The 72,089-nt window shown below is 32.5% G+C and overlaps 3 protein-coding genes and 1 pseudogene across 7 annotated transcripts; 1 reads left to right on the forward strand and 3 right to left on the reverse strand.

Annotated features, from left to right (window-relative positions):
- Positions 1-6,485: 6,485 nt before the first annotated feature.
- On the reverse strand, positions 6,486-10,032 carry LOC150038914 (uncharacterized; annotated as a pseudogene). Its single transcript, XR_016526795.1, has 3 exons — positions 9,876-10,032; positions 8,940-9,794; positions 6,486-8,833 (listed from the first exon to the last, which is right to left on the reverse strand). The product of XR_016526795.1 is annotated as an uncharacterized LOC150038914 (transcript).
- On the reverse strand, positions 6,486-26,363 carry PTAC4 (plastid transcriptionally active 4). Of its 2 annotated transcripts, none has more exons than XM_039026292.2 (12): positions 26,121-26,363; positions 23,548-23,669; positions 23,346-23,456; positions 22,780-22,844; positions 22,509-22,590; positions 20,716-20,790; positions 20,242-20,312; positions 20,071-20,153; positions 19,606-19,670; positions 12,105-12,179; positions 6,794-6,906; positions 6,486-6,723 (listed from the first exon to the last, which is right to left on the reverse strand). In XM_039026292.2, the coding sequence occupies exons 1-11, from the start codon at positions 26,257-26,259 to the stop codon at positions 6,796-6,798; spliced, it is 999 nt and encodes a 332-aa protein (XP_038882220.1). In that variant the 5' UTR covers positions 26,260-26,363; the 3' UTR covers positions 6,486-6,723; positions 6,794-6,795. The 2 variants fall into 2 exon arrangements, with proteins under 2 accessions (XP_038882220.1, XP_038882224.1); XM_039026296.2 differs by having other exon boundaries at positions 6,486-6,708; positions 26,121-26,350.
- Positions 26,364-31,039: 4,676 nt separating this feature from the next.
- On the reverse strand, positions 31,040-35,199 carry LOC120071312 (DNA-directed RNA polymerases II and V subunit 8A-like). Of its 2 annotated transcripts, none has more exons than XM_039023511.2 (5): positions 34,840-35,199; positions 32,831-32,939; positions 32,343-32,500; positions 31,639-31,730; positions 31,040-31,365 (listed from the first exon to the last, which is right to left on the reverse strand). In XM_039023511.2, exons 1-5 carry the CDS (start codon positions 35,050-35,052, stop codon positions 31,254-31,256), a joined length of 684 nt encoding a protein of 227 aa, XP_038879439.2. In that variant the 5' UTR covers positions 35,053-35,199; the 3' UTR covers positions 31,040-31,253. The 2 variants fall into 2 exon arrangements, with proteins under 2 accessions (XP_038879439.2, XP_038879448.1); XM_039023520.2 differs by lacking the exon at positions 34,840-35,199 and adding an exon at positions 34,445-34,692.
- An 11,051-nt stretch (positions 35,200-46,250) lies between these two features.
- On the forward strand, positions 46,251-58,224 carry LOC120090913 (elongation factor). Of its 2 annotated transcripts, none has more exons than XR_005485607.2 (6): positions 46,251-46,664; positions 47,261-47,664; positions 55,734-56,041; positions 56,122-56,178; positions 56,514-57,098; positions 57,626-58,224. XR_005485607.2 is itself a non-coding variant. In XM_039048607.2 (6 exons), exons 2-6 carry the CDS (start codon positions 47,414-47,416, stop codon positions 57,941-57,943), a joined length of 1,407 nt encoding a protein of 468 aa, XP_038904535.1. In that variant the 5' UTR covers positions 46,307-46,664; positions 47,261-47,413; the 3' UTR covers positions 57,944-58,224. The 2 variants fall into 2 exon arrangements, 1 of the variants encoding a protein (XP_038904535.1); XM_039048607.2 differs by having other exon boundaries at positions 46,307-46,664; positions 56,514-56,986.
- The last annotated feature ends 13,865 nt before the right edge of the window (positions 58,225-72,089 follow it).

Consider the following 72,089-nt stretch of genomic DNA (forward strand, 5'->3'; position numbering starts at 1 on the left):
GGATATGAATATTTCATCAGTTTTATTGAGGATTATTTAATGTATGGCTATGTTTACCTAATGCATTAAAAGTTTGAAGCCCTTGAAAAGTTCAAGGAGTATAAGGCATAGGTTAAAAACCTATTAGGTAAAACAATTAAAACACTTCGATCAAATCGAGGTGGAAAGTACTTGGACTTTAGATTTGAGAACTATTTGATAAAGTATGAAATCTAGTCTCAGCTCTCAACACCCAGTACGCCTTAGCAAAATGGTGTATCAGAAAGGAGAAATAAAACCCTGTTAGACTTGGTCCATTGTATGATGAGATATGCTTAATTGCTTGATTCGTTTTGGGGATATGTACTAGAGACTGTCGAATACATTTTAAAAATGGTTTCTTCTAAATGTGTTTCTAAAATACCATATGATTTATGGAGAGTGCATGAATATAGTTTACGTCACTTTAGAATTTGGGAATGTCCTGCATGCGTGTTGGTGCAAAACCCAAAGAAATTGGAACACCATTCAAAATTATGCCTATTCGTAAGATACCCCAAATAAATGAAAGGTAGTCTGTGTTATGATCCTCAAAGATAACAAATTGTTTCTATCGACAAACGCTATATTTTTAGATGAAGACATGAGAGATCATCAACTTCGCAGTAAACTAGTATTGAGAGAAATTTCCAAAGAAGCTACAGATAAATCAACAAAAGTTGTTGATCAAACTCGTCCTTCAACAAGAGTTGTTGATGAAGCTGATAATTCTGGTTAGTTACATTCTTCTCAAGAATTGAGGTGCCTCGACGTAGTGGAAGGGTTGTCTATCAGCCCAACTGTTACATGGGTTTAATAGAAACTTGGGTCGTCATACTCAATGATGTTATTGAGGATCCATTGACCTATAACAGGTAATAATGATGTAGACCGAGACCAGTGGATCAAAACCATGGACCTTGAAATGGAGTCTATATACTTCAATTCGGTCTGGAAACTTGTAGATTGGCCCAATGGGGTAAAGCCTTTTGGTTGTAAATGGATCTACAAGCAGAAACGAGACCAAGACGGTAAGGTACAAACCTTTAAGGTTCGATTGACGGCAAAGAGTTATACCCAGAGAGATGGAGTAGACTATGGAGAAACCTTTTCCCTTGTTGCTATACTAAAATCGATTAGAATACTCTTGTCTATTGCCATTTTGTATGATTATGAAATTTGAAAAATGGATGTCAAGACAGTATTTTTAAATGGTAATCTTGAAGAGTATCTAGCTCAACCAGAGGGGTTCCTTGAATAGAGTTAAAAGCAAAAGGTTTGAAAACTTAAACGATCCATTTATAGGTTAAAACAAGCATCTAGATCCTGGAATATAAGGTTTGACACTATGATCAAATCTTATGACTTTGGGCAGAATATTGACGAACCTTGTGTTTACAACAAAATTGTCAAAACCAGTGTAGCCTTCCTAGTGTTGTATGTTGATGACGTCCTACTCAATGGGAATGATGTAATTCCTGACTGACGGTAAGCAATGACTAGCAACACAATTGCAAATGAAAGATTTGAGAGATCCTCGGTATGTTCTTGGAATCCAAATTGTTCGAAATCACAAGAACAGAACATTAGCCCTATCTCAAGCATCATATATAGGCAAGATGTTGTCTAAATATAAGATGCAGAATTTCAAGAGGGGTATGTTATCTTTCAGGCATAGAATTCATCTGTCAAAGGAACAATGTCCTAAGATACCTCAAGAAGTTGAGGATATGAGGCATACTCCCTATGCATCAGCAGTTGATAATCTGATGTATGTTATGTTATGTACACGACCTAACATATGCTACGCAGTGGAAATAGTTAGCAGGTTTCAGTCCACTCCAGGATATGATCATTGGACTATCCTTAACAATATCCTCAAGTATCTTAGGAAAATGAGGGACTATATGATCGTGTATGGTGCTAAGTATTTGATTCTTACAGGATACACTGAATCTGATTATCAGACCGATAGAGATTCAAAAAAATCTACATTGGGATCAATGTTCACTCTAAACAGAGGAGCAGTAGTATGGAGGAGTATAAAGGAAGGTTGTATTGCTGACTCCACCATAGAAGTCGGGTATGTAGCTACATGTGAAGCGACAAAGTAAGTTGTATGGCTTAAGAAGTTCTTAATAGATTTAAAAGTGGTTCCAAATATGCATCCGCATATCACCATTTATTGTGATAACAGTGGCGTAGTTGCAAATTCTAAAGAACCCAAAAGCTATAAGTGTGGGAAGCACATTGAGCATAAATATCATCTCATCAGGGAGATTGTGCAACGAGGAGACGTGATCGTCACATAGATAGCCAGAACACTACATTGTTATTCTGTTTACAAAGGCCCTCATGGTAAAGTGTTTGAGCATCACCTAATGAGTCTAGAACTACGAGTTATGTAAATCTAGGGAAGGTAGGAGAAGTCATGGGTATGTGATGCCTTACTTTATTGTATTTATGTTTTTTTCTCATGCTCAACATATATGTAAATGACCCCACTAGAATTTTAGTCCAAATGGGAGTTTGTTGGGTTTTATGTCTTAAAACTCGTGGTTTGTAAATATCGAACATATTCTTTTTTGCAATAAAGTTGTTATTGAGGTTTATTCAGTAAAGATGTCATTGAATATGTGATGCATTTAAAAATCCTAAATCCAATAAACTAAGAACCTCTTACTATAGTATAAATACTTGAACTATATATGAAGATGTAAAAGTGGATCGAGTTCGAGTAAATAGCCAAAACGATCTACAGTATAAGGATAAGGCTAGGTACTTTATCCTGGGGACACTATGGATGCAATTGTATTTAATACGAACGATGTGATCTTGAATCGTTCATGTGGAGACATGCGAGTTGGGGCGTCCTATGCAATGAGTTTGCATAAGACTGAACTGTGAAATAGTCACTTTTACTTTATAACATCATTTACTATTGAGACTAATCATTTCAATACAATGACCTAGGTAACTCGATCTTAATCCTGAGCTACTATAAACTCTTGTTTATTCGGGATTATCCTTAAATTTGTATGGGTGAGAATGCACGAGTTCGCCGACTCAATAAGTCCCCCATTTTCGGGATAAGACCGCATAGATAGTTGAGGACATAATCCTACAAGATGGAATTCACTCCTACCCGATTCTAAGGTTAGTAAATAGGTTTTTCTCTTAAATGCTGACTCCGGGTCTTGAACAAGGGGCCCCGCCCTCTCATTGACTCGAAAGGGACTTGGTTCAGTAGTTGGATCACAAACCAATTGTTCATTAGAGGATCAACGGGACTTAAGGAACAAGATGTAGTTACATAGGTAAAACAGTAATTTTGACTCAACTAATTACGAACAACCTGTAAAGGATCAACTTACTAATCATGGTTATATTGATATGATAGAAATATATCTACAGTGAAGAGAGTGTAGCTACTGGGCTATAGTGGAGTGTCCCGGTAGTTAACAAATTTTTTGTTAACTAGGTTAAAGAGTTTAGCTAGTTAATCTCAGATTGTTGGATCTCATGATCTGTAAAACCATTAGGTCCTCTTACTAGCACATATTAGACTAAACGTTAGAGTAGTGTGATGAGAGAACTTGAATTGTTCAAATTCAACTTAGAGAGTAGCGTTAATTGTATTCGATATACTTAACATATTGTTGTTTAATTATGAATTAAATAATTTGGAGAGATAAAAATATTTAAATATTTTTCACACGAATAGGGATTCATGATCTGGATGGGTGTTAATTATTAATTTAATATTTGATATTAGATTAATATTATTAATTAAATTATTTAATTAATTATTTAAAATTAATTTTAGATAATTTAATCTTAGATTTAAAATTAATTATTAGAATTAATATTATCTAAAATTGATTTTAAATTAATTAAAATTAATTATTTGAATTAATTTTATAAATTCACAAATTGAATTTAGAAATTCAATATTAATTGGATTTTAGTTGTTGGTGGGTTTGTCCCACATTTTGGATTGCTTAACACATCGAAATTTCACTTAATTGGTGTTCAATTTGCAGTCAATTTGTGATGACATAAATGTTGCATGAAGTCTTCTTTAAATAGAAGAAGAAATTACTGAGAAAGGGTTGATCATTTTGGCTAATGAAGCTGAAATTTTCTCTCACAAATTAAGAACTCCAAACTCTCTTTTCCCTTCAAACTCTTCATCAATTTGGATCTCACGATCCGTTTTAAGGCCGGAGAATAACAGAGAAGACTCTAGCGGTGGTCTCCAAAGTGTTTGTGATAAAAAACAACTAAAGGACATATTCAATTTTGAGCTACATCAAAGATTGCACATCAAACTCTGTTTTTACAGCTTCGAACTTACATGCTTAATCCTTAAATTAATGAAATTAGGATCCTTAAGATCCTAATTGTTTCCTCTTACATGTTTCTAGTTCCAACATTATTTTAGTCCTTGAGCTTTAAATCTTGTTTTATTTTGATCCCTAAACTTTAAAAGACATTCGTTTTAGTCCATAAACTTTTAAAATGTTTTTATTTTGATCCTTACTATTCAAATTATGTTGACTATTCAACATAAATGTGAGGAAGTATGTATTTTTTGGATGACTAGACTCTAGATGTATTGAGCAAAATAAAGATGAAGTAAAATGCCAACAACCAACACGCCAAAATACTGAACGACCAAAATTTTGAACTAAAAATATCTTTTAAACTTCCCCGCTTTGTCATCATATTCAAAATTGAAATTCTGATTTTTTTTTTTCTTTTTTTTTTTAACGTATCTCACTTATTTGGTAGCTTAGCTATCCAAAAATACAAGTCTCCTCGCCATTTTGTTAAAAAATTAACAAAATCTTAATATATCCAGGATCAAAATATGCACTTTTTAAAAGTTTATGGACTAAAACAAACATTTTTAAAAATTTAGACGCCAAATAAAATAATATTCAAAGTTTAGAGACTAAAACGAGCATTTTTAAAAGTTTAGAGACTAAAATAGAACATTATTCAAAATTCAGGAACCAAAATAAGATTTAAATTTTTTTTTTTTTTTTTTTTTTTTTGGTTTAGATAATAAATTTCTTGAAATAAGTTTTTGATACGAAATAGATTATGGTAAGAGATATTTTAGTTTGTATTCTCATCTTTTTTAAAAAATAAAAATGAATAAATAAATAAATAAGGAAATTGGAAAAGAGTTCTTCCTTGATCAGATTTTCTTTTCTTGAGTAATTTTTTCGGATTGTTTTTTTTTTTTTTTTAACGAATAGCTTGATAAAAGCTTTAGTAAATATATAATTCTAAAATTTTAATTGATTATTAGGTTTAAGTTTGTTAATAATATAATACTGTTTGATTATATATATAGCAACGTCATAGAATCGAAATGACATAACGCACTCAGTTATATGATTAAACTATTATTTAAAAATTTTAACAATGTACTTTGGATTTCATTTCATTTAGTCTTTGTACTTTCTTTGTTTATTTATTATTAATCTCTTTAACAAAAGAAAAGTTTGTATTGGCATTTCCTTTATTTTTAGAATATATTATTATTATTTCTGGCATGAAAACTATTATTATTTATATAGCTAATTTTGAAAAAAAAGAAAAAACTTTGAAGTACTAAAATTAAGATTTATTTAAATTACATGGACTAAAATTAAGTTTTATTGAAAATACAAAAACTAAATTAGGTCAATTAAAAGTAGGTTAAAAAATACTTTTAGTTCTAAATTTTCATGAAAGAAACAATTTAGTCTCTAAACTTTGGTTTGTACCAACTTAGTCTATATACTTTTAATTTTATAACTTTAGTTCCTAAACTTTAGCATTAGATCCCTATACTTTCAAATTTATAACAATTTAGTCTCTAACGTAAAATTTTTTATCAAAATTAGATGTCAATTTTTATTATTTTATGATGTAGACTTTGTATTGTATAAAATTATTGAGTATCTAATTAGTCTATCTATTTATTTACGCAAAAAAAAAAAAAAAAAAACTCATTAAATTTTAACACTAATTTTTACTATAGGAACTAAATTATTACAATATTTGAAGCACGAAGACTAAATTGTTACGTAGTAAGATCCGGGAGCTAAATTATCACAAAATTGATAGTACGTGGACTAAATTGTTACAAACCAAAATTTAAGAATTAAATTATTATTTCCATGAAAGTTTAGAAACTAAAAGTCATTTTTGACCTTAAAAGTATAAAGACAAATGAAATGAAACCCAAAGTACAAAGGTCGAAATGATATTTTAACCTAGTTTTAATCATGTGAATATAACAAAAAGAAAGTTTAACTTGAAGAAGACACTAAAATTGAAAATAAAATTTTGAACATTAAGATTAAACGGTTGAAAAAGAGGAAAGGAGTCCTTAAAACACAATTTCAAATTCCATGATGCAAAAGATCCCAGCCAGTTTCTTGAAAAGTACCCGGGGCATATACAGAAAGTTGGTGAAAAAACATCAAATAGATAACCAAAAAAAACTTGATCATCTATGTTCAGAAAGTTGTGTATTTAACTTACAAACAACATTTGATCCCACAGATTCATCAATATATGTGACCTAAACAGATTTTGCGATACAAGGTATTGTACCCTCACTCCAAAAATTACTCTTTCAAGTTGGTGTTTAGCTATACAATTGTTGATCTGTTTGGATCCTTTTTCTTCCTGTACAATGTAATTCTAATATGGAATGATGTCAGTTACTAAAAATAAAAATTTGGACATTAAACATTCTAATGATTTGGCATACCCCTACAATTCTCTTGCTTTTTGCCTCAGTTCATTGAGTTCCGACTCGATCTCAGCATCACGAACTGGAAATGCGCTGCCAGAAACAGTTCTTCCTGGAGGAAGTTCTCCTTTCTGTAGAGAGAGAGAGAGAGAGGATTCTATTTTTAGTTCACACACTAAAGGAATGTTTATATGAGGATGCCAATGAAGAGGAATGTTCTAGATGTTTGGAAAATTGAAAAATAACAGGTAATGTTAAAATATTTGACTCAAAAGATCCATCACTCAAGAAGGTTAAAAGAGCCAAAAAAACAAGTACGAACGTGCAGATTGAGAAGCTATAAAATTCACACACACTGATTATAAGAGTATAAATCGATCGATGGAAGATTTGAGAGCTAGACAATAGAAAACTGGGTGGCTATTGTAGTGGCTAGTTCTCATGTGGCAACGGTAGCAACAGCTCACCTTGTTCAATGGGGAAGAGAATTTTGCTCCATTTCACAAGGTGGATGCTCGATCCGTTAGGCCCTCCTCACCAAATAAAATTCCTGTAAAGCCTTTCCACTTCTTGTTTGAGCTACTTTACTGGGCAAATTGAATAGGGAAACTGGCATTCTTTCCTCTCTGGTTGTTTTCTCCTCAATTACATAATATAGTTTCCATTTTTTTACCCACCATCCCGAGGACAAACTTATTCTAAAATCTAAACGATTCACTATTGACGATAGAAATAACATACGCACCCTAAAGAGCTACAACCACTCACCCTATTTCCATACTTTCTCTAATGGTTCAATCAATCTATGTCAATCCAAGGATATCGAAATATCCTAGAGAGCTACCGCCACTCAGACCTAAGAAGCACGGATTGGAACACGGGATACGGACACGGATACAACATGACATGGCAATATGTCAATTCCTAAAATACTAGGATACGGACACATTGGAAATATACTATTTTTTTTAATTATTTTTTTATAATATATGTAAATTTAACATAAAATATTAAATATCTTTCACTAAAAAAAGCATGAAATGTCAACTTTTAAGTTAATTAACCAAAGCCACTATAGTTTGTAGATGTACAAATCAACAAAATACGTTGTCCAACATTCAACATAACAAAGCTCTCAATAGTCAATAGAAAATGAAAGGAAATGGAAAGTAGTTTTCCATACAAAAGGTAACATCTAAAGGCTAATGAAACTATCATCTCAAACCTCCCTCATCACTATCATCCTTGTTAGTAATTTTAGCATCTAACTATGGGCCATCCAAAGATAAATTAGCTACTCCAAACATGCCGACATCTTCAAAAGAATCAAAAGCATCTCTAGCAATATCCCATGACTTGGTCTCTCTTCTTAAATATTTGGAGTTCTTCTGAACAAAAGAGGAAGGTTACTGTAGATAAATACCAAATCTTCCACATGTTGAGGCGTCATTTTGTTCCTCTTGATTGAATTAATAAAAGAATAGATGTTCCAATTTCTTTCACAACATGGAGAGGATGATGGTTGCTCAAAAACTTCAAAAGCAGTCTTTTGAAGCTTTGGGGCATAGACACCATGAGTTGCCCACCAACTTGTAGGATCTATAGTATACCTCTCAAATATGGAATCATAATCAGAAAAATCTCCAATTTTTGTACAAAATTTAGCAAATTCTACATTTACTTTTGCACGATCCACAGGGCTACTAAAATATCTCTTCAGACGCTTCATTCTCTCTAGTTAGTTCTACATCTTGATGTGGAGCCACTCGATTAGGGTATTCTGTAAGTCATTCTTCACTATAATATCTATATATAAGTTAAAAAATAATGTTAAACTAAAAAAATTATGAACTATAAGCTTAGACTAAGGATAAAAATTAAAAAGATATTAATTTAATACCTTAGATTCAAAGAATATGCTAAACAATGAAGTGGAGTACTATTCTTATTCCAACAAAACGATCAATGAAAATGTTATACACCACATCATAGAAAGAAGAGAATTCACTTGGTCGCAGTCCTTCGTGTCACCGACTTCACCTTTTCAATCATTGTATCCTACATGTCATACACCAAATGTAAACAAGGAATGTCTGTATCACAAGCTCTAACCATGTCATATATAGGTGAAGTGAATGACAAAATATAATTAATTTTGTCCCACCATATGTCGTCGAGCACCAACTCCTTTACATGTCTCGCCTTCACCACGTCATCTTCTCTATAACTTGCCCATTCATCACTGATGACCATAGCTTGTAAGCCGCCTTTAAGAAGCTTAAACCTCTTAAGCATAATGATAACGATGCAAAATGTGTTTCAGCAATTGAAAACAATTTAAGAGGCACAAGTTCATTAAAAATAGCGAGCCTCATGGAATGATTCATTATAAAAATTTTCACTACCATGACGTCCCTAGCAATATCAGAAATCCAACTGCACTCTCCATAAACAAGTTGATTATTTTCAATATTCTTGGTAGGACATATGTTTTTCAAGGCAGATTTTGTGTATGAACTACGCATGGTGTCCATATAATCGTCGGAAATTGTGATTCAATAATTTGTCCTGCACTTTTACAATTGGGAGCATTATCTGTTATCACTTGAACAACATTCTCATGACCAACTTCATTAATCACTTCCTTCATTAAATTTGCAATGAAGTACTTATCCTTGATTTCATCCGAGCAATCTCCCGACCTTAGAACATTGGTTTGCCATCAGAAATGGCCATGAAGTTAATCAACGGCCTCCTTTGTAAGTCACTCCATCTGTCACTCACAATACTCACTCCTTTTTTCCGCCATTCACCTTTAACAAGTACAAATAATCTTTCAATATTAGCCTTTTCTCTTTGAAGTAGACTGGTCCTCAACATATTATATCCGGGAGGCACATATTCTGACAACAATTGTTTGCAGTGTAAGTAAAGACCCCTATAAAATGTGGATTCCTTACTAAATGAAACGGCAAGCCCACAGAATAAAATATCAGAGCAATAAGTGCATCCAATTGATCTCACAATGTCTTGTTGAATGATTTTTCTAGTGCACAACCCTTTCTTTTCTCATTATCTAAGTCAAAGTTGGAAGAATTACTCACATTCACTCCACCAATTAATATGACTGAAGGTGAACTTGATCTAGGTGGCAAAGGAACATCCTTTTTTTTGGAGCCTTTCTCTTCAGTCAGATTTTTGCCCCATCTTCTAATTTTTGCATATCCATTATATCTTTGGGTCTCACCTTTAGACATGACCCAATTCCTTGACCATTAATCTTCAATAAATGAGTACTAACTCTTGTATATGAGCTATTCTTTGTGACATGAAAAAAGTTGCATTGTCATGAAGAATTTTCACCTCCATCACTCAACTTTTGAATCTTAGTTACGTATTGCAATAGTGGCTTTGAATCATCTTCAACGGAGTTAAATTCCATGGAATTATTTGATGATTGGTATGACTTTGACTACATAGGCATGTAAAGGAGTTGATGCTCAACAACATATGGTAGGACAAAATTAATTATATTTTCTTATTCACTTCACTTATATATGACATGATTAAAGCTTGTGATACAGACACTCCTTGTTTTCATTTGGTGTATGATATGTGGGATACAATGATTGAAAAGGTGAAGATAGTGATATATAAACACGAAGGACTGCGACCAAGTGAATTCTCTTCTTTCTATGATGTGGTGTATAATATTCTCATTGATCATTGGATCAAGAATAGTACTCCACCTCATTGTTTAGCACATTCATTGAATCCAAGGTATTGAATTAATATCTTTTAATTTTTATCCTTAGTCTAAGCTTATAGTTCATATTTTTTTTAGTTTAACATTATTTTTTAACTTATATATGGGTACTACAGTGAAAAATGGCTTACAAAAGACCCTAATCGAATGGCTCCGCATCAAGATGCGGAACTAACTAGAGAGAGAATGAAGTGTCTAAAGAGATATTTTAGTAGCCCTGAGGATTGTGCAAAAGTAAACGTAGAATTTGCTAAATTTTATACAAAAACTGGAGATTTTTCTGATTATGATTCCATATTTGAGAGGTACACTATAGATCCTACAAGTTGGTGGGCAATTCATGGTGTCTGTGTCCAAATGCTTCAAAAGATTGTCTTAAAGTTTTTAAGCAACCATCATCCTCTCCATGTTGTGAAAGAAATTAGAGCATATATTCTTTTATTAACTCAATCAAGGGAAACAAAATGACGCCTCAATGTGCAGAAGATTTGGTATTTATCCACAATAACCTTCATCTTTTGTCTAGAAGAACTCCAGAATATTCAAGAGGAGAGACCAAGTCATGGGATATTGCTGGAGATGCTTTTGATTCTTTTGAAGATGTCGGCATGCTTGGAGTTGCTAATTTATCTTTGGATGATCCAGAATTGGAGGCTGAAATTACTAACGAGGATGTGGTGATAAGAATGATGGTGTTAAGGATAGTTTCATTAGCATTTAGTTTTTACTTTTTGTATGAAAAACTACTTTCATTTCATTTTCTATTGAGAGCTTTGTTATGTTGAATGTTGGACAACGTATTTTGTTGATTTGTACATCTACAAACTATAATGGTTTTGGTTAATTAAATTGACAGTTGACATTTTATGCTTTTTTTTTTTTTTAGTGAAAGACATTTAGTATTTATGTTAAATTTACATATATTGTAAAAAAATAATTTTTAAAAAAATAGTGTATCCCCAACGTGTCCGTATCCTAGTAGTTTAGGAATTGACGTATCGCTGTGTCCTGTCGTGTCCATGTCCGTGCTTAGGTAACTACATTTTGATGATTATTAGAGATTGGAAAACACTTGTCACATAGTTTGTTTTCCGGAGGGGCTTTCCTCAACCCTGGCCCTTGGGTTGTATTCCCTTTTGTTTTATATATATTCAATCTTTGTTTCTTATCAAAAAGTGAAATATATATATATATTACCCTCTTAACCCATTGGAAAGAGTTCTTTTTCTCCAATGTTCGAGGAATGAGAACTCTCTCTAGCACACCTCCTTTTAATAGGTATGAAACATTAATTACTATCAGTTACATGGGTGATATAAGCCAAGAAGCTAACAACACTATTTCATTTAGTGGACTCCATCCCCTAGACGACAATGCAACCTAATAATAGGAAGTCTGATCTATCTGAAGCCATGATCAGAGATTTTAAAAAAAAATGATCATGAAGAATAGAATATGCCAACCTAGCTTCATAAATTCATACCAGTTCCCGCGGTAAAGTGTAAAGTGCATAACAAAGAGTAAGAACATCGGGAAAAAAATTAAATTTAACCAATTATTTACCTTTGAGCTTCCAGATAACTCTTTCTTCAAGTTTGCCAGCTCATCATCAACGGATGAGCCCTCCAACAGAGCAAACTACAACATTGAAAATAGGTCAGAGCCCCATTTTAAAATAGACATCAAATGATGCAACATGGGTCAAGAAGGAAAAATCCTAAAAGATGTAAAATGTTAAACCATACAGTATCAATTGTGAATTCTAGAGAAAATCCTATCTTCATCAATGACGAGAAGCAGGGACGAGTAATTAATATATCTTAGTTCACATCACATAGATAAGATAAAAATGCAGCCACGTGAAACCAGTCACGGATACAGTAAATGCGATTTATTATTATAAAATAAAATAAAATCCAACTTTCATTCAGAGGATAAAAGAAACATTACAAAGAAAGGCCCCACCAAACACAGGGAAGCATACCTCTTTTTTTCTCTTTTTTTTTTTTTTGTTGTGGGGGGGGGGTGGTTAGGAACAAACATGTATATTTCAAAAAGGATCAAAATGAGACCACCTAAGGGCGAGGGGCCAAGAGGGCCCGCCCTTAAAAGAACTAATATAGCAGAGCCTTCCAATTGTTAAAAATCATCAAGAGGCTATAATTATAAAAGAATTTAGTGTACACCACCAAGAGGCTGTGTGTTGCACATCTATCCAAAAAAATCAAAATGAGCAAACTTATCTCCAAAAATTTTGCTATTTTTTTCCTTCCAAATGCACCAAAGGAGCGCGAGTAGCACATCTCCAAATGATTTTACCTCTGCCACTGAACACAAAACAGTCCAGCCCATCCACCATCCAATCGTCTACCCTCTTAGGTAGGCAGCACTCCAGCCCAAACATTTTAAACCCCTTAGTGGCAAAGTCACAGTGAAGGAACAAATGTTCTAGGGACTCCTCAGACTTAAGGCAAAGATAGCAAATGGAAGGGAAAAGGGAAGAATTTTTAAGCTTCCTTTGAAGTTTCTGAATTCAACATTTTTGGGGATTTTGAGCCTCCATACAAGAGGGGCTAGAGGAAGGGCCGGGATTCTCTTAGTAAGAATAAAACAAAATAGCTTCTGTGGTAAACTTCCCTGAGGCATCTAACTTCCACTTGAGAAGTTCATGAGAATCCTGAGGCATCCAAGTGTTTAAGGTTTCCAAAATCGCCACCAAATCACCCAACTCCCTATCAAAAGCTGGTCTTTTGAGACCCAAGTTCCAGGATTGGCTAGAGGCACACCAACAATCCACAATTGCAGCATCCTTTTTTAGAGATAAAGTATAAATATCAGGAAATTTCAGAGCAAGGGGTTGAGAGTCACACCCCCTGTCTTTCCAAAATTTATCCAATCTCTCGTCTCCCACGATAAACACTGTGAAGTTAAAGAAGTGGTCTTTCAGCTTTAAGATGTTGGCCCAGAGTCTAGATTTCCTCCCCTTCTTAGGCATTTTAGAAGCCTAGCTGAGAGCATCAACCCCATATATGGCCCCAATAACACATCTCCAACAAGCGTTTTCTTCCTGGCAAAACCTCCACAACCATTTCATAAGAAGGGCAGTGTTATCCCACAGGGAAGCATACCTCAAAACATCTACAAACTCGTACCTCGAAACATTCACAAAAATTACCCCAATTTTTGGTAGCAAAACATAATGTTGCAAAATAAAATTGAAGTGAGCCAAATATGCATTGAAAGAGCTACATCCAATACATATGTCCTCACCAGAACGATCTTTTCTAAGAAACACTGTCCCATTCCTTTCCAACTAGATTAATCACAAAACAGCAAGGGAATAGGCCTCCCAATAAACTTTCTCCCTCCCCCAGAAAAGGAGGTCCAAAACAGCTTCCTCGAGCATCTCATTGGATACTCAATCTCTACACATAGGTTAGACTGAAACCTGCAAGAAACGACAACAACTTTTGGTGGAAAAGGAGCATGGCCACTAGAGATGATTAAAATCCTCAAATTTGTCTAAGAAAGTGTTTCTGCCAACTAGGACCAACAACCATTTGTATTTTTCCTCTAATCTTCCATCAATTCTCTTCTGGATGGGAAGAAGCTCTCCAAAATTATTTATCCTTCTCAAGGTGACCAGCCAGAACCAAACTTTCTTCCCAATTTTAAATTTCTAAAAGGAAGAGAAGAAAGAACAAGGCTGTTGATTATTTCCTTTATTGTGAAATTTTATATTGTACTTATTGTATTATATTTGTTGTATTTTATTCTTTCCTTATTTGTAATTATTTTATTCTTTCCTTATTTGTAATTATTTTATTCTTTCCTTATTTGTAATTGGGTATTTCTTCTATTTAATAAACCATTTCCTCCTAAGATTAATAAGAGAAAAAATAATGTTTTTTTTTAGCATGGTATCAAAGAAACAAAATTTTTGAAACCCTAAAACCCCATAAAAAATCCTATTTTTTTTCTTTTTGAAACCCTAGAAAAAAAAACCCAGCCTTCTGTCGTCGCGATTTCGCAGTCTGCCGTTCTACCGTGTCTGCGCCGCCAACCGCCGTTTCCGCTGCCGACCGGTTGCCACTGTCCATCAGCTATAATTTTCCTAGTTGCTTTCCGCAGAAATGTTATGATTTGCAAAAAACCTATTGACTCAGTTGAATGCTCTGCGTTAGTGACTAAAAATACTGCAATGAAGGCTTCTAATCAATCCAACAAGCCACATGAAAAGCCTCGTGTCTGGTGCGACCATTGCAATAAACCTCGACATACATGTAAAACTTGTTGGAAACTTCATGGAAAACCTGCGAATTGGAAAAGTTCTAAGCAACATGCCTCTAATGCTAATGTTGTTGACTCCAGTCCGTTTAATAAAGAGCAAATTGATCAAATTCTGAAGTTGGTACAGACCAATTCATCATCTGGTAATCCTAGTGTTTCCTTGGCACAATCAGGTACTTGTCCTCAAGCTCTCTCTTGCCTTAATTCATCTCCATGGATTATAGACTCTGGAGCTTCTGATCATATGACCAGTTTCTCTATTTATTTGAATCATATTCTCCTGGATATTGCAATGAAAACATTCACATTGCCGATGGCAGCTTCACCTCTATTGCAGGAAAAGGAACTATTCCTTTGATTACAAAACTTATATTACGTTTTATCCTTCATGTTCCGAAATTAGCTTGTAACTTATTGTCTATTAGTAAACTCTCTAAGGATGCTAACTGTCGTGTTATCTTTTGTGAAACTCATTGTATATTTCAAGATCAGGAATCGGGGGGACGATTGGACGTGCTAGGATGATTGATGATCTCTATTACTTAGATGAAGTTTTTGCTAGTCATAACAAAGTTCAGGGCTTGAGTAGTGTTTGTTCTCCTTCTGTTAAAGAAACTATCATGCTTTGGCATTGTAGATTAGGGCATCCAAATTTTTTTTATTTAAAGTATCTGTTTCCCGATTTATTTAAAGGATTTGATTGTTCAGTTTTTCAATGTGAAAGTTGCATTTTTATCAAACATCATCGATCCACCTATTTGCCTAAACCGTACAAGGCTTCATCACTTTTTTCCTTAATTCATACTGATATTTGGGGTCCGTCTAAAGTCTTAACTCATAGTGGTAAACGTTGGTTTGTTACCTTTATAGATGACCACACTCGTTTAACTTGGTTTTATTTGTTAACAAAAAAGTCAGAGATAAAAGAGGTTTTACAATATGATAGAGACTCAATTTCAAACTAAAATTCGAATTCTTCAATCTGACAACGGCATTGAATATTTCAATAAACAATTAACCAATTTTTAGCAAGAAAAGGGCATTTTTCATCAAGCTACGTGTTGTGACACGCCTCAGTAGAATGGTATTGCTAAGTGAAAGAATAGACACTTACTTGAAGTTGGTTGTACCCTTGTGTTCTCTATGAATGTTCCAAAATATTTGTGGGGTGATGCCGTTCTTACAGCTGCATATCTAATCAATCGAATGTCGTCTAAGGTTTTGAATTTTAGAACTCCTCTTAATCACTTCAATGAGTTTTTCCTAATAATCGGTTGTCTTTTGATTTACCAATTAAATTGTTTGGGTGTACTGCTTATGTCCATACTTCTCCTCTTTCTCGAACTAAGTTTGATCCTCGAGCCACTAAATGTATTTTTGTAGGCTATGTTTCTCATAAGAAAGCTTACAAATGTTTTGATCCTTTGACCCACAAGTATTTTGAAAGTATGAATGTCTCTTTTTTGGAAAATCAACCTTTTTTTGGCCCAAATTTTCTTCAGGGGGAGATAACTAACCTTGAAGATAATTTTTGGGATACTTTATCTCTCCCAAACATCAGCAGTCCTGCAATTATGAGCTCTAGTCCTTCGATACCAAGTATGGAGAGTTCTTCTTCAAGAGGAGAAACACTACAAAATGACTCTACAAGTCGAAATCCTGAACTTCAGGTTTATACTAGAAGAAACTTGACTCAAAGAGTCAAAGATCAAACAAGTGACTTATCACAGGACCAATCAAATACTCCGATGAATGATCCTGAAGATCCAGGTATTAGACACTCTACTCCTATTTCTCTTAGTTCTTCATCTCCTTCTAATCCTTTACCTGATGTCTTTAATCTTGATATTCCAATTGCCCATAGGAAAGGTACTCGTAAATGCACCAAATATCCCATTGAAAACTATCTTTCTTATCATAGATTGTCCGACTGTCATAAAGCCTTCACATCCAAAACAACCAACCTATTTGTTCCAAGGAATATACAGGAAGCCCTAAATGATTTGAATTGAAAATTAGCAGTGATGGACTGAAACAAAATTGCACATGGGACATAGTCAAATTACTAAAAGATAAGAAGACGGTGGGATGCAAATGGGTGTTCACTATAAAATGTAAAGCTGATGGTAGTATTGAAAGGTACAAGGCCAGATTGGTTGTCAAGGGGTACACTCAGACCTATGGCATTGATTATCAAGAAACATTTGCTCCAGTAGCTAAAATTAATCCTATTAGAATCTTGTTGTCTGTGGCAGTTAATTTTGATTGGCCTCTTTATCAACTTGATGTGAAGAATGTCTTTCTCAATGGGGATCTCGAAGAAGAGGTTTTTATGGACTTTCCACCTGGTTTTGAGGTGGATCTCGAGATTAACAAAGTATGCAAGTTAAAGAAATCATTATATGGGCTTAAACAATCTCCCAGAGCATGGTTTGAACGGTTTGGAAAGGCAGTCACAAGCTATGGATTCAGTCAAAGTCAAGCTGATCATACTATGTTCTATAAACATACTGGAAGTGGTAAGTTGGTCGTTTTGATAGTGTATGTTGATGATATCATTCTTACAGGTAATGATGAGACAGAACTGAATATCTTGAAGAAAAACCTTGCTAATGATTTTCAAATCAAGGACCTGGGAACCTTAAAGTATTTCCTAGGAATGAAATTTGTCAAATCTAAAAATGACATTCTTATCAACCAGAGGAAGTATATTCTTGACCTACTGAATGACAGGTTTACTTGGTTGCAAGATAGCAGAAATTCCTATTGAGCAAAATTTAAAATTGGTTGTTGCAACTGAAAAAGAAGTAAAAGAAAAGGATAAGTACCAGGGGCTTGTAGGGAGACTCATATATACCTTTCTCACACACGTCTTGACATTGCTTTTGCAGTTAGTGTAGTAAGTCAGTTCATGCATGCTCCCGGGTCAGTTCACTTTGAAGCAGTTTATAGAATTTTGAGATATTTGAAAGGTACTCCAGGAAAAGGTATATTATTCACGAAGCATGACCACCTAAACATTGAGGTTTATACTGATGTTGATTGGGCAGGAAGCACGACTGATAGAAGATCTACGTCGGGGTATTGCTCTTTTGTTGGAGAAAATCTGGTTACTTGGCAAAGTAAAAAACAAAGTGTGGTTGCAAGAAGTAGTGCTGAAGCAGAATTTAGGGCATTAGCCCATGGTATTTGTGAGGACATATGGATAAGAAGACTGTTGGAAGAATTGAATTTCTCTCAGACAATGTCCATACGCATCTATTGTGATAACAAGTCAGCAATTTCCATTGCCCACAATCCAGTCCTTCATGATAGGACCAAACATATTGAAGTTGATAAACACTTCATAAAGGAAAAGATTGATGCAAGAATAATATGCATTCCCTTTCTCCCGACAGCAAAGTAAATCGCAGATGTGTTAACCAAAGGTCTTCCAAAGTGGCAATTCAACAAGTTGATTGACAAGCTGGCTATGAATGATATCTTCAAACCAACTTGAGGAGGAGTGTTGATTATTTCCTTTATTGTGAAATTTTATATTGTACTTATTGTATTATATTTGCTGTATTTTATTATTTCCTTATTTGTAATTATTTTATTCTTTCCTTATTTGTAATTAGGTATTTCTTCTATTTAAGAAACCCTTTTCTCCTAAGATTAATAAGATAAAAAATATTTTTTTTTTTTTTTTTTTTTTTGGAAAGACCAAAAAGGGTGTAAGGGAAAATTTAATGAACAAACAAAGACTTACATGAAAGGGATTCAAACAATAACTCAAGAGATAATAACTATTGATCTCTATAACTAGAAGACAAATGCACGGTATAAACCTCGCACTTCATACCTAATGTGTGAACTTAAAAGTCGTCCTCAAAAATCCAGGGAGGAGGAGGGCAGCTGTTCAGCTTGATTAAAGTCTAATATATCCTTAGATGTAAGGTTCCAAGTCTACTAACCTAGCAAACCACTGGACATTAGACCTAACCAGTATTCAATCACAAGCCGAAAGTATTTTTTATAATGCCTTGGAGCTTTAACAACAAAGCAAAATCCAGAAACTAATTTCCATGATTAAAGAATACGTTCTTCCAAAGAACTAGGTGTATGTTTTTATCTCAGAAAACACGTTCCTTAGGAAAAAGATATTTTGTCACACTTTAGAAGATCAAATTATTTTCATAATTAACCAACATTCAAAATATGCTATACCAAAAAAAGAATAAACAAATAAACAAATCGTTTATTTAATAAGAAACAGAGAGAAATCATTTAGTTTGTTGGCAGGATCAAAGATGTTTTGGAGTCATTGCTTACAATATACTTAACCAAAGAAGTAACTAAAGTTCTGGAAGGAACCAAAACAAGAAACTTGCACCCTCTTAATGATCTTTAAGAGAACTGTGTGAGAGCCCTAGTTAGAAATATAGTAGGATTATTAATAGAATATTAGTATGGTTATTAGAAGGGGCAGATTAGTAAATAGTTAGTAATTTTGTTAGGGTTTTTAGTTATAAGTAGAGGAAGTAAGGTTGGGAGGAGGGTGGGAATTTGAGAGAGAGTAGCCCTCTCGAAAGGCTATGGAGTATGGTATATTGTTGTTTCTTTGTTGGTGTTGAAATATATATTTGTATTCTTTGTATTCTTTGTGGTTCTTGAGTGTTCTTGTTAAGTGGTAACCTAACAAAATGGTACCTATATTTCCTGCTTTTAAGCTCAATTGACCAGCAATAAAATTAAGCAAAAAATAAATTTGGAGGGAAAACAGTACTGTTACCTTTCCTTCAAGATCATCAGCAGTTAACTGTCCAAGAGCTTCTGCTTGAGACTCCATAGCCAAAACTAGCAAGATTTTGAGGAACGTTGATAAAAAAGGAAAGCAAAGAGGACATCGCAGATCCATAAAGCATACACAAGGATCTCAGTATGAAAATTTTCTAAATAAAGTAATATTAGCTTCAAAATCTTATGTTAGAAAGAAAAGTAGTGATTAAAAACTGAAGCAAGGATTTGATTCAATAATGTGCAGTAATCACCACATCAGGGATCCAGATACATAAAAGAAATAGACTGAAATGTTCATGTAAAGGGAACTTAAGAATTAAGATCAAGTAAAGGATAAGGGGTTTGGCCACCCAGCTGAACAAAGAGCTCATATCACAATGTACTGTGCAGTGAAGTTAGGAGTCAAGGATTCACATGTTGTACAAAATAAAGTGACTTCAACATTTTATTTCCTTACCTTTCTCTTCCATCTTCTCGAAAGCAGAGAGAGCACTACTTGTGTTAACATTCCCCAACATTTCACTCACTTTGGTTGCGGTCCTAAAACCAATGAAAGGTGGTATCAGCAACAATATGTGAAGAGACTCATGAAAAAAGTATTTTAACAATCCACAATTAAAGCACGAACTTTGCAGACTGAGCACGCGCTTTCAGTGTGTCTTTCTTTGACCTCGCCTCTTGTATCTTGCTCTCTAAAAGCTACAAAAAAAAAAGTTCCTACGGTAAAATAGTATGATATTGGCTAATTATCCTTGTTTAGAAAGCGTTAAGTCAGAATTATACTAACATTCAAACATGTATTGCATGACAACTTGTCTCTACCTGTTTTTAATTCTAATCATATTTGCAACCTATAAAGTAATACGGATCTGCATTACCTCAACAAAAAGAATAATAATAAATTTCTCAATATGTATTGACTACAGCAGTTACAAAAATGTTCTGTACAATATTTTTTCATAGCTCCAAAACGAAAATGGATTTCCTCATTAGTTTACACTAACGATTTACATGTTCACACTGCCTACAATAGTAATACAAGAGAATCTCGGCTATATTCTTTTTTTAATAGACTTGAATTTTAAAATGCAATAGAACATACCCGTGTATTAGAAACAAGATTTTCCACAACACTCTTTTGTTGATCAAGTTGAGCTTTCAAAGCATTTGCATTATCCTGCCAGTGGTACAAAGTGATCATCAGTCACAGTAAATCATTAATCTTTTCATGCATAATTAAACTTTCAAATTCAAATTTTTTTCTAATAGCATACCTATAGGAGAGAAAATAACATGAAAGTAGTTCCATGTGACACAATAAATTAAAAGGGTTTTCTCAAGTTGAAAAATGCCTTCTCAAAAATATGATTTTTTTAATGACAAAACCAATATTCATTCATAAATTCTTGTTTAACTTTCACTTTAGAATATAACATCACATAAATACAAGAGTGAAGATTCAAACCTATCACACCTCTCATAGAAAATAGAGATCTTAACAAGTAAGCATGAAACTATGCTCTCAAATGAATGAAAGTGGGAGGACAAACAAAAAAGAACATGGGCAAAACCAACAGGGCCTACAAAAAAGAAAATTACACAAAAAAAAACAAAACAAAAAGTATTAATCGTTGTTTATGAAAAACGGAAACTACAGAAATGTTTAGAAGGACCCAACAAGAGATGTATATGTTCATTCCAAATCTGCTCTTGTGAACAATAAATACCCCAAAAAACTCATCTCTTTCCAACCAAATATTCCACACAACTACACCAACTTGCCCAGGTAACTTTCCTTTATCCTAAAAGAACAATCCAAACAGCTTTCTCCATCATCCCTATAAACTAAAACCTAGATCCAAAGATAAATTCAAAGTCAAACAGAAACAACCTCACACCTTGGAGGCAAGAGGGCATGGCCACTTGGCCACAACAAGTGGTTAAAGTCCTCAAAAGCATGCCTGCACAAAAAGAATACCAATTTCGAACAGCACAAAAGCAAAGGCTCTTGGCATAAAGTTTAAGGTATTAATCCCCCCAAGAGTGACCAACGATGAAAAAATGGGGTGGTTTTCTTCGAGATATATAGCTCCCAAAGCTTAAAGAAGAAGAGGGAGCATTAGAGAATTGAGTAGAAACCAAATGCTTGTGCAATAAATTACAAGTGAAGCCGTTGGAAAGGATCAATGAATCAAACACAGACAATTCCTTTGCTCACGGGAAATAATGGCTCCATTAATAGCCGGGAGAAGGGAGGTTAACATGAACTCACAGTTACAAGGGGCCAAATGAAACTAAAACATAAAGAGGACGAACTACCCATTTAGAAAGGAAACCAGGAGGTTCTTGCCTCTTGGACAGTAATAAGTAATAACAACTACAGAAATGGTGACTAGAGACTAGAAAGTATTCACGTGAATTGAATTACTCCTTCCTATAGGACTCCCCTCCCACTTTTTAAATTCCTCTACTGCAGTACCACTGGCATTCAGCTGCCTCCTCAAGGGAGATTAATAGAGGGGCGTCAGGAGTGTAAAAGCATAAATTCATACTTCTAAAAGATTTGTCGATAGAAAAAAAAAAAAACATAGTATAGAGACATCAAATCTATCAATTTCTAACTCCGTGTCCTCCACTTCAGCTAAGTTTAGAGGACGAGAAAGTTATATACATAGGTCATTTTTCATAATATGACCAAATCCTCATAGGACCTACGTGCTACCATTCAAAGACCAAGCATGTTAAAGTGTGTCAGAAAATGAAGAAATTAACTGTAAAAATCATGTTGAAGAACTCTTCACGTGAAAATAACTGAAACTTTGGCAAAAGTTCCAAAACAAATGTTTATCATGAAATACATAAATCAGACTTGGCAAAGAATTTGTTCTAACTTACAGCATATGATTTGCGCCTCTTTAAAGCTTCCCGAGCAAGATCATCATCTCCTTTTTGGAGAGCAAATTGTGCCTTTCGATACCTATATAAAAAGTCGAAATGAAAGGTGTATGCCTATCAATCTACTAAAAGTTACTTTTGAAGAAGAAGCAATATTATTGAGGAATGAAATAGAGGGGAATTAATGGACTCCCAACCACCAAAAGGTGTATTACAATGAAAGATCACCAATCAGGAAACACTCTACTGAGAAAATGGAAAATGGTTTTACCAATCATCAGCAGCTTGCTGTGCAGATTTATACTTGTTTTCCAAGCGCTTCTGAGAAGCTAGCACCTTCAATAAAAATGCAGAGTTTTACAGATGAAAAACGCAAAACCAATGAAAGGCATTGCATTTTGTGGTGTCGAGGTCTGTCACTGCCAAGTTCCACCTATCCCTCAAGGTACACACACCCAACTCAAATCCAGAAGGAAGAGCCAAGGAGGCCCCATGTTTCTATTTAAAATGAATACATGGAACTAGAAGTGAAGAAAATATGTAATAAGTCTGCATTAAAAAATTAAGACTGATATTTAGTATATCCGCTTGCCTTTTGGTATAAAGGTAATTTGTTTCATAGATCTTAATTGATTAAGGCACCTCATTATTTGGCATCCTTGTGTAATATTTCCTAATAACATGAAACTTCTAGTTTACCATTGATAAACCTGAATCATGAATAAATTATAAAAGAAAGTTTAAGGGAAGATACAGCACTACTGGCTCAAAAGTAAAGGACAACACCAAAGGTAGGGCAGGCGAAGAAGAATGATAAATACACGGTTCAGAAGCTACCTGCGCTGTGGCTTGACGCATCTTTGTCAAATCATCATTCATTTCAAGCACTGTCTGCTCCAGGATTTTTTCAGGATCCTCAAAGGAACTTACAAGTGCATTTGCATATGACTATCAAAGAGAAAGCAAATGTCATGGTAATCCACAAAATTCGTGAAGTTCCAAAGATAACTAAACCAAGGGATGAAACAATTCAAGTTACCTTAATAACCCTTGCAAAACGGTCCAAAAGGCTCATGCGAGCACCAAGAGCACCTCCACGTCTACAACCATGGGATGGATCAGAATGTAAAGACTTCATCCGTGTAATTTGTAACATGTTCCCTGCAGGAAAAATTATTATTTCCTGTTAAGAGTAATTAAGATAGGATAAAATCCATTTTGGTCTCCAGAATTTGATTTGGTCACTGGGTTTTCGGTCCTTCAAATGGCATAGTAACAAAGCCAACAAACAGTAACTAGCCAATTAACTTGGCCATTGACCGGAGTAAAAAGCTTACAAGACTTAAAAACCAGCAATAACAGAAAATTACAGCCATGGTAAAGCCACAGTAAAGAGAGAATAAAGAGTACACTATATCAGTTCCCTCCCTCTTAAAAGAAAATCGTCCTCGAGTTTAAAATGACGAAGATAGGAGGAAGCTCACAAACTTCCAAAGTTGAAATTGGCTTTTTTCTATGGTTATGGAAAACTATTGGAAAAAGTTCATTTACTCCTCCATTCTCAACCATTAATGCCTAGTCTTCCACTTATCAGAAAATGTCTTCTTGGTTGTGGCCTGTAGGTTAATAGTTTGGCTGAGTGGACAACAAGTCCATCGGTTCAGTCAAGGTCTTCGCCATTTGGTGAAGATCAAGTTGTTCTCATTTTTTCCATAGAATCGTCCATTTTAAGGAGATGTTGAGAGATAGATCTTGGAGAGAGGACTTCAACCTCTTCATCAGTTTGACTTGCGTCAGTACTGAAGATGGCAGCGACTGGATTCTTTTTTCCGGCCATTTTGGTTCCCAAATTTGGTTGCTCTAATACCAAAACTAGTGCAGAATATTTCTTGGAGTATTCTTGAATCAGAGAATAATACCTTTTACAATCTAGAGACCCCTATTTAAAATGCTACAAACCAGCCTTTGTCATTGGCATAGTAACTAAGTCAAATGACAGCAGTAAAACTAAAGTATAATAGCCTTATTTAAACAAACAGTAACTAGCCAATTAACACCTTCCATAGCACAACATCTTCACCTTTGATCCAACGTGTGATCCTCAATCCTTCCACATTGGGATCTTCTACTCCTCTAAATAGCATTGTCATGGTCACCAAAGTATATTTTTCCTCTCTTTAATTCCTAAAATTTGTTTAATTCATCCACGTTCGGCCATAGCATATCAACTTGATAGGTGAAGTAGTTCAACAAACAACACAAAGATGTTAACTGAATACTCAATCATCTTCTCTCTCTTGTAGGTCATCAAACCTCAACAGTAGATTTTCTATAAGCATTTGGGAAAAGGATTTACAGTTTTTACCTAGGAGAAGACTTTCTAGACTTAATAACCATAGAAGGGGATAGCCTAACAACCATGCACGCAACCTAACCTCTCCATTTATTCCATGTCTCTCTCCTTGAGATCCATATCCCTGCCAAGGCTATGCGTTCTGTTGAGAAACTTTTCATAGATTTCATTTGAGAAGGCATAGAAAAGGAGAGACGCTCTCATGTAATCAATTGGTACAAAGTGCAGTTCCCCATTAAGTGGAAGACTGTATTGACAATTTAAAACATGAATTTTTCCCAGATAAAATCCTTGACATGGCACTATCAACCGCTTTATGTTGACGTAAATATTACTCTCCTTTTAGCTATTGTAGCCTCACTGATATTTTGGCCAATTGAAACACTCTTTGTAATCTTCATTGGCACTAGGTTTCGTTTTCTTCCTCTTCCTGTATTTTTCTTTCACTCAATGAAAATTTGTTTCCTTCTGGGAAAAAAATCTATTGGAAAAAGAAAGATATTTCTCTTTAACCCACGTAAGAATACCATATATATAGATTCCTTAATAAACAAATAAATAAAATAAACTTGCATTGAACTAGTTTCTATATCTCATGTCAATGTTAAGACCGTCTTTCAAATATCTTAGAGATCATGTAATTAAGATATCAATATTAAATAACTGACAAGTTTCTTGACCATGAAAGTCGTAGAACCAGTTGGCAATCCCAATTTCAAATTTTGAACATAAAGGGATCAAAGATTTGTGGTCACCACAGAAATTCCAGGAAAATTCTAAATTTCCACTTACTTTACTCGGAACCCAGACTAATCCAACAAAGTAAACACAAATTTCAGAATCTGAAGGCATTTCCACCAAATAATATAAATTAGAAACGAACAAAAGAAAATTAGGCAGGCAATAAGAACAAGTCCAATCTCTAAAAGCCTCTTCAAATGATTGGGAAAAATTACAAGCGTAATTACAACAGATCTAATACAGAATCAAAATGCCCAAATTGCAGGACAACCAACTAATAGTTACACCACAACACAATGCTATGCCCTACAAAGCTTAAAACCCACTTTTCTCAGCCACCCAGATGCCCAATAATCACTACACAAACACTCTTAAACTCAAAGAACACGCAACCAAAATAAACTATTCACCCAAGACGATTCAATTCAAATTTCTCGCTCACTCCAAACCAACCAAACCGAAAATAGCAGTAAAAAAGAATGAAGATCGGTAAACAGAGAGAAAGGCGAAAACAATACCTCCGCCATTAAGGAATGAGGTTCTTAAGAGCTTTGTGGCGACACAGAGGCTAGCGGGCTTGGAAGAAGAGGATTGAAATGAAGAAGAAGGACTTGAAGCCAAAGCTAATCCGGTAAAAATATGGGTTTGGGCAGCCATGAGTGATCAAACCCAAGCAAAAAAGTTGCAGAAAGGAATTGACAGATTGTGTTGAGATATATTGAAGATAACAGAGGATCACTTGTGTTCCAGCGTAATCGTTCGTTCTACGGTTCTTAACTTTTTGGTCCAAAACCAAACCGACCGACTCTTCGTTGAACCGGAATTACGATAGTCTCGTTCGTCCGACTCGCTCTTGAATTTTCATTTTTTTAGGGTAATTTTTATTTTAAATTACAAATTTAGCCTTTGAACTTTTTAATTTTGATTTATTAAAACCTTATTTGATAATCATTTATTTTTGTATGTTTATTTTTTTCATTTCTTATCATGATTTATATTTTTTTAGCATAATTGTTGAATTCTTAACCAAATTCTAAAAACAACAACAAATTTTTAAAAGGAAAATTATTTTATTAACAAAATTTTTAAAAATATTTACAAATAATAGTAAGATGTCACAATATATCGTACTAGACTACTATCTGCGTCTATCGTGACCAAATGGATACAAATGATAGTTTATCGCAGTCTATCACAAATAAACAGTGAAAATTTGCTATATTTATAAATATTTTAGTTCATTTTCCTATATTTGAAAACAATCTTTTTAAAATACACTTTTTTATTTTTTAAAATTTGGCTTGATTTTTTAAACCATTGGTAAAAAAATAAATAAATAATAAAAAATTTAGAGGTGGAAGTGGTATCTATAAGCTTAGTTTTAAAAAACAAAGAACAAATAACCAATGCCTTATTTGGTAACCATTTGGTTTTTTGTTTTTGTTTTTGAAAGTTAAGCATATTTCATTTACATTTCTTACAATGATTTGCATATTTGTTGAGTACAATGGTTGAATTTTTAGTCAAATTTCGTAAAACAAAAACAACTTTTTGAAAAACTATATTTTTTTTAGTTCTCAAAATTTGACATGTTTTTTAAACCATTGGTGAAAAGTAGATAATAAAGGAAAAGATTTGAAAATGAAAATAGTGTTCGTAGACTTAATTTTATAAAAATAAAATGATTATCAAACGGATCCAAACTATTGCTAAATAGGGTTGGTTTTTTAACTTTAAAAATTGGGGCTTTTTTTTCTTTTTTTGGTATGAATCGCCTATTTTTTAAGGCCAAGCATAAGGCTTTTTTTTTTTACCTTCTCCAGTGTGATCACTAGCAAAATTACCAAAACAAACCAAAGATACATGTGGGATGGGTTGGTTCCTCGATGAGAAGGTGGCATGAATAGTCCAAAATATAAGGCACAAATGGAATTTGACCTAGCTTTTGTTTTTTGCTTACGTCATCTCTTATGAAATTACCAAAATCACCATAATTATTTCTTCTCGCTCTTAGTCTGCACTTTTTTTAGAAAAATTGGCGGTTTTCTTCTCGCTTGACCTGCATTTAAAAAAGAAAAAATAGTGGTATGTATTCTCTTGAAACAAAGATGGAAGCTAGAGTGCGAAATGAAGAAACGAGAGCGAGACCAAGGAGAATGAGGAAGAAACTAAAGTGAGACCAAGGAGCGAGAAAAATGAGTATGAGTAAGAATCCAAACGAATGAAGCAAATCAAAGAAAAACTTGCAAATTCAACGAGCAAAAAAGATGGAAGAATGAAGAGGAAGAAACCTGAAGCAAGAATTCGTGAGAGCATCAGGCCTCACAAGCATTGTGGAATAAGATTGGTACTTTCACGTGCAGTTAACAGAAAGATGCAGATTGATGAAGAAGAGTAACAAAGAAAAAGGATTAGAAGAAGGGAAGCTTCAAAATTTTATTTGTAACATACATAAAAAACCAGTAGATTGAACAAGGAGAAGGAAGAAGGTACACATTTAGAAAAGTTGAGCCAGATCCCATTTGAATGTCTAAGACATATAAGTCATTGCCTTGTTTTCCTTTTAAACCCCTGAAACCAATATTGATATTAAATCTCAAATTTCTAATTTTTAGGCCTCGTTTCAAACAATATTACATGATAAAGTTAATGTAAAAATCCCCAATGAGAATAAGAATAGAATGCATTCATTTCCATTTGATAACTATTCGTTTTTATCTCTCTTTTTTAGATTAAGAAACAATTTCATGAGTTTTTTTTTCAAATAATATTATTTTAATAAATAAGGATAAAAATAGGATTGAAGAAAAAATAATGATAAAAATAAAGTAAAGGAATCGTGGACCCGATGCACTCGGGTCCACGACTGTTTAAATTAATCGTGAACCCGATACACGGTTTAGACAAAATTGTATATACGGTTCACGATTTAAGCTGCACATGACTTGAAAAATCATGGATAGTTTCACAAGTTTTACATTAGAAATTATGGACAGGGTCCACAATTTTATTTTTAAAAAAAAATTAAAAAAGAGGATTAATAGAATTAGTATCATTATTAAACAAATATATTATATTATATGTGGCAATTAATTTTAAAAATGTGTATGAAAGGAAATATGAGAATTAGTCTTGCCAAATACGTGTCATTATATCTCACTAATGCTCAAAACCATGGACAATAGTGGTTTTTTGAGAAAACCACTTTGAATTTCTAAAGCAATTATATCTTTCTCCTCTCTCGCATAACAAATTAGATTCTTTCTCTTCTTTTTATGGCTGTTTAGTTTAACCTTAATGTTTTATACATGACTGGGAATAAGATGTTTGACCATAGAATGTTTAGGAATAAAAAATAACTGTATTTAGTTGTATTTGAAAATAACTATCAGAATTTTGTGAACAAAGTTTGTGTTTGCATTTAATTTATTAATTTAAGCATGAAAATCTTATTATAGTTGCAATATATTCATAATTAAAAAATAAACAACATTCAATATATTGATAAAAAAAATAATTAATTATGAATCAATAATAGTTATAATTATATAAATGTGAAGATTGAGTAATTTATAATAAAATTAACCAATTTATGCACTTAATGAACATCATACTGATTATAACCTAATACTTAATCACTTTTATAATTAATCAAGTTCAACATTAGTAATTTAATTTTAATTAAATAATATAAGAAAAATATTTTAATAAACAGTATATTATATAAAAAGTGAAAAAAAGAGATAAAAATATGATATATTAATAAATAATACTAAAAGTGTTTTGTAAATATGATATTTAATAATAAAATTAGTAATAATAATTAACCACAATAAATAATTAATTTATTATAAATAGTCTAGGGTGATTATATGTTCATAATGAAAGATCAAATCAAAATTACTTTCAATAAATAATTACTTGATTATTAAAAAAAATAAAGCAATAGATTATTATTATTGAGAAAAACAAAGTTTTATATTAACTAAATTTAACTATCTCAGTTTATTATTTAAATATATTTAAAATATTGTTGGCTAATAAATTAACAATTCAGTAAAAATAATTCCATTTATTTAACACGTTTTTATTATAAAAAATAAATTAAGTAAATATTTGAATAGATTATTCTTCATTTGTTAAAATAAATTATATATTTTAATAAAATGATCTTGCTAGATTGATAACCACCTTTAGAAGCGATGGTGAAACAAATATTTTTTTTATAAAAAAAAAAAAAATTATGGAACTCATAGATGGGGTCAACTATTTCCTACATGACAAAGTCTGACAGCCACGTAGAGCTTAAAATCATGGATTGGGTATACGATTTTATCTAAATTGTGTACTGGGTCCACGATTCATTTAAATACTCATGGACATGGTATACGTTTTCTCTCAATCATATATTGGGTCCACGACTCTATAATCCTATTTTTGTCATTATTTTTCCTTCAACCATATTTTTGTCATTATTTATTAAAATAACATTGTTTTTAAAAAAAACAAACATTTCATGTGAATGAAATATCTAAAATGATACAAAATGAGGCCATAATGAAGTTACAAAAAAAAATTCCTCCCAGAAGAAAGAAATTTAAGACCTCTAGGTGGATATTACTGCCTTATTTGATAATCATTTTGTTATTTGCATTATTATTAATTACAATAGTGAAATTCTTAGTCAAATTTCAAAAACAAAAACAAGTTTTTAAAAACTACTTTTTTTAGTTTTCAAAATTTGGCAGTAGATAACAAAAGAAAAAAGTCTAGGGATGGAAGTGTGTTATAGATTTAATTTTAAAAAAATAAAAAACTAAAAATCAAATGGTTACAAATGAGACCTTCGCTTTTTGTTTTTAGTTTTTGAAAATTAAACTTATTTCCTCTCAATTTATTATAATAATTTACATATTTTTCAAGTACAATAGTTAAGACTCCATTTGGTAATCATTTGGTTTGTCTACTTTATCCACATTTCTTACAATATTTACATCTTTATTAAGTATAATTGTTGAAATTTTACTAAATTCCAAAAACAAAAACAACTTTTTGAAAGTTACTTTTTTACTTTTTTTTTTTTTTTAGCTCTCAAAATCTAGCTTGATTTTTTAAACCATCGGTAAAAAATAGATAACAAAAGAAGGAATTTGGTGGTAAAAATAATGTCAATAGACTTAATTTTTAAAAACAAAAACAAAAAACAAAATGGTTACCAAACGGAGTCTGAATTATTAATCAAATATTAAAAACAAAAACTAAGACTTTTAAAGAGGAATGTTTATAAACTTAAATTTCAAAAACCAAATAGTTATCAAACGCTCCTAATTCATTTTTCTTAATTTTGTACCATGTCTATCCCCAGTTCTTCCCTCGGCCGTGTAACTAGAGCTTGATTATGATAACTCTCCACCACCATAAATGCAACGAAGAGAAATGACAGTAAGATATTGTGATCATGATTCATAACATCATCGGCAAGATATGAATTTCTTCACAAGATAGGGTCACTGTCCAATATTTTATCAAATACAGATTTCAATTTGAGCTCAACAATACACAGATTCCTAAATGTTCACAGTTCTAATAGCGATGAGTGATGTCCGAGCTTTTCTAGCAAGTCATTAGAGTTCAAATCAAATGAAAGCACTTCACACCTTCCTGATGAGAAGAAACAGCCTCTGGTCAAGTTCAAACTTGCTGCAATGTGAGGGATCTCCCTTCAGCATCATCAGAAGCCCACCAAAAGACGCATCTATTTCACTGGATTAAGATGAAATATAGTTTTTTAAGATAATAATTCAACTAGAATATATGTATGTTCCTAAAGTTCAGAAAGAAAAAAAAAAGAAAAGAAAAGAAAAAGGAAACTAAAATGAATTCTATCCATCACAGACAGCAGAATGCACTGGGACAGGTTCTCGCTCAAATATAGATAAATATAATTCCGCAATGTCAAACTCTCGGTTCTCTAATGCTCATACAGTAGAATTAAGGTGTCACATCAAAATTGTTTCGAGAAGTTATAGCACGTACGCTTTACCGCCATGACCAGAACTTTCCGATATCCTGAATAGCTTCCCTTGCATGACATATTCATATCTGTCTGCAAGCGACTTCCGATTGCCCTGTTATGCAGCCTAATGATTGTTAAATAGACATTTTCAAGTGTCGAGAATGCTTAAGTGAATTAGTGTTTGAATAGATGAAAGACCAAATATAGTTGTCAGAAAACAATGAAGACCCCTCATGACAGCAAATATATTTGGGTAGATTGAAAGTTTCTTCTTACCTATTAATGCTCGAAGTGATATTTCAAAACTAGTAGTTTATAACACAATGGACTACTAAGGTTCTATTTGATAACCATTCGGTTTTTTATTTTTTATTTTTTACAATTGAACATATTTCCTCTCAATTTCTTCCAATGGTTTACATCTAGAGTTGAATTCTTAATCAAATTCCTACAACAAAATCAAGTTTCTAAAAACTACTTTTTTTTTCTAGTTTTTAAAATTTGACTTAATTTTTTGAAAACATTGGTAAAAAATAGATAACAAAGCAAGAAATTTAGAGGAAGGGATGATTAAGGCTTAATTATCAAAAACTAAATGATTACCATATGTGGGGCCTAAATTCTTCCATCAACCAGTAACGATTATACCAAGGAATTATTTTCTTATAATTACCACACTACGTCCAGTTTGCAACAGACTATAATCAATGGAAGAACAAGTTACCTGAAGAAAATAGCCTGTGTCAGGGGTTCCATCAAGATTCAGAGTTGGAGCTAGTGCCATCGAGAACTTCTCACCTTCTTTCAAGTTGTATATTTCTGAATTTATATCTAGATGCATGAACATGTCAAACTTCTCGCTCTTTGCCTCTATTCGAGTAACTGTTGGACAGATCGTGAAAACATAAATGTCATCTGCCTAAATTTGTTGAAAAGTTTTTTTTAACATATTTTACATGAGTTATAATATATAATCAATATTATTCCAGATGACATCCTAACTGGTTGAAAGGAAACCTCTACAAAGTCGATAAATAAGGAATGAGAAGATTTAAAGGCCTACGAAGTACATCTCCAACCGCCATCAGAAAGTTAAAGAATGGCACAATGGTTTTACAGATATATGGCAACGAAATTGTCATAGTCTGCTAACAAGCATCCCTGGAAAAATTATATAAATGAAAAGAGAGTGACTACCATACAAAAATGTACCTTTATCAAACTTTTTACCATCTGGGTTCAAACGCTCAATCTTAAAAATATCATCAAAGAGAAGCTCAACCATCCTTGCAACAACTATCAGGCAAAAGTTAATGCAAACCTGAAAAATTAACAGAGTGATAATGGAAATTAACAAAAAGTGCTAGAAAATGTATGCCCATTAGATAACAGAACCAGACCAGCTAAACAACAAACAGAAACCAGTTAGTGACTGAAAGCATTAGGTTTCAAAGTAAAAGATTGGAAAGCAACAACTATATTAAACATTCGGTGTAAAAGGGGATGCGGCCGACTGAGTTAGCACCAAGTTGGAGATTCACATCAGATAGAGAAATGGAATGAAAAGACATATGTGGTAGTCAAGCAGTGGATGAGTACAACTGAATCACAAACATCGTGGTTACTAGCACACTTGTATGCTAATTGAGCTATGCTCGCTTTAGTAGTAGTCAAGCAATAGATGAAGTCCATGTGTAAACGATTTACATTCATGTTGAGAGATAGTGAATAAAGCAATTAAAGAACAAGTATTTCAAAGCAAGATCAAATTGGTATTAAGAAAAATATCTGAATTGAGGTCTGCAACTTCAAATCACGTATGAGAAAGGATATACAAAGTTAATTCCCCATCTTGTTTTATTTTATTTTATTTTATTTTTTTACCTCTTTTTCATTTAAATTTAACCAAATAATTTTAGTTAGTAATTTTTCAATTCTTTAAAAGGAGTATTTCCAATACAATTTGCAAGTACAATAATATTCTATGTGCAATTTGCAAAGATATAATTAAAATGATCGAATCAATACCCAAAAGTTCAAATTTAAATAGTACAACATTTGAGGTCTTAAAAGTAGGAAAGATTTAAACTTAAATATTAAAACATCCCTAATTATCCTAGAATTGTCTTCACAATTTCTTTGGATAAGAAACAATTACATTGACTAAATGAAATGTCCAAAGGTATATAAGGACCCCAATCATCGGGTGTAAGAAAAAAACCAATTCATGGGGAGAATTGTCTTCACTATTAATTGGTGTTGATTCACTATTACAGTCTCAGACTCCCAAAATTCAAAACACACTAGAATAGACTAATGGTAAACAAATTAATCAATCAAAGCCAAATGGCAAACCCAGATAACAAAATTCTGAGATGATTTTATATACAACCCTTGATATTCAATTCAATTCAGTTCAGTTCAATCAAAATCAGTAACAAAGACCAAGTATTCAATTCAATTTAATTCAATTATTCATTCTATTTCAATCAAGTACCATGGACCAAGGCTGAAGCAGAAGCAGGATTGAATATAGGGGCTCTGGATTCGGTGGGTCATAGCCAAATTTTTTTTACCGTATTGATTGAAAAAGTCCACTCTATTTGTTTGATTGCGGGATTAAACATTGTGGGCATAGCTTTTCAATTACAACCACACCCAATAGGGACGCACACAAATTCAATCAAAATCGGTGAACTAAAAATAAGTAGTGAGTGGAATCTTCGGCAAACCCGATATTAATTGATGCCAAATCTCAAATTCTATTAAAATCAACATATATCTAAAACTTAAAGAAAGTAAACTAAACACAGATCTAAAACTTACAAAGAGAAGAGAGTTGGGCTGAAGCTGAAGCTAAAATCAAAAGTGAGTATGTGGGTGGGAGACGTCAGCTGAAATCTGAAATCGACAATGGCAATGGGGCTGGTGGTGGCGGTGAATCGATAGAGATTCAGAGAATCAGAGATGAAAAATCGATAGGGAGATAAAGGGAGGCGCACGCAAACTGATAAGGGGAAGGGGAGGGAGGGACGCGCATTTAGCTACCTTTTAGGATTTGCTCTCATATATATATGTATGTATGTATGTATGAAGATTACTTTATACTAATCAAATTCATGAATGATCAAACGCAGAAGCAGACAGAGAATTTTCCCAATACATTACCTCGCACATCAGAATCAATCAAAACACAAATTCAAAATTTAGTTTTTACATACCTTAACAAAATTGGAGACGAGAGAGAGAGAGAGAGACCGAGATGTAGAGCAAAGACAGAGACAAGAGAGAGCTGGGATGAACAGAGAGCAAATGGAAGAGCCGGAGAGAGCTGAGAAAGGGAGAATAGGAGAGTGAGGGTTAGGTATTGAGGATACATCAGTAGTCAACACAATGGTCAACCTGCTGAGTAAGAGCCAGCTGCGAGCTGACATGGAGAACCCGTCCGATGTGGAGAACCGGACCGGTGTCAAAGTGAACTATTCCAGAACATTGTGGAATTAAAGTTTGTTATTCTCCCACCAGTGAAGGTACTCCACGTATTTGTATTCCTAGAATTGTTCTTGTTCTTGTATTATTATATAATTCTTTATTATTTGGTTTCTCTATATATAATTCATCTCAAGTCTTCATCACGATAATGTGAGAAAGGAGAGCATTGTTTGAGAATAATATCCTGAAAAAGAAATTCCAATTGCATCTTCTGCCGCTGTTCTTTCCTTTGTTTAGTTGGTCAGAGCCTATTCAATGGCTAATTTTGGTCGGTCTCAATCGTCTGCTTGCCTCAGGCAATATGTCGGTCCATCCCTGAATCAACTATTAAGCCAATTTACTTCCATCAAAATGGATAGAAAGAATTTGCTTCTTTGGCGAAACTTGGCATGGCCAATTCTTCGAAGCTATAAGTTAGAAAGATACTTAACTGGGGAAATCCGTGTCCGAGCAAAACCATCAGCAAAACTTTGGCTGGTGAAGCAAGCCCTAGAGAAGGGTGGGTCCAGTTCTGTTTATGCAATCGTGATAGAAGTAGCAGCTAGCCGATCAACTCATTTTGGGGTGACTATGCAACTGTATGTCAGAAGAAATCGCTACACGAGTAATGAGATTCCAAACTTCGAAGGATCTGTGGGTTGCGATGCGAGAACTGTTTGGAGTTCAATCACGAGCAGACTATCTAAAACGTTTAGTTCAATCCTCGCGAAAAGGTTCATCCAAAATAAGTGAAAATTTGACTCGAATGGCAAGGTATTTTGATGGCATGACATTTGTGGGCAATCCTGTTCTTGTTAGTGATCTCGTGTCTCGGGTTTGCTGTCATTTCTGTTGATGTATTGTTAACCAAGTCTTTGTTACACAATCACCTTGGTCATTCATCCATTAAGGTGCTTGATCAACTTATTAAAAAGTGTAAATTAAGAGTTGATGCTAACGATAATTTTGGTGTATATGAGGCATGTCAATCTGGAAAGATGCACAAAAGCTTCAAAACATGGGTTTGGTCTGATAAGTTCGGTCTCATAATCTCTGCCAAGAATTGGCCATTCTCAATGTCTATCTTTCTAGGTTTCTAGTGATCGTCATTGATATCGAGTTCTCTGGCTTTATCCGATCCACCCGAAAAGTGCTCCTGAAGAACATGTCTATCAAGATTTGAAGTTCAACGTAAACCATTTGAAGATTCTTCAATTAGGCCTTATTCTAGCTGACGAGAATGAAAATGTTGGCATGACATGGGAGTTCACTTTTTCTGATTTTGACGAAGAAATAGATCTCTTCAATTCTACTTCGATCCAATTCTTGAAGAACAAAGGGTTTGATTTCAAGAAACAAAGAGAAGGAATCCGATCAGCCGAATTTCGACTCGCATTTCTATCATTTTTTTTGTAGCAATCGAATAGTCAAATGGATCACATTTCATGGCATTTACGACATCGTTTATTTGTTGAAGCTAATAGTGATCAAATCCATGCCGAAGTTTATAGTGGAGTTCGCCATCGTAACTCGACGTTTCCTAGGTACGGTCAGCGACCTAAAGTACATGATTCGCAATTGCGAATACTTACTGAATGACGAACTTGGACTTAAAAAACTTGCCAAGTTACTCAATATTGTGAATGCCATTACCACCCATCATCTTGTTGGTTTTGATAGTTTGTTGATAGCTTCTATGTATACGAAGATGAAGAAGATGTATGATTTTTCGTCGGAAAATCTCGATGGGTTCTTTGTATAGTTTGTATTACAGAATTCGGGGACATAAGATCCCTTATTCAATCCATGTTACCTATATTGAGCATACTTTGCTCAGTTTGTTTTATGGTTATGTCATTGTTTATGATTGGGATGTTTAATTTATGGAACATATTTGTAAAATGATTGGATAAGGGTAAATGATATAGTTAGGTGTGTTAGCCTAAAGTTGAGATATATCTATGAGAAGCCTAATTATAGATATATTAGGACTATTATTAGGATCATACATAAGCGTCTCTAGCTTAAATTGTCTCGAGTATAAATATAAAGTATTAGGGTTCCTTAGATGGTGTGGATCGTTTTGGTAGAAATTTCCACCATGAGAATTTGAGAAACTGTATTCCTCTTAAATACTATTGGTATATTGCAATATATTTATATCTTTGATAAGGGTTCTTTCTATTTTCTATTTTTGTGTGTTCTTGTGTATTATTGGCTAGTTTTTTTTAGTATTCTTTTATTTTCTTGTGTTCTTTGTTAGGTAATATCCTAACAAATTAGTATTAAAGAGTTATAAGCAATATAATGAATGAATGTGTTCAAGGCGCTACCTATGGTAATCTTCTAATAGCAACATATTTTAAAATTTATATTTATAAAGTCATAAAATAACTTTAAAAATAGAAACATGCTATGATTTTAATTTAGCTATACCCTTTAATCTTTTAATCTCATCCATTTATTTCTCTACTTTTTGTTCCATCTCGACCAAATAGTGGCTCGAGATAATTGTGTTAAAGAGGATAATTTTTTTTATAATGACGAACTTAATAGTATAAATTAAATTGTAATAATTGTTTTGACATAGTTTCAATTTAGTATATATCTATTATTTTAAAACTTTTAATTCAGTCTTTATGGTTCTAAAAGTTTCATTTGGTTAAACTTTAGTAATTGCACCTAATTTCTATTCTCCATCACTACTTTGAACCCAACAACGCCATTGTTTAAGTGTGTATCCAATTCTATTTTTATTCCATAAGTCTTATTCAAATCATTGATAAATATAGAAGAATTTGATAATTTAGACCATGAAATACTACTATGTAATCATGCACTTGAGACTACTTTGATTCGTGTTGAACACAATCATCGATTCCACAATTTAATTTTGCAAATATGGTACAATAGAAAAATAAAACTATTCTCAATAAGGATTTAGTAGGTATCCAATTTTATTACTATTCTTAACAAAACTTTGAACCCGTCTACCATTGTTCAAGTGTATTCACTTCTATTTTCATTCCATATGTTAAATCATTGATAAATATCAAAGAAATTGATGGTTTTCTTAAAAATAAAATTGGGTAATATACATTTTTAGAACCTCAAATTTGGGATGGATGTCTATATGGTCTTGAAGTTTAAAATAGATACTTTAGGCCCTCGGATTTGGAAAATGATTTTAGAGAGTCCCTAAGTTAAAATTGAACATAATATTAGGTCGCAATAATGATTTTGCAAATTTTAAACAATGTGGCAAATTTGACTCTCTTTTTAAACAATATTAGGTCGCAATGTCTTCTACATTTATCTCTCTCTTCTCTCCCCCTCCCATCGCCATTCTTTTGTTCCTCTTCTTTCCATGAAAAGCTAATATGTATATGTTGATGTTTAATAACCCTTTCCAAAATCTCTATCTCAACATTGAAGAGATAGCTCTCCAAAAATTGCCAATTAATTTTCAGAGCAAAATCATCATCCAAATTCATTACATCATCAATTTCACATAATTTTCCAAATATCCTACGATCAGAACAAAAAGAAAACACCTAATCTATCAATTTCACCAATGATTCGAAAACAAAGGGTGGAAACAGAAGTTAACATTTTACATTAATCTTTTCCTCAAAACCCTGAGAATCAAACATCTAATCATTAACTCCACCGATGTTAAAGAAGAGAGGGAAAATAATTTGATGATTCCCTCTGATCGGTGTGTTGATACTGAAAATTATATGAACTGTCAATTTGTATTTCTTAAGTGAGAATAGTTCAATATCCTGCGAAATGAACAAAGCTAAACACCAGCGTGGTGTTTAGCCAAGTCCACTTCGACACTCAAGTTGGAATCGGTTTGAAAATGATTCAATTGGAAGAAAAATAAGTCCGAGTTTTTTAGCATACCTTTTTTTATCGCAACCCAAAGATTATAAAAGTCGACCTTAGAAACTGAAGCTGACATAACCTTCAACTTCCAAACTATACCGGACTTTAATTCACCTATTACTCATCTGAGTCATCATCTCTGGAGCCATTATACATCTCAACCTTCAATATGCTCGGCTCTTGTGTAGATCTTTAATGGTTGGTTAACTAACTACTATTTGTAATATAATTATAATTCTTTAATAAAATAATTACTTAATAAATAATTTAGTTACATTAAACGGAAATGGATATCTTATTAGTCTCCAAACTATAGGAAATAATAAATATGATAGCTAACGAAAAGTGCTATAAAAAGGGTTTAATAGCGTTTTTGTGTAGGTCCTGACAACTCATGTTCTTAAAAGCCTAATCAAATTTTATAGTATTTTTGTATAGCTACAATGAATGATATAATATAGTATGAATGTATAACTTATATGTATTGCTATGAAAACATTTGATAATGTTTTTGCTTGAAGCTATTATATCTTCATATAGCTAGAATATTGTGCTATCTTTTATTTATAATAACATTTTTGTACTGATATTGATAGCCTTAATCTTATGGTATAATAAATTTATTTACTCTTTTGTCATTGCTTTGATTGTTGTAGTTACCTTATCATAGCATTCAATTTTTGTTATATGAATTTTGTTATAGCCTTTATTCATTTCTATAGAAAAATGTAAGTTTTTTTTTTAATCAATAGAATTTTTAATAGTGTATTTTTTTAGTAACTAAATTTATTTTTTGTACTACAAATAAACTAATTTATTATTTAAATATCCGATATATTGATTCATTTTCAAAAAAAGTTACATTTTATTTTTAAGTAAGCAAATCTACCCACAAAGTATTTCATATATATAACACATTAAATACAATGTTACTTCATCTTCTAATTTAAATTTTGTAATCCATGTACATTACAAAACAAAAGTTTCAATAATTTCCTAGAATAAGAAGTTATCCAACATTCCACAATAAAGTGTTTAACTTAACTTTATTTCTAACAAGGTAAATTAGTTCACAAAATATAGAAGAAATACTACAATCGAGTATCTACTCTTTTATCTTTCTTCATGAGTGAGGCACCGAGAACTCTCAAAAGATATCTCCAACCATAAAGTTGAAAATATAGCTGAAAGTGTTTGAAGTTGGTTTCGGGAAGCTGGTTATTGATTTGTATAATAAATTAGTTATTTGTTTGTTTTTAATGCCAAAATCGGTCCACTTTAGTGTTGTTTACCTATTATGCATGTGATGTATAATGTTGTTTGATTATGTGTGCATATAGTATGTCATATAGTTTTAAAACCCCACCATAGGAAAAGCATGTGACATGCATTTGTTATATGTTATAAGTGTGTTATAAAATATATACTACGAATGCTTAGTTTTAATATAAGTGTTATATTAAAACATCTTTGTTTGAAGAAAGCATGTTATAGATGAATGCTCTAGGGTTATAATTGTTATAATTTATTTTATAATTGTTATAAGATAACCTAGACTTCTAAAATCTATAATACAGATAAAGATGCATGCTCACTTAGAGTTAACCATCGAGCAATCCCAATTTTTATAGAAATTAGGTCGATATCTTGCAAAACTGAAGTTACAAGAAAACTCACCCAACAAGATCTTGACAAAAAATCAGATAAGATGACTAAGGTTGAAGGTTTTTAAGTTGACGGTTCACAGAACACCTACTACCTAGAGATCGAGCCGGCATTTGAGTTAGGTTAAACCGATTTTATGAGCATGCGTGAGCGGTGTGAGGTAATAATTTTTTTTTATCACCTAAACATCGTAGGTTAAAAATCCAGTATAAAAGATATACTCGGATGAATCACCTAGATTTATGATATGTTTAATTAGCCAAAATTTATCGCTAAGTATTTTATACCCTAACTGTCTAGAACACAGAGAAGTAATGTACTTTTAGCTCCAGCGTCCTTAAGAGTTCACACCGTGAGATTCATGCTTGGCTTTGGGCCGCCCTGGGATCGGACTCCATTCGGAGAGTGTTTGCATGAGCCAATACCAAGGTGAATAGGGGAAGTTATTCATAGTAACTGGGAGAAGGAATTGTGTCAACACATTCTACGGTCTCTTCCATTAGGTCGCACCGTGAAATTCCTATAATGCGCTACATGTCTGCCCTTGAGCGACCTTACCAATCGAGAGCTGTATTATAGGATTCGAAACTCTGCGAACTCTAGAAATTGATAGGGTCTCTCAGGTCCGTTTTCATTCTTGTCTTTCCAACTTCGGGAGCATAATGATTCCGATCTTTGAGGTCTGAAAATGGAGGGTCACACTTATGAGAATTACTAAGTGTTAGTAAATTCTTAACCAAAATAGCGATAACTGAGTTACTATAGGAATAAGAGTTATTCTGGTGATAGTATCTAGTCAAGATAGTCTTGGTTCAACGGAGGAATAGTCGATCACCCCTCGGTGAAGGTTATTTTAAACCATTGAAATATCGTTGCAAAATATAATAATGAAGGGTACATTATTAGTGTTTTTTACTAAACTTGATTGGATTTAAAAGATTAATGTTTTTTTTACTAAAAAGGATGTGTTTTTCTTTTCAACATGACTAGCTCTTTAGTTCAACTATTAGCTTCTGAAAAACTTAACGGCGACAACTACTCAACATGGAAAATAAATCTGAATTCAACACTAGTAATAAATGACCTGAGATTTGTCTTAACTGAGGAATGTCCTCAGGCCCCTGCCTCGAAAGAAGCACAAGGTCAATATAATTTACTAGTTGCTGAAACATCTTTAGTTGAGTATGATATCTCAACCTGGATATTGGATTCAGGAGCCACTAATCATATTTGATTCTCTTTTCCGGAAAAGACTTCCTGGAAAAAGCTTGAAGAAGGCGAGATCACCCTCGAGGTTGGAACAGGAGAGGTTGTCTCGGCCGAAGTAGTGGGAGACTTGAAGTTGTTTTTCAACGATAGATATATCATACTTAAAGATGTTTTGTATGCTCCTAAAATGAGACGGATTTTAATATCTATCACTTGTGTATTGGAACAAATGTATAAAATATCTTTTGAAGTTAATGAAGCATTCATTTTCAGAAAAGGTATTCAAATTTGTTTTTCTATACTTGAAAACAACTTATATAAGTTAAGACCAACTAAAGCAAAATTTGTCTTAAATACTGAGATGTTTAGAACAGCTGAAACTCAAAATAAAAGACAAAAAGTTTATTCTAATGCCTATCTATGGCACTTAAGACTTGGCCACATAAATCTCAAAAGGATTGAGAGATTGGTTAAGAATGGACTCCTAAATCAATTAGAAGACAATTCTTTACCTCCATGTGAGTCTTGTCTTGAGGGAAAAATGACTAAGAGCTCTTTTACTGGAAAAGGTCTCAGAGCCACAATACCCTTAGAGCTCGTACATTTAGACCTTTGTGGACTGATGAATGTCAAAGCTCGAGGTGGGTATGGATATTTCATCAGTTTTATTGATGATTATTCATGGTATGGTCATATTTACCTAATGCATCACAAATTTGATTCTTTTGAAAAGTTCAAAGAACATAAGGCTGAGGTTGAGAACCAGTTAGGTAAAATAATTAAGATACTACGATCAGATCGAGGTGGGGAGTACATGGACTTAAGATTCCAAGACTATATGATAGAACACGGAATCAAGTCACAACTCTCTGCACCTAATATGCCTCGGCAGAACGATGTATCTGAAAGAAGAAACAGAACCTTGTTGGACATGGTTCGCTCAATGATGAGCTTTGCTGAGTTACCTGATTCTTTTTGGGGACATGCATTAGAAACTGTTGTCTATATTTTGAATAACGTTCCCTTTAAAAGTGTTTCAGAAATACCTTATGAGCTATGGAAAGGGCGTAAAGGCAATTTACGTCACTTTAAGATTTGGAGATGCCCGACACACGTGTTGGTGCAAAATCCTAAAAAATTGGAACGTCTTCAAAACTATGCCTATTTGTAGGTTATCCAAAAGAAACAAAAGGTGGTCTATTTTACGATCCTAAAGAGAACAAAGTATTTGTATCGACAAATGCCACATTCTTAGAGGAATACCACGTTCTTAGAGGAAGACCACATAAGAAAGACAATGCTGAGAACGGTCCCAACAAGCTACCGAATGGAAAGACAATGCTGAGAACGAACCTAAGAGAGCCTATTCATTTATGAAGTTTGCATTGTCGATCCCCATGTTACATTCCTTCAAACTGGTGGTCACTTTAGGATGACACATAGGTGGAATATGGGAATCTCACGGTGCAATCTAATAGAGGAGACGTAGGATGTGTTGACACACTTTCTTCTCCTACTTACCATGAACAACTTCCTCTATTCACCTTGCTATTGACGCATGCAAATTTTTTTCGAATAGCGGTTGTGCCTAGGGCGACACAAAGCCGAGCATGAATCTCAAGGTGTGAACTTTTAGGGACATGAGAGCTAAAAATAATATATTATATATCCATTTTTCTCCCACTGAAGGGTTTTAGACGGTTTAGATATACTTTTACTTAGGCATATTCATGCTAATTAAAAGTCAATACTCTCTTGAATGAGCTTCAGATATACTAGTCTCTTATGAAGACTAAGGGACAAGAAGGGGAAGCAAATGTCGTTACTTCAAAGAAGTTCCAAAAGGGATCATCCTCAGGAACTGAGTTTGGACCTTCCACTTCAAAGAATAAAAGTATTCAGATGAAAAGAAAGAGAAAGAGGAAAGGTAAGGCTCCTGCAACTCGCAAAGGCAAGGGAAAAGCTGCGGACAAAAGAAAGTATTCCACTACAACGAAGATGGACACTGAAAACATAACTACCCAAAATACCTTGTCAAAAAGAAAGTTGAGAAAGCAAAACAAGGTGAATATGATTTACTTGTTGTTGAAACATGTTTAGTGGAGAATGATAACTCTACCTGGATACTAGATCCATGGGCTACTAACCATGTTTGTATATTTTTATTTCAGGAAACTAGTTCCTACCGGCAGCTTAGAGAAGGTGAGACAACTCTCAAAGTTAGAATAAGAGAGGTCGTCTTAGCTAAAGCAGTGGGAGATTTAAAATTGTTTTTTGGAGATAGATTCATTTTTCTAAAAAATGTACTTTTAGTTCCTAATATGAGAAGGAATCTAATATTTATCTCTTGTTTGTTAGAACAAATATACAAAATATCTTTTGAAGTTAATGAAGTGTTTGTTAGTTTAAGAGGTGTTCGAGTTTGTTCTGCAAAACTTGAAAACAACTTATATGTGCTAAGACCAACCAAGACAAAAGCTATTTTAAATACTGAGATGTTTAAAATAGCTTAAACTCAAAATAAAAGGCAAAAAAATTCCCCTGATGCCTATCGTTGGCACTTAAGACTTACCACATTAATCTCAATAGGATTGGAAGATTAAGATTACTCTGATTTGTGTTGAACACAATCATTAATTCAACAATTTAGTTTTACAAAGATGGCGAAATAGAAAAATAAAACTATTGGTAAGAAGGATTCGGTAGGTGCACCGAACATCTCAACCATGTTGACATATATTTAGACATCATCTTTTACCCTTATTACAATATTTTTCAAATTCTATATTGTAACATTAAAAAAATTAAAATATCCCAACTACAAACAGTAAAATCACCATAAAACGAATTAGGTCTAATATAGATGGACGAAAGAATAGATAAATGCACCTTCGAATTCTATGATGAAAGTGATATAAAAATTGGTTGAAGTGCTCCGACAAAAACTCATCTTCTACATCTTCACATACACATTAGCTAACACAAATTATTAATATACATACTAAATTTGAATATTGTCTAAACTCATCTAAATATTGTATATGAACTTGTACCCCTATTATAAAATATTGTATTCGCGAATGGTTCGTGTAACTTGCATGTGTTTTAAGTCCATTTCGTTGAGCAAGTGCCCGCAATTGCAAATCATGTGGTCGAATATATTATTTTGTTGAGAAAATAATATTCAAGTCAAATTCATATTTATTTCATAAACATTCTTAAATATATTATTTTGTTAAAAAAAACTTAAAAGAAAATTTAAACTAATAAAAATAAAAGCAAAATATATTTTTGGTTCCTAAAGTTTGATATTGACGTCTATTTGATATGAGGTTTCAAAAGTGACATATAATTAGTCTATGAGGTCTGGAAAATAGTTCTAAATGATTCCTACGTTAAATTTAATCGATAGTTGAGTAATGAAAAAAATGACGTGACGGGAATTGTTTTTCTAATAATTTTATACTAGTTTAGTGTTATGTGGCTTTATTTTATCTTATCAGGTAGCATCCCAAAGGTTTCTTCTCCTCCAAGTGGGTACATTTAAACAAACCTCATGGACTAAAAGTGCATTTTGTTTTAAAAACAAATATGTTATATAAGTTCGAATTATTATAAATTAATTAAAAATTAATGAATAGCTGCAAGAGGAATATTATGTAAATTAAGACATTTCTAAATAAAAGACAAACACTATTATCCGAGTATTCCTAGATAATTGCAAAAATATTCTCACAAAACAATCTTACTTATCTAAAGATGTTGGACCTATGTAATTCCAAACATCTATAATTCTAGGCATCTAAAGATTCTGATTATCTTCGTTCCTTAAAAACAATTGACCCCCTACTTTCCCTCAAAATGCTAAAAAGAAACCAATAGGCTTTGGACTAATATAGTATTGTTAGGCCTTTTATTTTGTTTTGTTTTCTTAAGGGGAAAAAACATCCTTAAGCTCTATATTCAATATAGGTTTTATGAAACTTTTGTTAGTTTTATAGAAAAGGGTGAGACTGTTTGAAACCTTGGTAAACCAAAAAATGACTCTAAAAAAAAATAAGACAGTCGACTAATTTACTTATGTTTTAAGTCAGAGCAAACTAACTTTAACATTGAATTTCATAAACCCTAAAACCTTTTAAAATATAAAGATTCAACAACATTAATCTTTTAAAGAAAATCATATCTATTTATTGAGGGTTGTTAAATACAAGATAAAAAATTTAGAGACGAATTCACGACCATAGAATCATGGGGGGAGATATAAGGGAACACGTGTCCAATCGAAAATTTTGATATCATGGTCGGATGTTAGAGGAAGAGCCTAGAATTAAAATACAAACACCAAATTCCTATCATGAAGAGAAAGAGAAGATTTAACAAAGGAAAAAAAAATAGATGAAGAGGTATAATGAGATAGTTATATAAGAGATACACGTGTGAAGTATAAGCGGGAAATGTTTTATTGTATAATTTAGAAGCTTTGGTTTGTATGGCTTTGATTTAGGTTTATAACGTTAACTTCTCTGCTTCCTTTCTCTTCCTTGTAGCTGTAGCCGCGCCGAAATTTCTCTCTGATCACACTCTCCCGCGCTCCTGCCTTTCTCTTCTCTCCTTCCTTCCATTGCTCCTCCATACCTTTTTCTCCCTTCACTCCTCTCTTTTCCTCTCTTGGGTCGGCTGCATTTTTCTCTCTCTTACTCTCCTCTGACCCTCCTTTTGTAATTCCTTCGTTTCTTTGTTCTAATCTTTGCGTACTTGACATTGCTGTGCTGATTTTGCATATTGAAGTTCGTTTCTGCATCATCTGGTATTTTTGGATAATGTTCTTTTATTCAAATTTAAGTACTTGGAATTCTTTCTTTTTTCCTTTTTTTCCTACATGAATTGTTTCTGCGTTTTGAGCGTGAATATACTGAAGGAATCCAATTGACATTGGACTTTTAATTTGGGATAATTTTGTAGAATGAAAATTGCAGCCTTTTCCAATTGGTAGTGGAATTATGGATGTTCGGGATAATTAATGAGCTAGAATGTTCTAATTCAGGCTCTATTGTTTAGCAAGCTTGCCTTTGTTAAGGCTAGACGAGATTAATTTCTAACTTGATTTATGAAGAAATGAAATAATTTTCACTAGTTCTGTTGTTCCATTCCATTAAAAAAGATAACCACCACTTCCTTCTCATTTTGAAGGGCTAGTAATTGAGATGACATGAGAGGCATTGAATTACTGGGGATACAGTATTTTGGGATTGTGGGATTTATACGTCTGAGTAAATTTTCACCTATTTGACTTGAAATGGAGTGCCAATTTAAATCTAGAGTTTACAACTTGTACTTTGAATTCTAGTTAGATTTCATTTCATGATGTATTAATAGGTTTTTTCTTTTGAACTGTCTTGACAGAATGTATTGTGCCACTGCATGGCCATTGATGGACCTCTAACTGCACAAGTGGACAGGATCAAAGAAAAATGCTGCTAGGATTAAGTTGGATATTTTCTTGGTAAATTCAAGAAGAAGGGCAGGGAAGGAGCGTCTGTGAAACCATTTCTTGGAATGGAAACTCATTACAAATCTAACAGCCGGGAGGATCTAGAGGTTGACATAATTGAATGTTCAAATAAAACTGATCCCAAATTTTGTGGGAAAGAAGATCCTGATGCAACTGAATATTCAAGCTCATTTGCCGAGACATCTGATGCAGATAATTGTTCAGGAGTCAGTGAAGGAGAAGTAGAAACTCAATTTTTTGGAGACATCGGCTTGCCACCCACATTTGGTTCATTTAGTAGCACACTTCAAATAAGGTCCTTTTTTTGGCTGCAATTATAGTCCATGTTTTTAGAGCCATCAAATATAATTTGTTATAAGAAAAACTACATGAAAATTATAGGATTATGAGCTAACATGATGTCCTTGTTTTCTACTTTTCTGAATCGTTTCAGTTGGCCTTGATTGCACTCCTTAATGATATCGATAAATTATAAATACCTAATCTTTGAAAGTTGAGATATACAGTTCCACTTTTTGTAGACGTTGTTTTACGCATTGAAATCTAAGCTATTTAGAAGCTTTCAGGCTTCAATTTAGTGGACGTGAAAATAGAATATTGGTGAAACTTTTAACTATCCATACAATTTCAGCCTTTTGAACTTGAAGGAACTGTGAGACATACCAGCTCCTTTGTCAGTGGATGTGAATGTGATGAGTCAATAATATTATAGTAAAAAAACATGTAAAGATTTTGGAGGAAATGGTGGCCATGGATTTTATTCATTTTATGATGCACGCTATGTTGATTACTGCATTTTCTGTTGACAACTTCTGACAGTAGGATGGTGCTAGAGTACTAGTTAGGGGTATATGGGCAATAATAGTAAGATATTAATAAGGTGTATTTTGGGCAATTAACTAGTAGCGTCTTGATTATAAATAAGGGGAGTCAGGGGCCTTATAGAGGGTGTGAATCATTTTGGTGAGAGTTTACATTGTGGAACTTTGATAGAGAGATACCTTTCTTGAAAGACTATTGGTATATTGTAATTTCGCTTGATATTCCAATATATTACTATCTTTGTGTTCTTTGTGTTTCTATGAGTTTTCTCATTAGGTGGTATAGTAACATAGCTGATGGTTCTAGATCTTCGTAGTTAAAGCCATTGATTAAATAAAAAAGATCCAAATTTCATTTCTTCAGTGAAATTTGTTCCCTATTGAAAAGTAAAATAATAGAAAAGTTTTCCAACTTTGGAGTCCCATTATTATTTATTCCTCGTCCTTATTAAATGGTTTCCACAAGTGATTACTGTTGGGTTAAGTCAACTAGTTGTATCGTAAAAGTAGTCGACGTTGATAAATCTTCTTCTTTTCCTTTTGATATATAGGCAAGAATACCTAAATACAAGGTGTCTACAAATGGTTAGAGATCTAATTACCTATTAGACACTTTTAAAGTTTTTGGACCTACTAGCACACGAGACTCCAAGTCACTTTTTTATCAATTGTCTCTTTTCCGTAAGAATTTGGGAGCTCTCTCTCTCCTTTGGATGGTCACTGCTCTCCCCAACGAGCTTATTAACCTCCTCACATAAACTCTCATGGGCCACCTTTTCATTGATGAAAAAGGGATTATGTGGTTGTATATGGTCTAAGCTTTCTTATGGATATCTTGGAAGGAGAGAAACAATGTCTCTTCAATGAAAAGGAAGTTCTTTTGATAGTTTTCTTTAAAATGTTATCTATCTTGCTATTACTATGTCCTGGTGCAAATGCACACCTTTCTATAGCTCTTATAACCTCACATCTCTTTTGACCAATTAGGGAAGTCTCTTGTAACAACTTTGGCTTGGGCTATTGCCTTTCTTTTGTAAATTCATACATCAATGAAATTTGTTTCCTATAAGGGGAAAAAAAAAAAAGAATCCTCGTTACAAATTGGAAACACCTTTTGCACTCCCTATGAATGGATTTTTCTTGGGCTATTACCCTATGATTGGGATCCTCATGTACCTTTGGATATCTTTGGATATTTCATTTAATCAATGAAATTGTTTCTTATCCAAAAAAAAAAGAAAGAAAAAAGTTCTAGGACCTATTAGATTCAAACTTGAAAGCTTTATACTCGTTTTAAAATTTAGGAACCTATTAGACACTATCTTTTTTTGAAAAGGAAACACCACTTTTAATTGATGAAATGAAAAGAAACTAATACTCGAATTACAAGAAACTACTAAAAATAAGAAGAAATAGGAATCAACAGATGCACCTGCCTATCTCAACTAGGTTGACACACCCATAGCGTCCTCATCATACCCCAAAACGAACATTTCAAATACAATAGAAAACGATATGTCTAAAAATATTATTACATAGAATGAAAGAAAGCATTTTAAGACAAATATCTTGAATAGAATAATCCGAAAAATTCTTGGAAAGTGAACACCAAGAAGAAGCTTTAACTCTTGCAATCTCATAATGGTCAAACCATTGAAGAGACTTTTCTTGAAAAATATGCTGATCTCTCTCAAACCATATTTCTATCAAAACTACTTTAACTGCATTAATCCATAATTGAAGCGAGTGAGCTTTTAAAAAAGGACTGATGATAAGATGATAAGTTGAGCCACATTCTCCTTGAAAACATTGCTGAAAACCCAATGAAGATTAAATGGTGCAAACAATTTCCTCCATAAATCACATTCAAGGAAGATATGCTGGCTGTCTTCAGAATTCTGCACACATAGGGGGCAGATCGAGGGCAAAAGATAATGATTTGGCAGCTTCCTTTGAAGAGTTTGATTTCCAATTTTCCATAAATCATTACCCAAATTATAATATTTATTCTCCTTGGACAGCTTGATTTCCATAAGGTTTTGTACAACAGACTGTCTATTGGTGAAGATGAGTTCAAATGCTTGAATAATGATTTCACCGAAAAAGCACCTGAAGCATCTAAAGACTAAGATCTACAATCTTGTCCATCAGCTATCCTTTTACCTTCTAATAAAAGTAAAAGATTTTGAAAATCTTGAATTCCATCATCTTTTAGTAATCTTCTGAAAGTAATTGACCATGATAAAGTAGTTGAATCCCAATGTTGAAAAACTGAACTTTCAAGAGACAAATGTAATTTATATAATTTTGGAAACAAAGAACTCAATGAAGAAGAACTCAACCAGTTGTGATGCCAAAAAGAAAATTTAAATCCATTACCAAGTTTAAAAGATGCAAATGATGCAACTTTTTGCCAAACTCGGGAAATAGGAATCCAAGGACTTCTAAGGCTTCTCCCTTCTTTTCCAACCGTGTGCCATTCAAATGAATCACTATCATGAATACTTTTTACTTCCTTATACCAAAGAGCTTCTTTCTCATGCATAAAACTCCAACCCCATTTTGCCAACAGAGCCACGTTTTGGTTTTTTAGATCACCAAAACAAGGCCTCCGTGTCTTTTTTGTTTGGAAACTATCTCCCATTTGACAAGGTGATTAATCTTGCTTCCATCTGAACCTTCCCAAAAGAACTTTCTCATAATCTTCTCTAGTTCTGAGATCACTTTAGAAGGCATTGTAAAAGAAGACGAGTAATAAATTGGAATACTTGAGAGAACTGTCTCGATCAAAGTGAGTTTACCTCCCCTTGACAAATTAAAACGCCTCCATCTGTCCAGCTTTTTCTTAATTTTATCAATTATTGGCTGTTTTTTTTTTTTTTTTTTTGGATACTCTCCAAGAGGGAGACCAAGATAAAGAAAAGGCAATGTTTCTGTTTTGCAATTCAAACTAGAAGCAGTGGCCAACACCCTGTTTTCATCAATATTAACTCCACATAAAGCAGATTTTTCCCAATTAATCTTTTGTCCCGAACACCATTGAAATAAATCAATGGCATTAATTAATGCCTTCCAACTTTTGTCATCATCTTTGCTAACTAGTAATGTATCATCAACATATTGGAGTATTGAAACATGAACTTTTTCCTTGCCAACTAAAAAGCCTTTATAATCCCCTTTCTCATGTATTACATGAACAAGGATACTCAACAGTTCGCTAACCAAAAGGAAAAGGAAAGGAGAGAGAGGATCTCCTTGTCTAATACCTCTAGAAGCAAAAATTTTTCCACGTGGTCTTCCATTAATAAAGACCGAAAACTTTGGATTTCTTACACACCCCATGATCCATTGAATCCATTTAGCAGTGAAGCCTTTTAAATTCAGCACTTTTTCTAAAAAATCCCAATCTACTTGATCAAAAGCTTTCTCTAGATCAAGTTTTAATATTCAGCCCTTCTTTTTAATTCTATATTCTTCTACCACTTCATTTGCAATTAGCACTGAGTCTATATTCTCTCCCATTGATGAAGGAACTTTGAGTGGGAGAAATGATACTTGACATCACTCTTTTCAATCTTTCTGTTAAGACCTTTGCCACAATCTTGTAAACTGAGTTAGTTAGGCTAATAGGCCTAAAATCTTTCACAAAAAGTTTTTCTGGATCAAGCAGATGAAGTTCTCCTTAAGACAAACATTTAATATGCTGTTTTTGAAGAAATATTTAAACAGTTTCTGAAAATTACTTTTAAAAATATCCCAATTCTTCAAGAAAAACTCCACCGTGAACCCATTTGGATCAGGAGCTTTGTTTTTTCCAATGAAACCGACTCTTTTAATTTCATCTAAGAGAATGGAGAGATGAGAATTTGATTTTGGGCTGAAGAAACTTGAGACCATTGAAGATTTAAGGGGATAGACCGATAATCAGAGCATTTTTTATATAAATTGTTGAAGAAACCCAAAATTTCTTGTTTTATTTCCTGAAAAGTGAAGATTGGAGAACCATTGCTGGAAATCAACTCTGTAATAAGGTTCTTCCTCTTTTTTGCAGCCAAGAATCAATGGAAGAAACTAGAGTTCTCATCTCCTCAATTTAAGCCAATTTAGTTTTCTTTTCTGAATTGAATTTCTTTCCTCTATTTGGTATATGTCCAACAATTCCCCTTTAACAGCACCTCTAATATCCATTTCCAAAGCAGAAATATCATCAGCTTCAGCTTTAGCATAAAAAAAAATTCTGATAGTAAACTTTTCTCCTTCTTTCTTTCAGACTCAAAATTAGCATACCAAGCTTTCACCAATCTTTAATCTCTCTGAGTTTAACATCAATAACAAAACCAGTCCAGTCCATCTTTGAACATTACAATCAGCAACTGCACCTTTGATCTGATCACAACAGTCCTTTTGGAAGTAACCAACTATTACAAAATCGAAAAGGAGAAGGTCCCCATAATATCACACCAGCTTCAAGCAGGAGAGGAAAATGATCCAAAATTGTTCTTGAATGTCTCGAGACCCTAGAGTTGGCAAAAAGATCATCCCACTGTTTGTTAACGAAGAAACGATCAATTAAGGATTGAGAAGAGCTATTACCACCTCTAGACCATGTAAATTTGCCATTAGATAGAGGCATCTCCATAAGACCTGCAATGTCTGAAATTATTGAATTTTTTCATACCTCTTGTGGTACGTCCTACTGGAAATCATTCATGTGCACATCTTGTGATGTTAAAATCACCTCCCACACACCAAGTTCTGAAACATATTGAAATAAGGATAATAACTCAGGCCACAAGAATCTCCTCTCTTTATAGTCATTTGGATTGTACACATTTGTGATCCATAAAATTTTTTTTTGCAGGCTGTCATCACATTTATTGAGAGAGTATACCCTCCTTTTAATACATCAAGGATTGAGATCTTTCTTTCGTCCCACATTATCATCATACCAGACACTATCCTAAAAGTTTTAGGACTAAGCTTATAATTTAACCAAAAACAAAAAAAAAACAAAAAAATAAATTGTCTAAACAAAAATATTTTTGGTTGGGTTAGAGGACATTTTAGTTGGGATAGAATCAACTCTCAATTTTACTTTAATAAGGAAAGTATGTTGGAAACTTTGTGCAGTGCCTGGTGTCTAAAGGACAAGTTCAAAATATTGGACTTTTGGCCTATGTTGGCGATCACTTTTTGATCTTTTGTATTCTTTCATTTTGCTTCCTCATGAAAGCTTGCTTTTTTTTATTAAAAGAAATATTGGACTTTACACATCATTGTCAATGTTAAAAGGATATTTAGGAGGATATAGCAAAAGATTTTGTGTTGGGACTCGAGAGAGTGTCCAAGTAATGATTCCATTTTTGTTGATGTAGATCATTTTAACCAAATGACACATTTTATTCACCGCAGGAAATGAATGACGGTAGAAAATCTATTTCTTAAAGGAGCTGTTTGCCTTGGACTTCTAATTGGATTGAGTGATCAAGTATTAAACTTTAAGTCTATTTTATTAACTTACAGAAGAAGTTTCTGTTAGGAACCAAGGTAGTATGGAATGCCTTTGTCCCACATTGGTTAGAATGGGATGACCAATGTGGTACTTAAGTGGGTTGACTCTCCCACCCCAATAGCTAGCTTTTAGGGTGTGGTTCTCCAAGGTGCTTAAGTACCTAACAATGGTATCAGAGCCGGTTGTCAACATTCGGGAGTGGAACTGGCGGAGGGTTCTGACCAGGTGTTTCCGAGTGAAATATCGTCGGAGTAGCTGCTGGGACGTCGGCTTTCCGGGATGGGGGTATTGTTAGGAACCAAGGTAGTATGGGATGCCTTTATCTTACATTGATTAAAATGGGATGACCAATGTGGTACTTAAGTGACTTGGCTCTCCCACCCCAATAGCTAGCTTTTGGGGCGTGGTTCTCCAAGGTGCTTAAGTACCTAACAATGGTATCAGAGCCGGTTGTCAACGTTCCGGAGTGGCGGAGGGTTCTGACCAGGTGTGGCCGAGTGAAGTATTGTCGGAGTAGCCGCCGGGACATCGGCTTTCTGGGATGGGGTATTGTTAGGAACCAAGGTAGTATGGGATGCCTTTGTCTCACATTGGTTAGAATGTGATGACCAATGTGGTACTTAAGTGACTTGGCTCTCCCACTCCAATAGCTAGCTTTTAGGGTGTGGTTCTCCAAAGTGCTTAAGTACCTAACAGTTTCACACGCAGTTAAAATACAACGCAACTTGTCACCTCTTATGACAAAACTTGAAGTGATCAATAGGACATGGAAGAGGGGCAGATCCTTTTGAATGCTAAAGTTTTCCCTGTTTTGCAAGACATTTGGATTGAGAAGAATTATAAGATGTTTAGAGGAGGGGAGAGATCTAACCAAGGGATTTGGTCCTTAGTTATGTTTAACGCTTTTATTTGGGCTTAGTTATTAAAGTTTTTTTTTTAAAATTATTCTTTAGTTCTTATCTTATTAGATTGAATATCATTTGGATATTTCATCAATCAATGAAATAATTTTTATCAAAAAAAAAAAAAAAAGAAGAAGAAAAGAAAAGAAAAAAAGGAATCCCTTTAACCCTATCTCCTAGTTCATAATTCATATACTTGGAGGCTCATTCACTTATCTCATGGTGATAAGTTGGGTAAAGTAGCTCCCAGTTTTATGAAAGACAGATACTCTTCTAGCCAAACTTTTCCAGACTCAGACTGGTTAAAGAAGTCTAGCCCACCCTTGCAAACGAGAAATGTGTAAATCTTTGTAAAGGGTTCTTCCCTCAAGCTATCAAGTGTTGCAATCTTTGTAAGAGAGATGGGGAAAATAGTTGGCACTTTTCTTGGGTTGTCATTTTAGCAAAAAGATCATGGACTTGAATGTTGAATGAGTTCAAGTTCTCTGATACTGATTCATACAATAATAGAAAGACTGGTTAACTCAACTTTTTTTCTAGCCCCTCCAACTTGAAAAACCTACACAATGTGGGTGATAAGAGTAGAAAGTATCTAGGGTTAATTTAGAAGTAAAGAATTCCAGAACTTTTTAGGGAACAACATTGAATTTATCTCATTTTAATGTTTTTACATGGTGTTCCCTTTCTACTCATGTAGTTATGATTCATTTGTAGTCAAACACACGGCCACGCCCACATGCACACGCACATATTCATATATATTTATATATATAATGACAAACTTTTCTATAAAAAAAAGAAAAAAGCTTCTCACGTGTAATTAATACTAATTGAAGTGGTTTCCCTTGTAATTCTTCTTTGGAAGACAAGGGTCTTTTTGGTCTTTTTTACTAGATGAATGAAAAACATCCTTTGTTTCGGAAAAAAAAAAAAAGTTCACGTGTTTTTGGTAACCATAGAAAATCTGGCAATTCCATCTTTTTAGTATCATGAAGATGAGGAATAACACCAAGCATCTAGATCATTATGTTGTTCCCAAATCAGGATGCCTATACGTCAGGTACTTTAATCAGCTTTATGTTTATACTCTAGGTGTTTGAACGGTTCAACTGGCTCTGTTTTTTTGTAGGAAGAGGAAGTTAACAACTCACTGGCAAAACTTCATCCGCCCTCTAATGTGGCGCTGCAAGTGGACAGAATTGAGAATTAAAGAAATTCAGTCACAGGCATTGAAATATTCCAGAGCTCTTGCAGTATATGAACAAGGAAAAGTCTCTAGCCATGATCCAACAAAGGAAGATTTTTTTTCAAAAGCATTTCCATTTTCAAGCCAATATTACAGAAGAAAGGCAATGAAAAGAAGAAAACGAAAGAAAGTTGAAGATATAAATGATATATCATCCTACATGTCACAGCATAACCTTTTCTCCTACTATGGTACCGGCTTTGACCTTGTAGCTATAACTTCTTGTTTTGTCACTTCTCCCTCTAAATGCAACTTTGTGTTTTTAATACAGAAAATAAGAGATCTGAACTAGATGGTACTTCTGTAGCTGATGAATTTGCTAATCCAGGTAAAATATTTCTGCTGTTACCCATATTGTCTATATGGCATGAAGTATTTTCTTGGTGATGATAGCTGATGGGAAGGTTAAGCAAGACACTTGCACTGGATATTTGGGCCTGGCGAGTGGTATATTGAATAAAGTTCAATTATTTTATACATTGGACAAAAAAGCTTTATATCTTGGCTGTACAAGGCCATCTTTGTTCTTGATTTATATTTAATATACATACCGTTTTTTAGTTCATTCTAATGCTTCTTTCTTAGTTTCATTACCTTCCATAATACCCTTCATATTTAAAAATTTAAAAACTGAAAGTTGGCTTTCTGTTATTATTGAGTCAGTGAAAATGGAGAAACATGCTGATTCTGACGACAAATTTGGGATTGATAACGATTCTGTTCTTGAGTTCAGAGACACTAATAATTCCTTGGAACAAGTGCTCTGGAAAATTGAAGTGGTGCGTTCTCGACTTCACAAACTCAAGGGTCAAATGGATAAGGTGATGTCAAAAAATGCTGCAATATTTTCGTCCTCAGAGAATCTGAGCCTTCTTGCACCTTGTGAGGCACAGACCAGCTCTGCCCCTAGTCCTACGTTCTCTGCTGGTAATGGAGAATTATCAGTTGGAGTTATGTGTGCATCGACTCAACATATATCAGAGTGTGATATTGGTGATCTGATGAAGCCTGAAAGTGCTATTTCAAGCTTTGGGGAGGCAATACTAGTTCCTGATATTATTGAAAGTACAGTTGGTAATTTGGCTGCTACTGATGTTTCGGTTCCTCAACCCCAAATTGGGGACTCAACTGAGGATGTAAGAACACTTGATGTCCAGCTTATTAATCTGTCTTATACACAAACCATTTGCTTGTGACTGATAATGCTAGAGACAACTTTTGGTTTGAAGTTCGAACTCTGAAAAATAGGTTTGTTTTTTTCTTTTTAAGTTTGTATGCTTCTATACTAAAAATTAAAAAAGGACATTTTCCTCAATTGCAAAGAAGTTAACTGTTTGAATTTTTCTGTATGTACTTTTACCTCTTCCTACATTGAGCGCTCACTTTTCATGCCTCTAAAAAAACTTTCTGGAAAATTTTGGCTCTCATCTTTCGATCTCTTTGATATACTGCATGTCTATGGAATGAAATTTACATTTTTTTCATCACTTCCTTCCATGAAAATCGATATGTTTAGCTCTTAAAGAAGCTATATTTTACATTTGGATTTATGTGTCATGGTCTGTCTTCATATTATCTCTTTGATATGCATATACTGCATGTCTATGAAATGAAATTTTCTTCTTTTAACTAGCTTTCATGAAAATAGTTATGTTTAGCTCTAAAGAAGCTACATTTTGTACATAGTTGATACTTCTGTCCAAGGATCACCGTGCTCTTCCTAATTAGTAAATAGCTAGATTCCTGCTTTCTAACATCAAAACTAACCTCCGCAGATTGTCGATAATGTGCTGATACACAATGAAGAGGCTGAGGCAGAGAGAAACACACATAGCAGGATTGAAGCGCTGCCTGTTGAAAAGCATCAAGAACCAGAAAAAGTCAACCAAGGAGAAGGCACAAGTCTCAACTCAAATCCAACAACACAACCTGATCCTATGGGAAAAGCTTTGGTCTCTGAGGAACAATCAGCTCTTAAGAAATGTTTAGCTTCAGATATCAACTTCCCTAAGAACAAGAGAAAGAGAGGGGAAAGAAAAGCAGGCCCAGGTAGTTGGAACAAGAAACATTCGAGCGAACCCGATAGCCAGTAAGTGATTTTAGCTGTGTCAATTAGAGGGTCTAGAGCTTGTCAGGCATAAAATTTCCACCTTGCCATTAGCTGTCGGTGTAGGTAAGCAATGACCAGTTATCAGGTTTAGTCTTATAAAGTAATTTCCAGATTGAATCATCTCTATTGCTGCTTTGTGCTGCCACAATGAGTTAGAGAGTGAACCTGATACTTGTACAACTTATTTGTATCATGTTTATTAGGAACTTATCTCTCTCATAGTCGTAAGTTGGTTTAGATCTCAATAAAAATAACTTTTGCCAACACTTTTTACCTTGAGTTACTGTTCGTGCTCTAAAGGATTTCTGTCTAGAATTCATCTTTCAGTTAGAAGATACCTCAGTTTGACTGCAAAGGGACATTAGATTCACTAGAAGCTGTTGGTTCAAGACATTCGAAGGTCACGTATTTGGGATTTTAAATACCATACAAGTAACAAGTTTCTTTGTTGATATCTATGAATGTTACATTGCTTGAGCTTAACCTAAGTTCTTTTGTTGGCAGATTGATGAAGACTTGTTACATGGTATGCAAAATTTATAATCATTGTCTTATCCTTTGCAGCAACTTTTTTAGGTTGGTTGCGAATGTGATTCCCTACATAAACGGCATCATGATGCCACGATACTTTGGTAAGTCATTGGCAGAAACTAAATCATGAATGCACTCTATCATTTGTGCAATTCTGATAAAGATGATCAAGTATATGGATCAAGTATCAATGACAAAAAATATTAGTTTTGAATGGAGATCAAATAGAGGTTAAGTTTACATTTCATGGATAATAATTTGAAGAGTTGTTACAAGTAGTGTAGAATGGTTATAAAGAAAATACAAACAAGAAAATTTTCTGTGGATGAAAAAGAATCCAATTTACCTAAGTTTGTGAAGAGTAGGAAGCGTGTAATAAATGCTATGCTTGGCATTGGAATGGGAATCTTCTCTATTCATCTAGTTTGCTTTTACATTTCCAAACTCACTCATTCCCTTTCACTCTATTCCCTTTTTAATTTTATTGATAATCCGGACGATCCAACCTAAAATGTAAGGGTTGGGTTGGATTAAATATTTTCTGTTTTTGTTTGGTTAGGATGATTCGTGGGTAGGTTAAAAAAAATTTGGATTGACCCAACCTAACTCAAATTTGTACATATATTTTTCTTTGTTTTGATTATTTTGTATTGATTAATTTGTGAGTTTTTAATATTTTCCTTTTAAAATTGTTATGATATCTATCTTTGTTTAAAATCTACAATAAATATCATAAATATTTGGTATTTAGCATTTGAGTTTTATAAGATTTTAGTTATTAGTCATGTGTTATATATAAATTTACATATTTTTAATTAAAAAGAAATAATAAGTTATAATCCGACAATCTAATTCAATTCCACCCGAATTTTAAGGGTTGAGTCGGATTGGGTTGGGGACTTTCTTTTGGGTTATCGATTTAATCAATCCAAATTTTTGTGGTGGTCTAAAAAATATCAATTCAACTCAATTCATGTACATCTCTAGCCACGCTAATTTGTCCAATAAATTCTCAAATTGAAACAAAAGCATTTTCCCACTCTCAAAATCAAATGAATCTCTTTTCCTCTCACATATTTTCAAAGATTTGAGCTTTTGAAGCTATGTGTTCCATGAAAAATGGGTTTGATGAGATTTATATATATATATATATATATATATATTTTAATGTTATTTTCACAAATTTTCATGGTTGATTTCTCATAATTTTGCATTTGTTTCATCTTTTAGCTATGGGAAATGGATAATTTGCCCATAGTCTGAAAATTAGATTAGATCAGAGACTTTGAGATTTGGGTTTCTTTTTCTGCAAAACTTTGAAATATATATTAAATAAATCATCTTAAATAGAATGGAAATCGACAACTTTAATTAGTTTAAAATTTAAATCATATTCTTAGTTTACAACCATTTTTAAATAATAAATTTAGAACGTTATATACAAGTATTTGAATTGAACCCTAATTAATTATTGTCATTCACACATCATTAGTGAAATAGGAATGACTAATCGATATGATAAGTTATGTTTAGCTAAATTTGTATGAGTTGGTGTATATGATGTGTAAGATAGTTATCCATTTAATAGCATTGATTTATGCAACATTCTATTAGTAATGTTAAAAATGGTTATAATCCTTGAATGCATATAAATATAATTTTGATTCCTAAATTAAGTTAGATTAATTTTAACCATAAAATTTTAATTTCATCATATTAATTGCATTTCAAACTTAAATAAATCTGACGATCTTAATCATAATTTTTTTTAATAAAAATATATATATAATCTTAACCCTTTAATAAGTTCTCGCTTCAAATATCGTTAAGAAGGAAAACTTGTTTTTTATATTTTTATTGAATAAAGCATATGTACCCTATGAAATTGATAAATATAACTTAGAGGTGTATAAAATCTTCTTGATAGAATTAATCCAACTTAGTTTAAGAATCAAAATTGATTTTTACCCAAAAGTATATTTTTATTCATTCAAGGATTACGAACAAAGAGGAGTATAAAACCGATTGAGATTTTAAGATACCATTACATATAGTTTTTTTAGTACAACAATTGCGAGAATGGAGAATCGAATCTTCAACTTCTAGGGAAATAAGGTCATGCCAATTATAGTTAAGCTAAGCTCACTTTGATAGATACTATTACGTATAGTGAATGTCAGTGAATTCTTAACTTAAAATTTTATATTGTAGTTAATTAAAAACTAGAAAATTAAAAACAAAAGTATTATGTAGCAAAAATTTTTACCATAAAAACTAATCACTCTACCTTTTGATGGAACATCCCTTTTACCATATCATATGAAAATTAAATTCATATTTACATTAAAAAAAAAAAGTTCATAGTTTTAAACATCAAATATAGACTAAGGTTAAAATATTATTTTGAACCATTTTGGTTCAAATACTTTAAAGTTTCTTCTATTTTATTCTTAGTACATTTAAATATCTAATTTTAGTCTCTATACTTTCAAAATTTTTAAATTTAGTCCTTATTATTTGTTTATTATTGATTTTTTCAAAATATTTTTACTTATTTATTAGCTTTTTACTACAAACTTCAAAGTACATAAATCAAAATGATATTTTAACCATTGATTATATTGTATCATGCATGTGTTTTTACTTTGATATGCTACATCTCCCTTGTTAATAGGAAGTTGGGTTGGTACATATGAGAGATTAGTAGAGATTGGGCAAACTATATGGATAAGAGGCATTTCCAAGTCCAAAAATAATAGCACAAACTCTTCTATATTCAATATCTCATTATGAAAATCCAATATCCAAATCCACAAAAATTCACCTCCAAAACCTTGGTAACTAGGGTTTCTCTTTGCTCACCAATCTCTTCTTTCAAAAATGACATTTTTTTAAAGCTGAATTCCCTCCTAGAAAAATTCATTTAGTCATCCATGGCCAAATTAGCCACTGTTTTTCGAAACTCCGAGGCCTCATCGTCCATCGGTCGAGAGGGTTTTTTTCGAGAAAAATCATCTCGACACAAAAATTTGTCGTCGAAGAAGAGGCAATGATACAAGCAATGAGTAGAAAAAGAAATGAAAGGTAATTATGAAGAGGAGATTTAGAAGTGTTATGAGAAGGGGAAAAGCTTGGGCCATGTCCTCTTAGTAAAATGATAATGGCTCAAGGGAATAGTAATAAAAGTAAGAACCCAAAGGTAAAAAGTAAAGAAGTAAAAAAAGAAAAAAAAAATTATTATTTTTCTTGTCTTCCAAACTTATAATTATTGGGCTGACAGGCTTTAGTATTCTTTTTCTGTTAACAAAAGGGCCATAATCTTCTATATACTTTTATTATTTTATTTTATTTTTTCTTGGATCCCTTCTCTTCACTTTTTGCAGTCATTAAAGTAAAAAGTCAACAAAGAGTCCAAGAAGCCTCCATGCATGCCTCTTTTTTTTTTTTTTTTTTTTTTTTTTTTTTTTTTTAATGAGGATTCTGATTTCTATGTGGAGAATAAATATATAATGTCTTAAATATATATATTTATTTTTTAATTTTGCTTTTAGATACAGAAATATGTATGAATAAGGAATTTCATTTTTTTTTTTTAAAGTTCTTTACAGAATAGCTTTACGGTATTTTTTAGAATAAAATGAAAGCGCACAATCAGAAATAGTAAAAGATGAGTGGATTTTGTAACCTCTCTAAATAGTATATAGAAATTTCTTTTCAAAGTATGCACTCATATATTTGCATAAACAATAATGTTGGGACAAAGATTTGATATTTGCCTTGTTTGATCTATATTTGTATAGATTTACTTTCGATTTTGTTATGGATCACTTTTGGACTAAGAATCACGAGTTCGGACCGATAAACTTTTATTGATAAAATCGAAATAATGACAATCAAATGAAGACAAAGGAATGTAAAAAACGAGTCAATGACTGAGGGATGAAGAAATTAGAGAAAGGAGAGACGTTGGGCCAGAATGCCTGACTTGCCCAAGAGGTCGAGGCTGAGGCATACAGTTTTTCATCCCTAAATGATTGCTTCTCATAGGCCATGATCTAAGCCCCCTTGGCCAATTGGAGTTCGCATTTCCTAATCCCACTTAGGTTCAAAACCCTATGTTCTAATCCCACTTGGATCTTGAACCCTAAGTCCACCCCACTATGAATAGGAGGTTATTGGCACACTCAATGGTAAGTTCTTCTCTTCAGTTCTAGCTTGCTCTGACCATTTACTAAATACTGACTTAAGCATTGGAAATTTTGTGGTAGACACCACACGAGTGTTTTCTTTTTTTGTCTTGTAGGTCGTCTTCCTTCTCTAAAATTACAAATTTTCACCGTCGAAGATACATAAAGTCAGGCGAGTCTTCCTGTCTGGATTTTGCTATCAACAGGTTACATTAAAAAAATGACTCCTACTAATAGATATGTTAGACTTATAATTAATACAACATAAACCTTTCTCACTTTTAATGTTACTTTCTTTACAAAATTCGTCATGTTAAAATAGTATTTTGATCCTCTTTATTTTGAAACTTATTCTAATCTTTTACTTTTCGGTATCTAAATTAAGTTCTTGTTCTTTTAATAAATCTTAAAATTAATTTACACGGTTAGTTTATTTAACTATTTTTAAAAAATAAAATTCACTATTACTCATCTTTTCTCTATAAATCTTAGAAATATGTTTATATTGTATATTTTAAAATTAGGTAAAACGTTTAACTTTAAACTAATAATAAATGATTAATTTAAGATTTGTAGTAGAATATAGAAAGTAAATTTTGAAAGTTGAAATTAAGAAAACTAAAACGAATTCAAATTAGGAGACTTTCAAAAATAGAAAAATAAGAAATTATTTATACAAAATGGTAAAATTTAATCTTCTTTAACAAAGGTTGATAGAGACTGATAAAAAACTATCAGTGTCTATCAGTGATAGAAACTGATAGGAATCTATAATATATACTGATAGAGTGTCTATCAATTTTTTCTTTTTTTGTTATTTTTGTAAATAGTTTGACATTTTTTCTATATGTGAAAATTTCTTTCAAATTATAAGAGCCAAATAAATAAACTTTTAAGTGATATTTTCTCCTTCTTGATGGCAATGGGTGACCTAACTAACATAGAGGTTTCAACAACCACAACTCTCCAAAAATTCCATATTAATTTAACTTTCCATGAAGAACTTTAATCCAATTACTAATTCTTCCCTGATTACATCAAATTAAAATTAACCCAAAAAAAAAAGAGAGAGACAACAAGTTCTGGTTTATTTATTTATAAAACATTAGAAATTATAAAGAGAATTTTTCATAGTTGTTTCTCCCACCTTGGTTTTAAGGCAGACCACAAAATAATAATAAACAAATAAACCAAATAAAATTGATTATGTTAATTCACAAATTTGGTTTTCTTTTTGTTTTGACCAGCACAATGTCAACTTGGGCCTATGACTTTAAAAATGTATGTTTAAGAATCACATAAATAGACATAAATACAAGATAATACAATATGGTGATACGTCAATTTCTAAAAATTTAAAATATTGATACGTTGATGATACGTTATATATATATAAGTTAAATTAAAGTAGATTTAAGAAGAGAATGGAAACTAAAAAAAGAAGAAAAAAAAGTCAAGAAAAGAATGAAGATTTATTTACCTTTTTCAATTTTTATTATTTTTATATATTTTGTTTTGGACGGTTAGATTGAAGTGCTTTTAAACAAAATAGGTCGTGGATTGGGCTTTTTAAGTGGTTGGACTTAAATTAGAAAAAATGATCCAACGTATTCCTTCATGTATTTGGAAGGGATATGTATATCAAAAAATTAAAAAGATAAAAAAAAGAAATAGATACTTTAAATCAGTATTGGATACGTATCTGGATATATCCCCATAGATACGTATCTGATACTCAGTACAATTAGAAGTATATGTGTTTCCTAGGTTTAAGGTGGACCACAAAATAACCAAATAAATTGATTGTGTTAATTCACAATTTTATTTTATTTTATTTTTATTTTTATTTTTTTGGTTTGACTAGCACCATGTCAACTTGGCCCTATGACTTTAAAAATGTTTCCATTTCTATTTAATCCATATTGTTGTGAAATTGAGGAGCATAATAGATATGGAGAAAATATAAAATAATAATATATATTTAAATATAATAAATAAATGATATGATATGATAATAATAAACTAAAATTATAAAATAATTAAAACTATAAAAATTGGGCAATATAGAAATTTAAGTGGAATTTTGAAGTTGATTAACCCACCAATGTGTGTGATTTTAAGATCCACCAAATGTCACTATTTATAGGTAAAGTGGCAACTAAGATGAAGTCTTACATAGACACCAAGCATAAATAACTACAAGGTACATGAACAATATGAAAATTGACACATGACTTTTAGGATACTAGGCAATGGGCATCTATTTATTTTTATAATATTTATAATATTCCCCCTTAGATACCCATATATATATATATGAAATATGACTCGTTAAAATCTTATTTAAAAAACCCAATGGGAAAAAACCTAGTGAAGAAAAAAAAAGTACATATTTCATATAATATATACTCATAAAAGAATACAATATATTTACTCCCCTTATGAAAACATCACTTAAAATCTTCGAGTCGTTGCATTCCAATGTCGTGTGCCAATTTTTCAAAGGTTGCGGTTGGTAATGTCTTTGTATATAAGTATGTTAGGTTATCCTTTAAATAAATTTGTTGTATAGTGACGTCTCCGTTTTCTTTAAGATCATGAGTGTAGAAAAACTTTAGTGAAATATGTTTTGTTCTATCTCCTTTAATATATCCTCTTTTGATTTGGGCTATGTAAGCTGTGTTGTCTTCGTATAATATTGTTGGAAGATTTTTATTAGAAGACAAGCCACATACTTCACGAATGTGCTGAGTCATTGATCTTAGCCATACACATTCTCGACTAGCCTCGTGAATTGCAAGAATTTTAGCATGATTTGAAGAAGCGACCGTTATAGTATGTTTCACCGATCGTCATGATATAACAGTTCCTCCACATGTGAACAGATAACCTGTTTAAGATCTAGTTTTGTGTGGATCAGATAAATATCCAGAATCTGCATAATCAACTAGGTCAAAAGTTGATTTATTTGAATAAAACAAACCCATATTGATTGTTCCTCGGAGATTATAGAGTATATGCTTTTTTTCGTTCCAATGTCTTTTTGTAGAAGAAGAACTATATCTAGCTAATAAATTTATTGAAAAATGCAATATCTGGTCTTATATTATTAGCAAGATACATAAATGCCCAAATTACACTAAGATATGGTACTTCAGGACCAAGAAGTTCTTCATTATCGTCTCGAGGTCGAAATATATCTTTCTTTATATCCATTGAACGGACTTCCATTGGAATATTTAATGAATATGCTTTGTCCATATGAAATCTTTTCTAAATTTTTCTTGTATAAGTTAATTGATAAATAAATATTCCACCTGCTAAATGCTCAATTTGCAAACCAAGGCAAAAATTTTGTTTTTCGAGATCTTTCATCTCATATTCTTTATATTCTTTTGTCTTTGAAATCTCTTCAAGAGTTCCAATCATATTCAAGTCATCAACATATTCCGTTATAATAGCAAATCTTGATTGTAATTTCTTTATAAAAACACATGGACATATTGGATTATTTTGATATCCTTCTTTTAATAAATATCCACTCAGGCGATTGTACCGCATTCATTCCGATTGTTTCAATCCATATAGTGATCTCTATAACTTTATTGAATACAATTACTAAGAATTTAATGTATATGTTCCAGGTACTTTAAATCCTTCTGGAATTCTCATATAAATATCATTAACAAGAAATCCATATAAATATGATGTGACTATAATATGCATATCCAGACTTTCATACACAGTCAAACTAATTAAATATTTTAGTGTAATTGCATATTCCACAAGAGATATGTCTCCTCATAATCAATACTAAGTCTTTGTGAAAAACCTTGTGCAATTAGTCTTACTTTGTATCTTGTGACCTCATTATTTTCATTTCTTTTTCTCATAAATAACCATTTTTATCCTACAGGTTTGATACCTTCTAGTGTTCGGACTACTGGTCTAAAAACCTACCGTTTTGAAAGTGCTTCTTTCCGCTGAAGTCAATCTTTTCTATGTCGACATTCTTCAACAATTTTTGGTTTAAGATCCTCATTTTCAGATATAATATCAAGAGCAATATTATACGCAAAAATGTTGTCAATAACTACATTATTTCGATTTCATCTTTTTCCTGTCATGACATAGTTTATTGAAATCTCATTATTATCTTTAGATATTTCACTTTCCTCACTAGTCATGTTGAGGATTTCTTCATGGATATTTACGTCCTCAACCAAGTGTTTTTTACTATTAATTACTTTTTGTTTTCGAGGATTTTTATCTTTGGAACCCACTGATTTACCACGCTTATGACGTGTTCCAGACTCATTAATGACAACTTGTTGTATTGAGATATCAATTTTGTGGAATATTTGTAGTTGGTATATGTGACTTAGTTACTTTTTTTGCATCTATAAATGCATATGGTAATTGATTTTCTATATTTTGTAAATGAATTATTTTCTGAACTTCAAGTTCACGTTGATCTGTACGGGGATCTAAATGAGACAATAACGATACATACCATGTAATTTTTTTTTCCAATTTCTTAATTTCTTCCCCTAATATTGGAAAATTTGTTTCATTAAAATGACAATCAGGAAATCGTGCAGTAACATCACCTGTCAGGGGTTCAAGATGTTTAATAATTGATGGGGAATCATATCCTGCATATATTTCTAACCTTTTTTTAGGACCCATATTAGTGTATTGTGGTGGAGTGGAACATATATTGCACATAAAAAATTCTCAGATGGGAAATATTTGGCTCATGACTATAAGCTAATTGTAATGGCAAGTACTTATGATAAGCTACTGACCTAATGCATACAAGTGACGCTGCATACAAAATAGCATGTCCCCATACAAATGAAGGAAGCTTAGCTCTCATAAGTAATGGTCTTGCAATTAATTGCAAACGTTTTATAAAAGATTATGCTAAACCATTTAGTGTATGAACATGAGTTACATGATGTTCAACACTTATCCCAATTGACATATAATAATTATCAAAAGCTTGGTAAATTCACGAGCATTATCAAGATGAATGGTCTTAATTGTATAATCAAGAAATTTTGCTTTTAATTTAATTATTTGATCAAGTAATCTTACAAATACAAGATTTCGACTTGATAATAAGCACATGTGTGACCATATACTGAATGGATCTATTAGTACCATAAAATATCTAATCATGAATTCGTTCTAAAAATGCAGGTAATTCAGTTCTCACTGTAGTTGGTGATAGTCTAATTATTAATTTGCTTGAGAGCAAGCATCACATGATAATTCATTAGATTGAAGAATCTTTTAGCTCTTCAATGGGTGTCCACTTGAATTCTCAATATTTCTTCTCATCATTATAGACCCTAGATGATCCAATCTATCATGTCAAATAGCAAATATATCTGGATTCATGAACTTCAAGTTCATTGTTGCATATGTTTTCATTACTTGTATATGAGTATAATACAATCCAGAAGATAAAACAGACAACTTTTCCAATATATGTTTTTCATTTGAGACGGTTGAGATAATATATAGATATTTCACATTTTTCTTACTATTCATCTTATATGATAACCATTGCAATGTATATCTTTAAAACTTAGAAGATTTCTCTTTGATTGACTAGAGAACAATGCATTGTCAATTGTAAATTTTGTTCCTCTAAGAAAAATAATATTTGCTTTTCCAAAACCTTCGATCAAGTTTGCGAAACCTGATATTGTATTTACTTTTGCTTTTAATATTGTCAATTTGGAATTATATTTTTTATTTGTAAGTATTGTGTGTTTAGTTGCATTGTTTGCTAGACATGGATCTTCTTTGCTCATTTTTTAATCACCCAATATGAAATCCACGTTTCTTCATTAAAAGAAAATAATTACAATAAAAAAAATAACACTTAAAATATATAAAAGTTAATAAAAGGAAAATATGAAGATAGATAAAATAAAACAACAACATTAAGTCTAGATATTTAAAGTGAAAAGAAACACTTGAAGTTCCATCAACTGTGCCAATCTTCTTTTGGGAGAGATTCAAAGAGGTTTACCACATCCAAATTTGTCATATGGGATGAGTCAAATACGTCATTATTCTGATATGCAAAATTTGCTTCCACATTTTTTTTTTCCTTTAGGGAGGCTTGATAGAGGTCAACTACATGTTTTGACATATGACAGGTATGAAACCAATGGCCAGTCATTCCGCATTGGAAGCATTTATTTTCAACACTCTTTGAATTCTTATCTTGTAAAGCTTTTCCTTTGTGATCATCATTTCTCATGGTTCTTTTAAAATTTGAATGATTATAACGACCACCACGAAAATAATAATTATTTCTTCCTCTGCCACTGTCACGACCTCGACCACAATTATTAACATTCACAACATTCACTTTAGGGAATGGTGTTATTCCAGTTGATCGAGATTCGTGGTTTTTCATCAATAACTCATGATTTTGTTTGGCCACGAGAAGACATGAAATTAGTTCAAAATATTGTTTTAAACATTTCTCTCGATATTGCTGCCGCAGGAGCATGTTTGAGACATGAAATGTAGAAAATATCTAATTTTCTCTCTCCATAACACTTTTAAATTGATTTTAAATAATGTTGAATTGTAATCACTTGCTTATTTAAAATCTTGTAGCCTTAAATGCATCCACTCATAACGAGCTTTAGGAAAAATAATTGTTTTTTTATTATCATATTTTTCTTTCAAAAATTTTCACAAGACATAGGGATCTTTTATTGTAAGATACTCCATTTTTAATCCCTCGTGGAGATGATGACGAAGAAAAATCATAGCTTTTGCTTTGTCCTACTGGATGTTGTATTTTCTTCTTTAATTGTTTCTCTCAAATTCATAGCATCCAGGTGAATTTCAACATCGAATTCCCATGACAAATAACTATTGCCATTAATGTCAAAGGACCACGAATTCTAATTTTGTAAGGTTTTTCATGGCAATACTATCATAAAATATTGTATTTATATTAGAAATTTAATATGTACTAAATATGCCAAATAACATTTAATTTATTAATTATAATAAAGAGAAAAAATTGACCTACTTTTAGGACCTACCTTTAGTGATGGAAGCAACATGAGCTTGTGCTGATAACGTGTTGTGAAATTGAGGAGCATAACAGAGAACAACGGATATGGAGAAAATATAATATAATAATATATATTTAAATAAATAAATATATTATGATATAATAATAAACTAAAATTATAAAATAACTAAAACTATAAAAATTGGGCAACATGGAAATTTAAATGGAATTTTGAAGTGGATTAACCCACCAATGTGTGTGATTTTAAGATCTACCAAATACCACTAGGCAAAATGACAAGTATGATGTGGTATTATATGGACACCAAGCATGAATAACTACAAGGCACATGAACAACATAAAGATTGACACATGACTCTTAGAACACTAAGCAATAGATAACTATTTATTTTTATAATATTTATAATACATATGACATTTGGTCTTTCAATTTTTCTAAGGTGTAGTCAAACCTACAAAACATGGTTATGAATATACAATTGTTTCAATTAAAATTTTAAATTGTTATAAGTGAATCAATTTAAACCAAATTTCATTTAAAAATTATCTATGCATTCAATTTTTACGCGTGTGTAGAATTACATTTCAAATGTCAAATTAACAAAATGGATGATTAGAATTGATGCACAAACAATTTTCTAAGAAAATTTTAATTGAGAGTTTAAATTGATTTTCTCTTACGAAAGTTTACTTGATAAAATTATAATTCTTACACTATGTTAGCATAACGTACTGGAAGGTGTAAATTAATACAATTACGAAATCTCAAGATTTGAATTGATAGAGTTTAAAGTTTAAATTGATGTAATTATTAATTTATGGTTTAATACTCATTTGGCAACATTTTCTCCTTTATTTAATGTAACGTTCCGGATTTGGGACATTTTCCTAAAATAGTTTTTGTTAACTGCATTTTAAAATATGTTAATTAATTTTAAAGTTTATGTGAATATTTTAAAAATATTACATTTACTAAATGTCAACAAATCGTCTCTTAGATATGATTTCAATAAATGATAATGACAAAAAAAAAAAAAAAAAAAAAAAAAAAAGGAAAACATAATGGTAAATCTCTTCCCAAGATGATTTAGTTATTTAGAAAAAAAGCCAAAAAAATTAAATTATAAATTTAGAAATTTGGTCTCTATAACGGGGAGAATGTTAGAATTTAGACCATAGGATTCTAAACGTTAGAGCTTAATTAGTTTTTATAGTTCGGTAAAATTATCTCATAAATAGTGTCTCAATGGTTTGATAAAAGGATTTTTTTTTATGGATAATCTCTTTTTAGAAGTCCAAATGAATATTAGTTAGAGGTTTAAAAATCAATGAATTTTGACATTTTACTTACGTCAGTATTATGTGAAATTATTGCTTTGACCTAAGAATGCATGCATCAAGATTTTCACTCTCGCTTCTCGCTTCTTCCTTCTTCTCATATTGGTAAAAAATCTTCTCGCTTCTCCCTTCTCTCTCCTCGCTCTCCTTGTTTCTTAAAAAAGAAAATTGCAGATTGAGTTGAAGAAGAATCGAGGAATCGATTGAAAAAGAAGAATTGATTGAAGAAAAGTTGTAGATTAATGAAGAAGAATCGAAGAATTGATCCAAGAAAAAGTTGCAGATTGAAGAAGAAGAACCAAAGAAATGATTAGATTAAAAAAAAACATCATATTATATTAAAAAGAAAAAGAAAAAAATTGCAAAACAAAGAAGAATGAAGAAGTGGGCATTTGGGGTTAAAGTGGTACTTTCATATGGTGTTGACACAAGCGGAAGGCCAAAATTTATTAGTTTTCAAACTTGGCATTAATTTTCATTTAGGTTATATAGAAGGGTCATTTGTACAATTTTCTCGTTTGATAAAATCCTTATACGACTATTTATGAGGGTTTTATCAAACCATAGAAACTAAATTCTAACTTTTTCTAAATTATAGAAATCAATGAGACCTAGACCTTTTGAATAATTTAGGTCTAGCTATTAGTTTTCTATTTTTTTTATTTTTATTTTTGTTGAAAGGAAAATAAAAAACTAAATTCTAAGACCCCGTTTAATAATCATTTTATTTTCTAGATTTTAATTTATGAAAATTAAGCCCAAACACCCTAAATTTTTTGTTTTGTTATCTTCTTTCTACCAATATTTTCAGAAACCAAACCAAGTTTTTTTTTTTTTTTTTTTTTTTTTTTTTTTTTTTTTAAATGTAGTTTCAAATAGATTAAGACTAATCTAACTCTCCTTTACTCAAGAAAGATATAAAAAATTAAGAAGAAATAGATTTAATTTTTAAAAATTATTAAACGGAGCCCAAATTATTAACAAACGAGCCTTATGAT

The sequence above is a fragment of the Benincasa hispida genome, chromosome 1 (genome assembly GCF_027475165.1).
Source record: "Benincasa hispida cultivar pf3 chromosome 1, pf3_genome.v1.1, whole genome shotgun sequence".
In the NCBI taxonomy this organism is placed as follows: Eukaryota; Viridiplantae; Streptophyta; class Magnoliopsida; order Cucurbitales; family Cucurbitaceae; genus Benincasa; species Benincasa hispida.

Excerpts from the sequence above, each read along its gene's own strand:
- PTAC4 (XM_039026292.2), bottom strand. The coding sequence starts at position 26,259 with ATGGCTGCCCAAACCCATATTTTTACCGGATTAGCTTTGGCTTCAAGT. Across the intron at positions 23,670-26,120 it reads CTCATTCCTTAATGGCGGAG|GGAACATGTTACAAATTACA; the intron begins GTATTGTTTTCG and ends TTTTTCCTGCAG. Across the intron at positions 6,907-12,104 it reads AGTTATCTGGAAGCTCAAAG|AAAGGAGAACTTCCTCCAGG; the intron begins GTAAATAATTGG and ends CTCTCTCTACAG.
- LOC120090913 (XM_039048607.2), top strand. The coding sequence starts at position 47,414 with ATGGAAACTCATTACAAATCTAACAGCCGGGAGGATCTAGAGGTTGAC. Across the intron at positions 56,042-56,121 it reads TAACCTTTTCTCCTACTATG|AAAATAAGAGATCTGAACTA; the intron begins GTACCGGCTTTG and ends TTTTTAATACAG. Across the intron at positions 56,179-56,513 it reads TGATGAATTTGCTAATCCAG|TGAAAATGGAGAAACATGCT; the intron begins GTAAAATATTTC and ends TTATTGAGTCAG.
- LOC120071312 (XM_039023511.2), bottom strand. The coding sequence starts at position 35,052 with ATGTCAGCTCGCAGCTGGCTCTTACTCAGCAGGTTGACCATTGTGTTG. Across the intron at positions 32,501-32,830 it reads TGGTAAAAAGTTTGATAAAG|TTACTCGAATAGAGGCAAAG; the intron begins GTACATTTTTGT and ends TCTGTCCAACAG. Across the intron at positions 31,366-31,638 it reads TCTGGTCATGGCGGTAAAGC|TGAAATAGATGCGTCTTTTG; the intron begins GTACGTGCTATA and ends ATCTTAATCCAG.